The sequence below is a fragment of the Narcine bancroftii genome, chromosome 1, assembly GCF_036971445.1.
Source record: "Narcine bancroftii isolate sNarBan1 chromosome 1, sNarBan1.hap1, whole genome shotgun sequence".
In the NCBI taxonomy this organism is placed as follows: Eukaryota; Metazoa; Chordata; class Chondrichthyes; order Torpediniformes; family Narcinidae; genus Narcine; species Narcine bancroftii.
Window position 1 is genome coordinate 14,054,048 of NC_091469.1, and position 60,948 is coordinate 14,114,995.

At 40.4% G+C, this 60,948-nt stretch overlaps 1 long non-coding RNA gene across 1 annotated transcript; it reads right to left on the reverse strand.

The window, feature by feature from the left end:
* Positions 1–22,858: 22,858 nt before the first annotated feature.
* Positions 22,859–41,227, reverse strand: LOC138755298 (uncharacterized). The gene is made up of 2 exons (XR_011352177.1): positions 40,563–41,227; positions 22,859–24,723 (listed from the first exon to the last, which is right to left on the reverse strand). It is a non-coding gene; the product is annotated as an uncharacterized lncRNA (long non-coding RNA).
* Between the last annotated feature and the right edge of the window lie 19,721 nt (positions 41,228–60,948).

The following is a 60,948-nucleotide window of genomic DNA, read 5'->3' on the forward strand; positions in this document are numbered from 1 at the left end:
ATCTAATTTGAAACTTCATTACAATATGAAGCAAACTCATAATTATGAGAGATGAGTTTTGAGATCAAAACAGCACTATTACAAATTAGGGGAAAGAGCACAAAGTATTGACATGGCAGTTGAAAACTGAACAAACTTCTAGAACAATTATAATATGGGGAAATTCAGGTATCACTTATAAACCCCAGGAGATTAATGAAGAATTCCATGCCTTTTTATCAAGATTTGCATACATCTGAAGGTAATGTAGATGCTGAACAGATTGATACTTCTTTGCTTAAGTTGAATTTATCTTCTTTGGAGGAGAATGATGTAAAATTGCTAGATGATTCATTTATGGATTTTGAACTCAAAGAGGCACTACAATCTATGCTGATTGGTAAATCACCTGGTGAGGATGGATTTATGGTCGAGTTTTATATAGAATTTCATGATTTGTTGTTTCCAATATATATGGATGTATTGAAGCAAGTTACAGATACGGGATTGTTTCCTGAATCATTTTCGAGAGCATTGATAACAGTTATACCAAACAAAGATAGAGAACGATTGAAGGTTGCTTCTTATAGGCCTAGATCTTTATTGAATGTAGATTATAAGATTGTAGCAAAAGTTTTAGCAAATAGATTGGCTAATTTTTTACTGAAATTGGTGCATACAGACCAGGCAGTATTTATTAAAAATAGATATTCAGCTGATAATATTACTAAATTACTTACAATAATAATGGATCAAGACAGCAACTTAATCAACCAATGATATTAGCATTGGATGCTAAGAAAGCTTTTGATCAAGTTGAATGGAAATTTTTGTTTAACATGTTGGAGAGATTTAAATTTGGACCATCTTTTACTGGCTGGGTTAAGGCATTATATACGAATCTTTCTGTGCAGGTGGTGACAAATGGTCAGATTTCTCAAGTATTTACTTTGTACAGATCAACTAGACAGGGTTGTCCATTGTCACCAGCCTTATTTGCATTGGTTATAGAACCTTTAGCCCAGGCAATTAAACAAAATATAAATATTTAGGGTATTACAGTTGGGCAATGAGAGTACAAAATTAATTCATTCCAGGATGATGTGTTGATATATTTATCTAAATCTAAGTATTCTTTACAACCTTTACAGGATTTGTTAAAATTTTTATGGATCAGTGTCGGGGTAGAAGGTAAATTGGGATAAAAGTAAGATATTACCTATATCTGATGAGAACTATTCAGATTGTATGCAAATTACTAAATTTAAATGGTCAGATAAGATTAAGTATTTAGGTTTAAGAATTTATATGTTTTAAATTATTTACCTTTGTTAAATAAGATTAAGTCTGACTTAAATCGATGGAAGGAATTATAATTGACATTAATTGGTCGGGTAAATTGTCTCAAAATGAATATATATCCATGTATTCAGTATCTGTTTCAATCAATTCCATGTCCTGTACCGGGGAATTTTTAAAAAAGAATTAAATAAAGTGATACGTTTTTTAATGGAAATGTAAATTATCTCAAGTATTGATGCAAAATTTGATGTGGCCATATGATTTGGGAGGTCTTCAGTTACCACATTTTCAAAATTACTATCAAGAAACGCAGTTGAAATTTATTAGTAGATTGTTTGATATTGATCAACCACTGATGTGGGCTTATGTGGAAATGGATCAGATATGGGAAAGATCAAAACATCATTTTATATATAAATGGAATTTATTGCTTTTACAAACATATAAGTTACCCGTTTTGAGTCATTTGTTTAAAGTATGGAGTAAGTGGAACCAATTTATAGGTTCAAAGGATGCATGTTCAATTAAAACTCTATTATATCAAAATAATTTGATTCCTTTTTCTATGCATAATCCTTATTTGAAGGAATGGGATTCAAAGGGATGGATATTAATTGAAAATTGTTTTGAGGCAGGTTTATTTCTTTCCTTTGATTGGCTTAGAGAGAAGTTTGGGATATCACAAAATACATTGTTTGCTTACTATCAAGTACGTGATATTTTTAATGAACAGTTTTGGTTGAGAAATTATATTACCAACACAATTGAAGTTTGAAATATTGTTTATGGATAAGGGAAAGAAAGGGTTTATTTCTGTAATGTATTCGTTGTTACAGGTAAAAATGAAGGTAGGTGTATTGAGAATAAGAGATAAATGGGAACAGGAATTATCTACCTCTATTTCTGAGGAACATGGTCAGATTTATGTTTGCATCGTGTTACAAAATTAGGTAATGTGCGTTATAGTCTAGTTAATTGTAATTTTTTTCGTCAGTTATATTTAACACCTGAAAAGTTAAAGAAGTATGGTTTTAGTGATTCTGATTTGTATTTTCGGTGTGGAGATCAATTAAATACTTTTGTTCATTCTGTGTAGAATTGTATAAAGGTTAAACCTTTCTGGGAATAGATTATAAATTTTTTGCGAGATTTATTCCAAATAGATTTGAATGTGGATCCATGGTTGTGTTTATTAGGAAATATGAACCCATTAACAATGTGTTTGGTAAATCTTGGATTGCATTTATCTGATTGAGTTTGGCAGTGGCTAGGAAATGTATAGCAGTAACTTGGAACAATGATGTGGAGTTGAGAATACAGAGATGGCATAATGAAATTCAATCATGTTTATGTTTAGAAAAAATTACATATAATTTGCAAATAATTATTCTTTTTTAAAAAAAAATGTGGACTCCATACTTGAAATGTATGAATTTAGATGTTAAGTAATTTAAAAAAAAATTGTTTGGATTGTTGAATTGATGTATTGCAATCTAACCCACTCTATTTGTTGGTTTATAAATTCTTTCTCTTGTATATGTTAAGCTCAGAGGGAGGGATAGTAGGGGGTGGGATATTGGGGTGTAGATCTAGAGGTTTTTTGTATTTTTGTATTTTATATTTCTATTTTGTAAAATTTTAAATAAACTTTAAAAAAAAACATAGCACACAATAAAGATCATGACTTGTAATGAGGTGCATTTAAGCCACAGGACTGGGAACATTAGCATTTTACAATGAAAATCCAATAAATTAGTAAGGAGATGCAGGGCATAAGACTATTCAAGTGTGAAACAAAGATGGACTACAAAAGATTCAATGGAAAATTAAGAAGATTCGTATACATAGTTCTGGATCCTTTACAGATGGAGACAGAAGAGATTATACTAAGAAATAAGGAAACATCAGAGAAACTAAATATACATTTCATGTCTGTCTTCCAAGAGAGTCAGACCTGAAACATTAGCTACCCTTTACTTCCAAGGAATACTTTGTGATCTGTTGAGTTTCTCCAGCACTTTTGTGTAATATAGGAGATCCCAGCAGAAGCAGATTTTTTTGTTTTAAAGCATTAGTTGAAATATGATAATGGGGTATGTTATCTCTGTGTTAATTGGGAGGCTTCTTAAATAACTTAGAGATGCAAGATCCACATTATCCTGACTATATAACATCCCTCCTTCTCAAGATAAAGAAAAAATGAGTGTCCTTTATCATTTTCTTTCCAGTGCAACTTAAATTTGTGCACAATTTCAGTTACTTATTTACACAAGTATTTTTAAATAGTTCTTATTGATATCGCACTGGCATCTTGCTTTGCCATCTTGTGGATTTGGCTGTGACCGTTGGGCTCTGTGTTGCTGGTACACATGTAGGTGATGTAGCTTGTTGTGCTTCACTTGACAACTGCTGTGTTGATGTTTCAGTAGGAGCGGTTGTGGTCTGTTCACTTGATATTGATGTTGCAGGCTTTGCTGGTATTAAAGCTTTCTGCTTCATCACATCTTGTGTTGTCAGGATGTGAATTCTGTTCCTCCTCAGCTGATTGCCAGAGTCTGTCTGGTCGATGTATGATCTTGCTGTCTCAGTTTTTCTGATGACCTTTTCTGGGGTCCATGATTTCAACATCAGTTCTTGAATAGGCACATGTGGCCCTTTGAAGAGTTCTGGCAAAGTTTGTGCATGTTTGTCAATGCTGGCTTCCTTCTTCTTGCGTGTCAGCAAGTCTTCTTCTGGTTTCTTCCTGGTCTTCTGGAGGATGTATTTTGATTTCTCCTGCCATTTAGAAGTTCTGCCAGGGATTTCACATCAGCCCTTAAAAGTGTTGCTCATAATGATAGAAGAGCGAGGTATGAGACTTATTTTGTTTTGCAACACTTAACCAGTGTGCATTTCACTGTTTGCACTTGTCTTTCAATGAACCCATGACCTTTGGGGTAATATAGGGATGATGTAGTGATAATAAACCCATACTCTACTGCGCTGGGTAGGTCACATCTCCAGAATGGAGGACCATCGCCTTCCCAAGATAGTGTTATATGGCGAGCTCTCCACTGGCCACCGAGACAGAGGTGCACCAAACAAGAGGTACAAGGACTGCCTAAAGAAATCTCTTGGTGCCTGCCACATTGACCACCACCAGTGGGCTGATATCGCCTCAAACCGTGCATCTTGGCGCCTCACAGTTCGGTGGGCAGCAACCTCCTTTGAAGAAGACCGCAGAGCCCACCTCACTGACAAAAGACAAAGGAGGAAAAACCCAACACCCAACCCCAACCAACCAATTTTCCCTTGAAACCGCTGCAACCGTGTCTGCCTGTCCTGCATCGGACTTGTCAGCCACAAACGAGCCTGCAGCTGACGTAGACATTACCCCTCCGTAAATCGTCGTCCGTGAAGCCAAGCCAAAGAAAGACTCTACAGCCAGCTTTCTGAATTCTTGTGACATGAACTGTGTTCTTTTGTCACATATTACTTGCTCAGGGACTCCTTGTTCAGCAAGGAATGCTCTCATTTCAGAGGTGATATTTGACACTCTCAGGTCTTTTACCCTTTTGATGAATGAAAACTTAGAGTAGTAACAGGCTACTATTAAATACCATTCTTGATTCTCATGAACAGTTTGGTCCCACTGTGTGCTTATGGCCTGGAAGTTACTTCTATGGAAATAATTTCCTCTTTTTCTTGTGTTTCTTTTGATGCTTTTCTTCTTCATTTGGATCTCAGTTGACAAACTCAATTGCTGGTCCATCTGCATCTACCACGTAGAATGTACAGAGGATGTTCTTTCTCTTATGGCAGCCATTGATCCTTGCTCTCCCTAGCTGCTTGATTATGGGTCCACCATAGGCTGTCAATGTGACATTTGCTGTTTCCAATGCACTGTCTTTTGGATACCTTTTTATTATGTTCTCTGGGAACATCTGGCGGTAGAGTCTGAGTGGAAGGACATTGCTTTGTGATTCAGTATCCAACTTCACCTTTACGTTGTTCTGAATTGTCCTCTGTATTTGGATCCTTATGCGCAACTCGCTTCCTTCTTTCATCTCACCCAACACCCTGTCTGGTATCAGGGTGTCGAAGTCCTCATTGTTGTTTCCTTTTATGTGGTGGATCTTCTTCATTGGTATTACTGTTTTCTTCATACCAGACTCGCACATCTTTCCCCAATGTTTTTTTTTTTAAACCACAGGCTCTATATTCAGAGCCGTCACCAGGCAATTGTTTCGGTCATTGAAGGGGTGTCGTCCGCTGCACTTCCTGCAGGTCTTGTGGGGGGGGGGGGGGGTTGCACTTTTCTGAATGTTTCCTTTATAGCTTCAACCCTTCCTTCTCTTTGCTGTGGGCGGGTCTGCATAGATAGGGATTTCATTTGCATCCTCGTGGCTTCGAAGGCTCTGGCTGGGTCAATAGCTCCAGCCAGCTTCAAGCTATCCTTCCCTATGAGAAACTTTTGCACTTAAAGATGGGCAATCCCCCACATTAGTTGGTCAACTAATCTTTCCTCTATATCCTTAAAACTGTATTTTGCAGCAACAATTTTTTTAGTCTAGTGAGGACTAAAAAGTCTCCTCAATCTCTTGCATTAAGCCTTGAAATCCATAGCATTTAATTCAATGATTAGACCTGGATTCAAGGTGAGAAGCAAATTTTGCAAATATCTGCTCTGGATCATTTTTCTCCACCTCTGTAAGCTCCCGGCTATTAAATAAGTCAAGGCTTTGCTCCCCTGTCCTGAGAAGTATAGAACTGACCTTCTCTTCTGCTGTTGCATTTTAAAAATGGCTTTTGAACGCTAAATTGCACTTCTGTTGATTTTAGAAAAAAATCAACAATGTCTTCAGCCTCCCAGTCCATCACTGCGTGAACTGCTACTGCTCCAACCATTTTTTTTCCAGTAATGTTTTTTCTCTTCTTCCCCTCCATATTTCAGTGACTTTCAATCAATTGTATGGCTTTATTCTTGTTCTCTTGCACCGCTGATACCATGTTATGTCTCTGTTTTGCCTGGGAGTCTTCTTATGCAAGATTCAAATAACAAAAGAGACTTTACTTACTGATGTCTTCTGCCATCTCAGGAAGCTGTTTACTCACACATACGCCCCCACAATGGTGCACTACAGTGAGAAGGGTGTATTTTTATGCAGTTACAAAATAGTTCACATCATCTTGACTAGAAAACAAGGAAATTTCTAGCAGTGAAAATACATAAATCCTTCAGACCATGTGACTCAAACTTTAGGTTCAAAAGTAGATAGGAATGCAGAAAATAGATTTGAATGAGGGAATCAAGTATGATCTATCCAAGTTCCTGATGATCGTGCATGCCAATGTGGACTACAAAGATGAAATGAAGGCTCTTCAGTTGGATACAGAAAGCCTTTTTGCTTTATGACTTCGTGACTTCTGAGGGATGGCATGCTACTCACCACTATCTTCAGCTAACATATTAAGAAATGGCAGCACTGTGCGCTGCAGACACAGAGGGCAGGGAGTGAAGGCACAGCACTGCTCCTCAGGCTTCTATGGCCCAGTCCTGAAGGCAACAGCTCAGGATGGGCTTTAAATGGTCTCTTAAAGGAGGCTATGGTGTTTCATTTTTAAATTCTCCAACCCTTGAATGTCTGTGCCCAAGATCGCTGTGCCAGTGCTGGACAGCATACCACAAGGGAGAGCAGAGGACCGGCACAAGGGTCCAGAAATGGGGAGAACCCCCTTCCCCCACTCCATTGCAAAGGAGAAACATGGGAGATTACTCTACTGGAAGATAATATTTGTAGTAGACCAGTGAGGCACTCAGCGGCTTAAGGACCCACATAGGCTGCAAGTAACCTGCGGCTGAAGGACCAATGGCATATCTAGGCCAAGTGGAACCCTAGGGATGCCACCAACATCGGCACCCTCTCCATTAAAACACACAAATAAATACACACACAGGTGGCAGATAGATACATTGAACTACTTTGTTGTTTCATTAAATAAACCATTAATGAGTATTTCTTATTTTTATGTGAAGCAATGGCTAAATAAATTAATAAATATCACCCATCAATTCACCAATTATTTATTCAGCGAAATATTAATTGGAAAATCTCCATGGGTGGCTGGGATGGGCTGTCAGCAGGGGCCATCAGCGGGCAAGCAGTGGGATGGTCAGTGGGTGACCGGCCACTGCCAGCTTGCCCTACCAGCCACCATGCCTCCAACATCTCAATGGGCCATTTGGGCTTCCGGGCTGCTCGTCAGCACTAGCAACTCAAGGTGGGATCAATGGGAAAAATGGCCATCTTCCCTACCCATAATCCCCACACAGCTGGAACCACTGTTTCCCTGTTTGGCATGGTCAGAGTGGCTCCAGCTACACAAGGGATTATGGGTAGGGAAGATGGCCATTTTTTTGCATTGATCCTACAATTTGCCACTGCCAGCTGCCGCTTGCGTGCTGAAGCAGCCCCAAAGCAGTGCTCCGGGACTTTCAAGGGGGAACCAGCAGTGCAGCACTCCACTCGTGGGGAGGGTGATTAATTATTGGGCTAGAGACTTGGATATTGGGCAGGCAAGGCATGGGCAGTGGCAACCCCTTACCAGTGACCCCCCCTTTGTCACCCCTTCTCTGCCCCACCTAGATATGCCTATGAGAAGGATCCATGCAAACTGCTGGTGACTTGTGATCAAATGACCCACACTGGACTGCTGGAATCTGGCTCATGGGAACCAGAAATTTGAATCAGATTTCCAGAGGGTACTGAGGACAAGGAAGGACACACGAAGGGCATTACCATGCTATCCAAAAGAAGAATGAATTTTTGAGTGAACACTTCATGGTTTCCAGTTAACATTGTCAAGAAAGACTGATAACAAATCTCTTTGACTGTGAAAAACATAACCATTTTGATCAACATATTGTGTTTCGATATTGCAATGGGCTGTCCCATTCAATCAATCTGAAAATGTCAGCACTTTAACCTCTGGCTTAAAATAGAAACATAAACCACAATTCCATGCACCAATGTCAGTGCAAATTATAAAGACTATAACATTATATTAGAAATTGGCAGATAAGAAGAAATGAACTGTGACTAATGACACTTGGCTCCACAGTAGGAAGCTGAAACCATTGAAAAGATGTCAGCTCAAAGTAGTTAAAGTTTTAATTATTTCAGTTACATTGATAACCTTCTACACTTGATGTGCATTCATTAATTTGACGAATTAAATGAGAGAATTCACTGTTCAGGAAAAGCAATGGAAAATAAAATGACAAGCATCATTTTAAATCTTTCATATCTATTCCACTGCTGGTCAATTAGTTCAATATTATCATCTTCCCTTGTTTCAGTAAAAAGGAAGATGAGAGTTCAGAATGAGGAAATTTCAAATACAAATGGCAAAGATTTAACAGTAAGAGATTGACTGAGATGCAAGAAAATGTAGATTCCCTTTTCAAAAATAAAAATATCAGTGACCCCAAAGTAATGATTATTAACTCCTTTTTACATACCAAGTTCCAGATTTATGAGATCATTCCTTGAGAAAAATAAGATGAGATCAGTAAGGCTTTATCAGTTGCAGAAAATTGCAAAGTTACTGGCTTGCAGCTCAGCCAGAAATGAAGTGTCCAAATATTGAGGAAGTCAACCATTCAGTCCAATACAAGATATCCTTTCAAGCCATAATTGCTTTTCACATTCCTGCATGTGGACTTATTGTTTCCCTGCTATGATTTAATTATTAAACTGCAAAATCTATGTAAATTATATTCATGTCAATGAGAACCAATTAAAATCTATGAACTGGACACTAAGAATCAGTATGATACATCACAAAATGTAAGCCATGCATATAAATTGAGGAGTGAAGCTGCCTGACTCATTGAGTCACACGAGCACATTGCCTTATAATGCCCGATTCTATATACAGGTGAAACCAGTTGCACTGGCAACATTTGTTCATTTGGACTCTTTATGAATAATTCTCTTGGAACCCTGGAATCTTTGCGTGCCTGTCAAGCTGAAATGCATCATGTTGAAATTTGCATTCTTTCCTGCTTTTAGTGTTCATAATTAACATGATGCCCAAATCAGATTTGAACATGGAACACAGCTGTTCTACTTGAGGAAAGTTTGCACTGACAAAACTTCTTAGTTAAAGCAACAAAAGTTATCTAATGGACAATGAGTCAGGGATTACAGTGAGGTCGCACCAGGAATGCAGAAATTTCCTTCTCCAACCAATGTGGGTAAACCAAAAATATGAGAAGTTATTGTCATGTCTTTTCTTCTTTCTTTCTCTTTTGGCTTGGCTTCGCGGACGAAGATTTATGGAGGGGGTAAAAAGTCCACGTCAGCTGCAGGCTCGTTTGTGGCTGACCAGTCCGATGCGGGACAGGCAGACACGATTGCAGCGGTTGCAAGGGAAAATTGGTTGGTTGGGGTTGGGTGTTGGGTTTTTCCTCCTTTGCCTTTTGTCAGTGAGGTGGGCTCTGCGGTCTTCTTCAAAGGAGGCTGCTGCCCGCCAAACTGTGTGGCGCCAAGATGCACGGTTTGAGGCGTTATCAGCCCACTGGCGGTGGTCAATGTGGCAGGCACCAAGAGATTTCTTTAGGCAGTCCTTGTACCTTTTCTTTGGTGCACCTCTGTCACGGTGGCCAGTGGAGAGCTCGCCATATAATACGATCTTGGGAAGGCGATGGTCCTCCATTCTGGAGACGTGACCCATCCAGCGCAGCTGGATCTTCAGCAGCGTGGACTCGATGCTGTCGACCTCTGCCATCTCGAGTACCTCGACGTTAGGGGTGTGAGCGCTCCAATGGATGTTGAGGATGGAGATAAACCACCAACAATAGTATAAATTAAGACTCCCACAAAACATATTTTTTCAAAATTCGGAGGATTTTAAAGGCACGTACTTTTTGTTCCAGATATCATAAGGATTGAATGACAATACGTCTATGTCTACCTGAATATTATCTACTTTACACTAAAAATAATATAATATTTACCATCCAATGCAAACAATTCTAGACTCCCAATGACAGATTGTTAATTCCATGATCAAGTTGGCAGACATTTTTATTCAGAAGTCTTTACTCTTTGAAGATCCCTGTGTTCGACTGCAACAGGGAGAGTGCTAAATGCAATCTGCTGGACAAACTCAACATTTCGAGGCATTCTGCCAGATGATCTGGACAATCTGTGCAGGGAACCACCCAAAAGTATCCATTGAGTCCTCATATCTCAGTATCTGCAGAACATTCCATGCTAACCACTACCTTAATAGACCTGTAGTCAAAGGTGTTTGTTGAAAATCTTTTTCACAGAGGACAGGAAGTGCAACAAAGGGACATTGTGACATTGTGCGGCAAAGGAGCAAGGCCCATCCTTCACTACAGCTGGGGCAGGTCGAACCTCAGCACACTCACTTGATGTCCTCTTACTTTGTTCTACAGACAGCCTGAGGCAACCACACATGAAGGTGGTCATCAGGATGGGGCCCATGTTGGGAATGTACTTGCCCCTGTTGTCTGGCTACATATATAGTGACCCTTTGGACCCTTTCCATCTTGGATCCCCATATGAACCCAAAGATTGCTCCCCTCTCTGGGGGGAGGTGCGAGGGATGGACCATGCCTGTGTCACTAACAGCCTCACACCTGATGACCAGGTCCTTCATTGTTATGAAGAGGGAGCACCACGTCCATGGACCCAATTTCTGGTGGACCTTTGCAATCCAATCCAATCAATTTTTCTAGGACACCTTGGCTCCCCTAAACCAGATCCCCTTCAGGTCTGACTGTAAAGGGGATGGTTAGCACTCAGACCATTTACTAAAGAGCATTACTTTGCTATTCTTCCAGCATACCCTCGAGCCCAATGCAGATTCATACTGGCCACAGATGCTGATCATTCTGCAGACATAATAGTCTGAACAGAAAATGGAGTTGTCATCTATACACAGGAAGGCTCTGACTCGATTGTCTCCACTGCCTGGCAATGTCACTCCTCTTATGCCCTGTTGCTTCCTCATGGATTCGGCAAAGGGCTCTATGCAGCACACAAATAATATTTTAGAGAGTGTGACACCATACTTGACAGGAAAGTTATCTGTTTCCCACCCTTAATTTGAACTGCACTATAGATGTCCACGTGGAGCAGTTTCATCCAATTTCAGATTCCCTCCCCATAGCCCATTTTGGAGAGCATGTCCATCATGTATGTGTGCAATATCTGGTCAAAAACCTTCTCCTGGTCAAACCTGTCCACTCCCCAGTCCTGCACATAGGCAATGGTATCTCTGGGCAGCATGAGGCTTTCAGAGATTTTCCTGCTCAGAACCATACAGGTTTGGTCTGAATGGATTAACTATCCTAGACCAGACTTGTCTCAATTGGTGATGCTTTTGGACATGATATTGTAGTCAACATTAAACAATGATATGGGTCTCCAAACCTTGATATCCTCCTTCTCCTCCTTCTGTTTGATGAGGGTGGATAATCCCCTTCATCTTGGAACCTGACATGCTGCAAGCAAGTAGCATAGCGTTGTATACTTCCAGCAGGTTCGGACCCACCAGGCCCACAGGTCATCTGGTGGAATACCTCATTGGCAGTGCAAACTAATAAGCATCAGAACTTGGTGAGAGGAGACCTCCCAGCCAAATCCTTCTTTTTCAACACAAATATCGCCCACCACAAACATTGTCCCCAAGACGACTGCTGCAATGGAATAGAGATAGTTACCCAGCTCTTTGCAGAATGCAGATTTGCTAAGTGTGTGGAGAAGGGTGCAAGTATCCTTTTTGCAATTCAACCTCAACAGTACTGTAACAGAGTACTCTCACATTTATGGACTGTTCCAAATGGTGCGTGCAGTGATAGACATCCAGAACTGCTGGGAATATTGACACAGTGAAAGCCACCATTTGGTCTGCCCTAAACTTGCTGGTATTTCAGCACATGGAGATATTGGTGAGGGAATGTTGCTGACTGGCACATTCCAAGTTACAGAAATATGTGCTAACATTCCAAGTTACAGGAATATGGCCCACTGTCTAGAATCCTTCTGTCACTGGGCATTGGGATACTGCGTTTAAGAGAAAGCCCCTCAAACAACAGGAAAGGGGTGGGGGGGGGAGAGTAATGACAAGTTGCCACAGTGATGCCAGTGATATAAATAGAGAACTTATAAAACCATGTACTTTGATGGAAATGCATGGAAATGATATTAAGGATGTGAAAAGACAGAATGGCTTTCTTAAAATAATTTATTGTGAATAAAGTCTATTTTGGGGAAAATAAACTCAGTGGGTTGAGCTGCATCAGTGGGAGAAAAGTAATGATTGATGTTTCACAATAAAGGATTTGGCTCAAAACATTGATAACTCCTTCTCTCCCGCAGTTGCTGGTTGATCTGCTGGGTTCCTCCCACAGATTGTGTTTAGCTTCAGATTCTAGTACCTCTCATCTCCTATGCTTCAATTACTTCAGGACTGTATATGGAATGGGTTTAGAGGGATAAGGGCCAAACACAGGCAGAGGGAAGAGTGAGGCCAGGTTGGGCCGAAGGGGCCTGTTTCCACACTGCATGACTCTATGACTGGTCAGTTGATGTTTTGGGTTGATTCCCTGCTTCAAGACTCAAAATATCGGAAGTCACGTGATGGAGTAGTGACCAGTAAGAAAATACCAGCCCTCTCCAGAAAAGTAAAAAAAAGTAAAGAAAAAGCAAAGCCACAAACACAGAAACCATAACAAATTAAAAATAAAAGAGTGGAGAAAATGGCAGCAAAGAAAGAAAAACCAAAAACAACAGGAAAAAAAGAAGAAGGAAAGACGACAGAAGAGAAAGGTGAAGGCCTTACCTGTACAAGGAGGCCTGCCGTTGAGAGAGAAGCCTGCTCCCTGAGGTCAGTGGAAACCCCGAATGCAGGACTACAAAGGTGGCTCACGGAGCCAAACAAAAGTGCGCAACCGCGCATGTTCGATGCACAAGACAATAACAACACCAACGGGAGGGGAGACCAGCTGAGGAGTAAATCTCCACAGCTGAAACAGACAAGAATAACACAACAGCAAGACTCCCAACAGGAAAACATAGAAAATAACGGGAACAAGAAGGAAGAGAATAAAAATAGCAAATCAGAGAAACAACAGATGACCAACCAAGAGGAAGAAGACCAACACCAAGACACCTTTAATAAAAATAATAAAAACAAAAATACCCAACAAAATAAAATAAACAACCCAACAAGAAAGTCAGAAGAGACAGAGGTAAAGGACACAGATCCTGGAGTGGACTCAGAGGAAGTGGAGGGAGAACATCAAACTCTACACAGAGAAATGGAAGATGAAGGGAAGGGACAGTACATGGATAATTTTTTTTAAGAATATATGGAAACATTAAAAGAATGGCTGTCACAAGAATTCAGTGAAATAAAAAAAAGAATAAAAGGTACAGAAAAAAGTGAATAGATTAGAGATGGTCATGACAGAAATAGGGAAAAGAGTAGACAAGGTGGAAGAACGAGAAACAGCCGTAGAAATGGAGGTAGATGACTTAAAAAAGAAATTGGAAGAATCTGATAAAAAAGTTAAAGAAACACAGGAGCTGTTAGCTCAGAAGATAGATATAATGGAAAACTATAATAGGAGAAACAATATAAAGATAGTGGGACTTAAGGAAGATGAAGAAGGCAAAAATATGAAAGAATTTATAAAAGAATGGATCCCCAGGGTCCTAGGAATGCCAGAATTACAGGAAGGGATGGAAATAGAAAGGGCTCACAAAACATTAGCCCCTAAACCACAACCACAACAAAAACCAAGATCCATTTAAAATTCCTAAAATATACGACAAGAGAAAATATATTGGAGAAGGCAATGAAAAAAATAAGAGAAGACAAAAAAAACCACTGGAATACAAAGATCAAAAAAATTTTTTCTACCCAGATATAAGTTTTGAACTCCTGAAGAAGAGGAAGGAGTTTAACGCAGCAAAAATGACCCTATGGAAAAAAGGTTATAAATTTATGTTAAAATATCCAGCGGTGCTTAAAATAGTTATCCCGGGGCAGCAAAGCAAACTGTTCTCGGATCCGGAAAAAGCACGAAAATTTGCAGAACACCTACAAAACAGACAGAGAGATGAAGAGATGTAATAAGAACAAAAATGAAAGCAAACTATATATAAGGAAGAAGAATAAAGTATAAGTAAAACCTAAGAAGGGAAAGAAAGGGAAGAAAGGAAGAAAGGAGGGAATTAAAAGAGTGAGCTTTGTTATATGTGAAGATTAAAATCTTTTCTGGGGGGGGGCTGGGTGGGGAAGAAAAACAGTCACTGCGAAATCAGTTGATGCTTGCGAGCGGATTCACAATCCAAATGGAGAGGGGAGATGTGGTTGCCCGACAAGGGACAAAGGGCAACTCAGAGAGGGGAGGGACTATTGGGGTTAAAGGAATTTTAGATATGGGAATAGTGGAAATATTTTATGTTTTAGAAATGTTGTCTTACAATGTGTTCAAAAAAAGAAAACAGAAATGGATAAGAAGGGAAGGTGGTGATGAGGAAATGGAAAGGAAAGATAAACAAAGTATGAAATGGCCATTTTGAACTATATGACTATAAATATTAATGGAATACATAACCAAATCAAAAGGAAGAAGCTGTTAAAGTTACTGAAGAAAGAAAAAATTGATATAGCATTCGTGCAAGAAACACATCTAACTGAAGCGGAACACAAGAAATTAAAGAGAGATTGGTTAGGGCATGTAACAGCAGCATCATATAATTCAAAAGCCAGAGAAGTAGCTATATTAATCAATAAAAATGTTCCAATCAAAATAGAAGAGGAAATAATAGATCCAGCAGGGAGGTATGTAATGATAAAATGTCAGATATATTCAAAATTTTGGAATTTACTCAATGTATATGCACCTAATGAAGAAGATCAAAAATTTATGCAAGATATCTTTTTGAAGATCACAGATATGCAAGGGAATATACTAATAGGAGGGGGTTTTAACCTTAATTTGGACTCAAACATGGATAAAACTGGAAAAAAAGACTAACAGAAAGAACAATGTAACCAAATTTATAATTAAATCGATGCAGGAAATGCAACTTTTGGATATATGGAGGAAACAACACCCAAAGGAAAAGGAATACTCATATTATTCGGGTAGACATAAAACATACTCAAGGATAGACCTATTCCTGTTATCAGCCCACATTCAAGGAAGAGTGAAGAAAACAGAATATAAAGCTAGATTGTTATCAGATCATTCACCCCTTTTATTGGCAATAGAGCTGGAGGACATCCCACCAAGAATGTATAGATGGAGATTAAACTCCATGCTACTTAAAAGACAGGATTTTCGAGAATTCATTGAGCGACAAATTAAAATGTACTTTGAAATAAATATGGAATCAGTGAAAGATAAGTTTATACTATGGGACGCAATGAAAGCATTCATCAGAGGGCAAATAATAAGTTATTTAACCACGATGAAGAAGGACTACAATCGGGAAACAGAACAGTTGGAAAGGGAAATAACAAATATAGAAAAATAATTAGCAATAAAGGAAGATACAACTAAAAGAAGAGAATTGACAGACATATAAGATGGAGAAAAACATAATGAAGACAAAATAGAAGTATTATGAGCTAGGAGAAAAAACGCACAAAATACTAGCGTGACAGCTTAAGTCAGAACAAACTAAAAGAACGGTATTGGCATCAAGGAAAAAGGACAAATAAATTACATATAACCCAATGGAGATCAACGAAAACTTCAGGGAATTCTATGAACAACTATATCAAACAAAGGGAAAGAAGACAAAATAGATGAATTTCTAACTAAAATTGAACTACTGAAATTGCAAACAGAGGAGCAAAATAAATTAATAAAACCATTTGAAATAGAAGAAATACAGGAGACATAAAAAAAACTACCAAACAATAAAACACCGGGAGAGGATGGACTTCCAATAGAATTCTATAAAACATTTAAAGACTTATTAATTCCTCCTGTCCTGGAAGTAATGAACCAGATTGAAAAAACACAAAACATACCAGTTCATGCAAAACAGCAATAATTACAGTAATACCAAAGATGGGGAAAGATCCACTAACACCAGCACCATATAGACCAATATCTCTACTTAACACAGATGATAAGATAATAGCTAAACTATTAGCAAACAGATTGGCCGACTGTGTACCAAAAATAGTAAATCTAGATCAAACTGGATTTATTAAAAAAAGATGAACAACGGACAATATCTGTAAATTCATTAACTTAATCCATGGAGTACAAGGAAATAAACAGTGGCGGTTGCTTTAGACACAGAGAAAGCCTTTGAAAGAGTAGAATGGAATTATTTATTCAAAGTACTACAAAAATTCAACCTACCAGAGAAATATATTAATTGGATTAAAGCATTATATAAGGGACCATTGGCGAAAGTGACTGTAAATGGATATATATCAAACCAATTTAAATTAAGCAGATCAACAAGGCAGGGATGTCGACTATATCCCTCACTGTTCGTGTTAGCTATAAAACCACTAGCAGAACTGATAAGAACAGAAAATAAAATAAGAGTGATAAAAATAAAAGAGAAGGAATATAAAATCAGTCTATTTGCAGATGACATTATAATATACTTAACAGAACCAGAAATAACAATAAAAGAATTACATAAGAAATTGAAGGAATATGGAGAAGTATAGGGGTACAAGATCAACGCAAATAAAAGTGAAGCAATGCCAATGAATAATGCAGATTTCACAAAGTTTAAGAAAGAATTACCATTTAGATGGCAAACACAAGCAATTCGATACCTAGGTATACAACTAAATAATAATCTCGGCCATCTATACAAACTAAATTATCAGCCATTAATGAAAAAAATTACAAGACGACTTAGAGCACTGGAAAAACTTACCACTATCACTGATAGGAAGGATAAACTGCATTAATATGAACATCTTTCCAAGGATACAATACCTATTTCAATCATTACCAATTCACCTAACAGAGAAATTCTTCAAAGAGCTAAAGAAAATAATAAGGAAATTCTTATGGAAAGGGGGGAAACCGAGGATAGCACTAGATAAATTAACAGAATGGTACAAACAAGGAGGCTTACTACTACCAAACGTTAAGAATTATTATAGAGCAACACAATTAAGATACCTATCAGATTTTTATCAAACAAGGGAAAAACCAGATTGGACCAGATTAGAACTAGATAAAATAGGTGAGAAGATACCTGACCATATAGTATATTAGTGGGATGAAAAATTGGTGCAATGTATGAATTTACCAGTATTGCACCATCTGCTCAACATTTGGAAGAAGATTCACATAGAAAGGAATAAATTATCAACTACCAAAATTAATATTGACACAAAATCAACTAATCCCTTTCACAATAGATAACCTTTCTTTCAGAGAATGGGAGAGAAAAGGGATCAAAAGAATAGAAAATTATTTCTCGGGAAATAAATTATTATCTTTTGAACCAATGAAGGACAAATATAATATTACTCATGATACAATATTTGCATACTACCAACTGAAAAGCTACTTGAAGGACAAATTAGGAAACAGTCTGAGGTTACCAGAAGGAAGCAATTTTGTATATGTGATTACAGACACAATGATTATTAAAAAAATTATAACAAACATTTACATCAAACTGCAAGAAAAGGAGAACGAGGAAACAAACTGTAAACCTAAACAAAAATGGGAACAAGATCTAACCATAAAGATAAAGAATGAAACATGGGAAAAGCTATGCTCCGGAACTATGAGAAATACAATAAACACGAGGTTACGAATGATACAATATAATTGGTTACACAGGCTATACATCACACCCCAAAAGTTAAATAAATGGGACCTAACAGTATCAGACAGATATTTTCGCTGTAAAAAGGAAATGGGAACAACAATACATGCAATTTGGGCATGTGAGAAAGTGAAAAGATTTTGGGAAGATCTAAACCAGATATTAAATAAAATCACAAAAAGCAATATACCAAAAAACCCAGCGATCTTCCTTCTAAGTAATATAAGAAATAAAGAATTTGGACTCGATTTGGATGGAGCACAAAAAAGATTTATTATGATAGCCCTAGCTGTAGCAAAAAAATGTATTATGTCAACCTGGAAATTAAAAGACAACTTGAGAATACAACAATGGTACATAGAAATGAATAAATGTATTCCATTAGAAAAAAATAACATATAATTTAAGAAATAATATCACAATATTCAAACAAATATGGGAACCATACATGAAACACAATAGAGGAATCCTACCACGGACCTCCACCATCTAAAATGACAGAAGGAGAAGACAACGAAATTAACTGACTCAGTATATAAAAGTAAAAGACAAAAATGTCTGTTTATTTTTATTAAGTGACGACATTGTTTAATGGGTTTAATGTATCATATAGATTGAACTTTGAATAAATGGGAAGGGGGGTGAGGGAGGGAGGGATGGGAGGGGGGAATAAGGGGAGAAAATGACACTGTATATATTCAAGAGAAAAATGTCTGTATTTTGGTCAGTATGGTTCATAGTGTGAAAAATAAAAATTTGAAAACATCTTGTAAGTCTATTTCAAGCACACAGAACCATGGTGGGCAACATATTATTGAAAATTAAATTTCTTCATCCGCACTTGGACGTCTTCCCTGCTGATCTTGGTGCAGTCAGTGACAAACATGGTGAAAGGTTTCACCGGGTCATCGTGATCACGGTAAAGCGGTATCAGGGCAACAGGAACGCATCGGTGCTGGCCAACTGTTGCTGGACACTGACATGAGAGGTATCAGATGCTGAGTACAAATGAAAATCAGCATAAAACATTTTTAGGTCAGGTGAACTGACAAAACGGGTCAGCAATGTTATGCAATTAAACATGCTAAAGTCAATAAAAGTTAATTTAATGTTTTTCCAAAAAAAAAGACTCAAAATATCAAATGTCCATTTCCTTCCACAGTTGCTGTTCCACTAGCAGTTTGTAGTTTGCTCAAATTCCCAGCTTCTGTCTCCACGGATTCCCTTACATTTATTTGAGAAAAAATTGATCTCACAGATCTTAACAGGGATCCATGAAAAATCCTCTACAAAATCTTCAAATTCCAGTGATTTTTCTATTTTCTCATTTGGTCTCTTCATGTTGTCACAACCTTCTAGTCAAGAGAATGAGTTAGAGACCTAAGCCACAGGCAATCAGATCAAGAGAGCATAGAGAAGGTGTCAACAGTAATGCAACCTGGAGAAAGGGAAATCTTGAAGTTAACTCCTTCAAGTAGTTCAACTAAAGACAGTTTTTAACTACATAAAGTGATAGAGAATGAGTTGTCTGCTGAGTGAACTTGGTGAGTGATGGGTCAGGAGTATTTGCCAATCCCTTGAAATTTTAAACTTAAATAACTGAAGAATTAAAAAAAAACCAAGCAACTAATCAAAGCTTCTCACAGTGGAATTAACATCAGCTTGGTTTAATATCTCATTTGGTATAAAATGATGACCGTCAGGTTAAAGGTGTTTGCAGCTGCCCACTGCTGGCAAAAAGACCTGTGCATGATAGGCAAACCTCCAGTTTTACATAAAGCCCTGGAACACCTGGACAGCAAAGATGCATACATCAAAATATACTTTATCAACTACATTTTGGCATTTCACACAATCATCCCCTCAAAATTGATCAGCAAACTCCAAGACCTTGGAGTTACCACCCCACTGTGTAATTGGATCATGGATCACCTACAGACCACAATCAGTGAAGATTGGTAAGAATCTCTCTTCCACAATCTCCATCAGTACCGGAGCACCACAGGGCTGTGTTCTTAGCCTCTGCGCTACTCACTTTACACCTATGACTATGTAGCTCAGAAATACAATGACATCATCTACAAATTTGTCAATAATACCACAGTCATGGGTTGTATAAAGGAAGGGGATGAATCAGCAAACAGGATGGAAATTTAAAACTTATCTGAGTGGTGCACCAATAACAACCTTGCATTCAATGTCATCAAAACTAAAGAGCTGATTGTTGACTTCAGGAAAAGAAAATCAGAGGTATACAATCCCATGATCATTGGGGTGGAGAGGGTGGCAAATTTAAGTTCTTTTGAGTCATTATGTTAGAAGATCTTTCCTGGACCAAACACACCAATGGCATCCTGAAGAAACCACATCAGCGCCTCTACTTCCTCAGGAGTTTGCAGAGGCTTGGTATGACACCAGAAACCCTGAAAAATTTCTGCAGAGGTGTGGTGGAAAGTGTGCTGACTGGTTGCATCATGGTCCGGTATGAAAACACCAATACCCCTGAGAAAAAAGCCCTCCAAAAGGTAGTGAACACAGGCCAGGACATAAAAGGCAAAAATTCTCCCCACTATTGAGTACATCTACAGGGAACGCTGCTATTGGAGGGCAGCAGCACTGATCAAAGACCCTCACCACCCAGCACTCATTCCGTTCTTGCTGCTGCCATCAAGAAAGAGGTATAGGTGCCATAAGACTCACACCACCAGGTTCAGGAACAACTGCTATCCCTCCACCATCAGAATCCTCAATGGCAAACTCAATCAGAGACTCATTTAAGCCTCTATAGTGACTTTGATCTAATAAATAGTCACTTGAAGGCTAAGTGAGACACTTGTTTGTATTGCTTTTCAATTATTTCCAATGCAATTTCAGATGTATTTAACACATAAACTTGAAATGATCTTCTTTAATATTTGATGAAATTATTATCAATAATATCCGAATTAAAGCTCCGTGAATACAGAGTAATATTTATAATCACAGTCAACTAAAATAATGAGCATTTCACTCACCCATCTCTCTGTTGCCATGCTTTTAATATACTATCTGATGCTCTACATGCATGTCATACATTGCCTCCCATGTTCCATCTGGTACTCCAATACATGAACGCACCAAGTATGCTCCAGCTGGCATTCTAAGAGACGAACACACTGCGCATACTCCAACTGGCACTCCAATACACAAATGCACAGAGCATGCTCCAGCCAGCACTCCAATACACGAACACACTGCGCATGTTCCAGCTGGCACTCTAATACATGAACGAACCGTGCATACGCCAACCATCACTCCAATACACGAATGCACCCCACATACCCCTGGAACTTGCGCAGAAAACCAAATGAGCTTGAGATGCCTCTGACGACAGCACAGGGACCAACATGTCACCAACCTAACAAGGTAAGTAAAGGAATTACACATTTTGGCTCTTACAATACCGACCACTAATTTTTATGATTAGATGTAAAATCTTAAATAATAATTACACAATAATACAAATACCATATAAAATTCAAATTTTATACAGATCTTCTTTCTTCATAAGGCCAGAGGTTTTCACACATAGCCTTGAAAAAGAGTAATCTTTACCACCACTCTGGATCAACCTGTGTGGAAGGGAAACAACAAAATAAAGTCAGTTTGTACTTATAAAAGTTCCTTTGTCTCCAGAATCTTTGAGTTCAAACATCAATCAGTAAACCTCAGATCTTCCTCAGATAAAATAGGCACAACTTTCCCTTTGAGTTTAACCTGATGAACTTATTCAGCATGTCGTTTGGGTTTCTTCCTTTCTTCAGCATTCTGCTTCTCATAAAACTCTTAACACCAAATTTTGAAAATGTATTTGATCCTCTCGATTTTAATGAACGAGTCTCTTTAACCTTGCCTGCAACAGATTTGCTCATCTTTTTCTTTCTTTTCCCCAGTTGGCCATAAATAAGATTCAAATGACATTATTCCTTGCTTGTCACATTGCAGGAATGCGATTTCTCTTTCTTTCTGCATTGTTAGTAACTGATCCTTCAAGTTACAGTCTTGTTTGTTTTTTTTGTAGTCAACTGTTTTGTGTTCTTAACCAATTACTTTGTCTCTTTCAAAAAATGAATCTTTTCCTCCAACCTCTTACATTTTGAAAATGCTGGATTTCTTTCCTCAATAACTGTATTAATTTCTTCAACAGTTATTTTTTTCTTTTGCTTTCTGACCTTGCAAATTTTATTTACAACTAAATCTTTATTCTTGTCAACTTCTTTCTATGTCTTGCCCTTTGTCACTTTTGAAACTAAAGAATCATTGGATTCGTTTACATCCTTTTGAAATCCACTTTTGTTTTCAAGTACAAAGTTAAAATCTTTCCATTCGCTGTTTCCAAGATTATCTAATATTTCCAAGCCCTTTTTCAACATTTTGTTCTCTGAATGCAATTGTACCAAATTTTCAGTTTCATGCTCCTTTATTTCATCAGTGCAATTTTCTGTGGTCGCCAGTTTTGCAGCATGTTGCGAGTGTTCTTCATTAACTTTGCTGTTGTAATGTCAGAACTACAAAAAAGACTTTCAAATTTGTTCTCAGCCTTTTGTCTTAGTCCTTCCTCTGATTTAATTACACAGGAATAATCACCATAAGTAATTACAACATCTTCTAATACTTCATTTTCATCCATTCTGATGAACATAATTCCTCCAATATTGTCAGAAATAAAACTTCTCACACATGAGTCTCTTTAAAACTGATGACACGACAAGCTTTATTTACAAGTCTGCAGAGTTGGACTTAACTGGCTTCTCACCAGTTAAGCCCCGATACATACAGTGCATTGATTTTTATACCTTTATTATTTGCCCTTCCCCTTCTTATTAATACTGTTTTAATTGGTTAGTATTACAAAAACATTCTAAGTATAACTGCATTATTAATTATCACGTTCGTTACGTACGCTGTGAACTCTACATTCACTGAATTCTGTTTCTCACACTTCTTATCAATCCTTTGTCTCCTGCATGTCTCTCACTATGACCATGAAAAGATAGGTTTAAAAAAACATATTCAGCAGCTCCTTCTGTCCTTGACTGCTAGTAAACTCTCTGTCCATTCTGGCTTCCCTGTTTATGATTAATCATCACATTTTAACTTAAGTCTTTTTAACCTAAATTCTCTATATCACAATCCACCCCTTTCTCTCTTTAAAATGTGTTGAATATATGTATAGATATGAATGGGGATTCTAAGCTAGGGAAGAGAAATGTTTTATGATACATTAATCTCACGCTGAAATAAAAGTCGTACAGGGTCTCCCATCCCCCCTGGTTGCATAGCTTGTTCGACCATGGAAATCACCAGGCTGCGTAGACAGGGAATAATACAGGGCAAAATAAGTAGGAGGAATAAAATACCTCCGATGACCCACAAGAAGGTACGCCACCAGGTTCCTCCAAACCATTTGTCCATCCAATTAAATTGTGGGAAAGGATGCCAGGTTTGAACCGGTACATGGGACAATGTACGAATATTATCAGCGATTTTACGAATGGCTTTTCCATTATCATCAATCTGTAAGCAGCAGTTAGTCAAATTAAGTTTACCCCTACTGGGTATTTGCCGGCTCGTGAGAGACAATAAAAACCAGAGGGGACGTTAGAGAGAGACCAGGTTTCTCTTGATCTCGTTCGGTTAGTTGTCCAAATGCGGGAAATCATGGTCAATGAATTGAGAGGTTCTCCCCACCAAGGCCATTGTTCTGACATCCGTGGACCCCCGCAGACCCAACAATTAGTTACATTAAAAGTTCCTGCAATTTTAGTTGCCAGATCTACAAAAAGGTTATCTCCCCCAATTGCATTACTGAAACTTACATGGTTATTTGGATGGACTCGAACTAAGTCCGGCTGTCTTAAAGGGACAGGCAATTTCAAGTGTGGAGTGTAACTTTTCATTGGAACAGTACGTTGGTGTATGCAAAACCAGAGTCCATCAGGGCATGGTGGGCTTGAGTCACTTTTCCAACCGTTAAGAGGGAAAGGAGTGGTATTAGGAATCTGTATATAATGACCCATATTATTTCCTTCTTTTTCCACACAAGGGGTATATGGATGTTGGGTGGTATTTTCTGCCCAACATTTCTCAGGAACTGAGGTATGGGAAATGAAATTACCTTCCTTTCTTCCCCAAATGTGGTCCTGAAACAGGACCACTGTATCTCTGCATTTCTTACATTTCACACCTGATAAAGACATAGGCAAACTAAGAAAAATCAAAGAACATAACAATAACATTGTGAATTAAGTCTTTTTGCGAAATCGTAAGGTAAGAGGTTTTTCTCCAGGAATACAAGTCCAATCTGAGTTCGTATCAGGGTCCTGTGGCGCCTCTACAGGTCCCTTAAATCTGGATGCGTGTGTCCACCCCTTCTCTCTTGTTCGTGCTGCAGCTTCTGTAGTTAAGAGAACTTGGTATGGACCTTCCCACTGGGGCTGGAGTTTTTCAGTCTTCCAGGTCTTGATAAGAATCCAGTCTCCTGGTTCCACTTTGTGTAAAGAAAAGTCTAGAGGCGGTGTTTGTGCCAATAGTCCTCTCTTTCGTAAATCTGTAAGAGAGCGTGACAGTGCCTGTAAATAGTTCCTAACAAATATATCCCCTTCCCCCAAGGTGGGACACCCCTCAACTGTACTCCAGAAGGGAAGCCCAAACATCATTTCATAAGGGGACAGCCCTACATCTTTTCGTGGGGCAGTACGAATTCTCAATAAGGCTAGGGGCAGACACTTTATTCAAGGCATTTTAGTTTCCACCATTAACTTTGTCAATTGGATTTTTAGTGTTCCATTCATACGTTCGACCTTCCCTGAGCTTTGTGGATGCCAAGGGGTATGTAATTTCCAAGAGACCTGTAATGCATCACAAATCAATTGCTGGATTTTTGAAGAAAAATGTGGACCCCTGTCTGAGTCTATAGAATCCATTATACCATATCTGGGGATTATCTGCTCTAGGAGGAGGCGAGCTACTGTAGAGGCTGTAGTATTTATTGTTGGGAAGGCTTCTACCCATCGGGTAAAGTGATCTATTATCACCAACAGATATTTCCATCTTTGAACTTGAGGTAACTCTGTGAAGTCGATCTGGATACGTTGAAAAGGGCGTATGGCTAATGGTTGACCTTCCATGGTCCCAGTCCTCATTATCTTCTTATTAATTTTTGTGCATAGGTAACAATTTTGCACCTCTTGTTGGGCCAAGGTGTAGATTCCCTTACACACATATTCTCGAAGCACTGTGTCACATAAGGCTTGAGTGCCCCAGTGGCTCTGTTGATGCAGGTGTTTTAAAATGTTGCGAGTTATTTCTTTATTTAGAACAGTTCTTCCATCTGGTTTTTTCCATGTTCCATCAGGTAATTGGCTTGCGCCCAGCTGATCCATGTTCTTTTCTTCCTTAGCAGTGAAAATGGGAGCTGTCTTTATGCCTTGCCTTATTGGGATTAAAGTCAGCAAACGGACTTCTTGTTGCATGGCTGCTCTTTTGGCTTCTTCATCAGCCAGTCTGTTTCCAATTGCTGTCGGGTTATCTCCCCTTTGATGGCTTGGTATGTAGACCACTGCTATTTCTTGGGGTAATGTTAAGGCTTCTAAAGTCAGAGTAATCATCTGTTCGTGTGCCAATTCCTTTCCTCTTGATGTAATTAGACCACGCTCCTTCCAGATCTTACCAAAGGTATGCACTACCCCGTATGCGTATTTGGAATCTGTGTAAATCGTTCCAATTTTCTTTGCCAGTATTCTGAGGGCTCTCTGCAAGGCATATAGTTCACAGGATTGTGCTGACCAGCTTCCGGGTAGTCTCGTGGATTCTACTACTTTCCAAGTATTTCCTTCTATTATAGCATACCCATTTCTTCTCATTCCGTCAACACATCTGGCGGAGCCGTCAATGTAGAATTCATATCCTTCTCCCAGCGGAGTATCGCAAAGGTCTTCTCGGGTCTTGGTCTGAAGATCTGTCAACTCGACACAGTCATGCTCCACCTCTTTCTCTGTTTCACTGCCGTATAAAAACTGAGCTGGGTTGCAGCTATTAATTTTTGCAAACTGTAAATCTTCTCCAACCATTAAAATGGTTTCATACTTTAATATACGAGAATCAGTCAGCCATCGATGGGCAGTTTGTGTTAATAAAACACTCACAGAATGGGAGGTGTACACAGTCATCTTTCCTCCAAAAGTAAGTTTACGTGCTTCCTCTACCAACAGAGCAGCAGCCGCTACTCCCTGGATACACGTCGGCCATCCACGAGACACTGGGTCCATCATTTTGGAAAGGAAAGCCACTGGGTGTCGCTGACCACCTTTTTCCTGTGTTAAAACTCCCACAGCTGTTCCTTGGTTATGAGTGACAAATAGCTGGAAGGGCTGTTTTAAAGAGGGCAGAGTGAGCACTGGGGCTCGTGTTAGGCGATGTTTCAAGTCCTCGAACCATCCCTCCTCCTCCTGGGTCCATTTCAATGGATAGTCATTTTCATTTGTCAGTTTATCATACATAAACTTCACCAAAGCTGAGTAGTCCTCTATCCATAACCTACAGTATCCTAAGAGTCCCAGGAATTGTCTTATTTCCTTCTTATTACGGGGTAAAGGCATTCTAGTGATTCCCGCAATTCGTTCAGGGGTAATTCGTTTCTGTCCTTTACTTATCTGGTGTCCCAGATATATCACAGTTTTCTCAACAAACTGTAACTTGTTTCTGGACACCCGTAGACCCTTTTTCCCCAGATAATTCAAGAGTCTAATGGTCTCTCTCCTCATTTCTTGTTCCTTGGGTCCTGATAATAGTAAATCATCCACATACTGCATTAGTTGGGAATCATCAGATTGTGGATAGTCCATCAGGATTTGTTCTAGCATTTGTCCAAACAGGTTTGGAGATTCAGTGAACCCTTGGGGCAATACAGTCCACCGAAACTGTCTCCGTCTACCTGTCCATGGATTTTCCCATTCAAACGCAAACATATCTCTACTTTCCTCTTCTAACGGACAAGTCCAGAAGGCATCCTTCAAGTCGATAACACTAAACCACTCATGGTCTGGGGGAATCCGACTCATAATAGTATAGGGATTAGGCACCACTGGGTGGCGGGTCTGAACAATAGCATTCAAACTTCTTAGATCCTGAACTAGGCGATAGGATCCATCTGACTTTTTTACTGGGAGTATAGGGGTGTTATAAGGTGACATGCATTCTTCTAATAGTCCGTCTCGTATTAAAGTCTCAATTACCGGCTGTAGCCCTTTTCTCCCTTCCAATGAAATAGGATACTGACGTTTCCTTACCGGCTGATGACCTGGTATTAATGTGACATGTAAAGGTGGGATGTCCAGACCTCCTCGATTTCCCTCCTTATACCAGACTCTCTCGTCAATCTGCCGTTCATCCTCTTCCTTTAAAGCGCAGAGGTGGACTCGCACTTCTCCGTCCACAGGGAGAGCACCCAAACCTAGGAGAGCCTGTAAGTCCCTTCCTAGGAGGTTAAATCCAGCCGAAGGTAATAACAAGAGGTCTTGTACCCCTTCTCTTTCTTCCAGTTTCACTGTTACTTGGGGAATTATTGATACCATTCTGGGAGCTCCTTCTATCCCAGAAATTGTCAAATTACTTTTTATAGGCTCAGTTCCGATTGGCACAGTTATTACACTACTTCGTTCCGCTCCTGTGTCCACCATAAACACCACCTCTTCTCCCTTGGGACCAATGTTTAGTTTTACCAGGGGTTCCCTCTTATATTTGGTCCCTAACATTTGGAACCCCTGACACCCCTAATCTTCTTCCATAAGTTCGAGGGCACGCAATTCCCTCTTGTATCGGGGGCATTCCCTCTTAAAGTGTCCTTCCTCATTGCAGTAATAGCATTTAACAAATCTCCGGGGTCTTCCCTCTCTTGGATATTTTGGATTGTTTAGAGGAAGGTTTTGTTTTCTTTCCCCTCTGGATTCAGCATTCATCTGTCGGATAGTCTGTACCATAACCTTTGTCGCCTTCTTTTGATCTTCTTCTTCTCTCTGCACATATACTTTTTGTGCCTTTTTTAACAGTTCACTTAGGGGTTTTTCACTCCAGTCCTCCTCCTTTTCTAGTTTCTTTCTAATGTCTTGCCATGATTTGGAAACAAATTCAATTCGAATAAGCTGTTCACCCATTGGTGTACTAGGGTCCACACCAGCATACTGTTGGACATTCTTTCTCACCCTCTCCAAAAAATCAGTAGGGGACTCGTCTTTCCCCTGGTGGTTCCCAAATGCCTTGGTAAAATTGTGACCCTTTGGCACAGCCTCCCGTATCCCTTTAATTGTCCACTCTCTATATTGTCTCATACTTGCCAATCCCTCGGGTGTTCGTTTGTCCCACCTGGGTTCATTTAAGGGATATTTTTGTTCATGGGGTCTAGGGTCCCCAGGTTGTTCATATTCCCACATGAGGAGGGCAGCCCGTCGAATCATCTGCCTCTCCTGTGTAAGGTAAAACATCATGAGATGGGAATGTGTAGGGAGTTACCCTGTACAGGGCAGTAACAAGAAGGGGAGGTGTCCTTGTACTCCTGTTAGGTAAAACATCATGAGATGGGACCGGAGAAGGAGTCACCCAGTACTAAGGAGTAACAGAATGCATCCTTGTACTTACAAGATAAGAGAGACATTGATGGATTGAGAGGCAGGAAGCTAGCAGGGAAAGGATAGCAACAGTTTTAGTCATTGGACAAGTAATGATATGATGATGTTCTAAGCATGTATCCAAGGGTATAAAAAATCACCATTTTGCTGATAACGGCAGAATGCATTCTCCGACTAACCTGGTTGGTCGCAAGTGTTACAATCCGGTAATAAAGAACAAAGAACCCTGATTTCGACTCAGCCTGGTGTTTGTCTCACTCATTCATGAACAAAGCAGACCTAACAATTTGGTGACCCCGACGTGATGGGTGAGTGAAAACTGGACGACGGTTTCTGTTTTTTCTGACAATCATCTCAGCCGGCTGATAAAAAGGTCCAGAGAAGCCTGTTTTAACAAAATTTTCTTTTTTTTTAAAAATCTTTATGATTGTCAGTAAGAACTGGAGATCGGACAAATTAGACGACCACAATTGAAGGTCGCATGCCAGGATTGTAACACGTAAGTGATTACAGACAAGATAAAAGTCCTTAAGGTGTTTGAATGACATTTATTAAGTGCTTCGCAAGAAACTACTAGAGTTTAAAAGTCTTTATTGTGTCGTTGCAAAGTCCAATAGAGTGAGAAGGTGGTCTATAAACAATTGAGGACCTGAGTTTTCTGCCCTAAACTGGTTATTAAGAGGAGAAATCTCCCACGTGAAGGTTGGGCTTTGAAAGAAAACAAAGGTTCAGGCTTATTGGCCTCAATTGTATCTGAGAGACTGACTTATAAATGTCCGGTAGGTATGATAATGTCTGTACACTTGAGAAGTTAAGAATTTATTTCCCCAATTCGCCGTGGTGGAATACCACAGCAGACACTAGAGACCTTGAGACAACAAAAAAAGTACTCAGGGACGCCTGCCTGGTGAACAAGAACGACGACAGAAGGCTGCGACAGCTGTGTCCGGATCAGGTAGGAGATATTAATGAAAAAGTTGACAAACTCCTAAGAGACACCCGGTTTATTCGAAATACTTTTGATAAGTTAAATGAGGGTATTCCCAACATCACCAAGGAGATAAAGTTACGTAAATTCATAGATTGGTACAGGGAAACAGGACAAAAGTATAGCCCAAATATTTGGTTTTCTAGTTGTAATTTAACTTTCAGACCCCTTTGGGAAAACAGAGAGTGGAAAACGAGCAATCAGAGTATACAGGACAGTCTGAAGTCAATTGGAGGACAAGACTTAGAGACTGTTCTTTTAAAAGATATTAGTCATCCAGCTTGCAAGGAGACATTTTTAAAAGCAATTTTCGTTGACATAGATCCCCTAAACGGACAAGAACCTAAATTAAAACAGGCATTAGAAAGCGGTCCCGCAGCTATGGCTGTACAGTTGCCTGCTAAGACTTTTGACCAAGTTATTAAGGAAATTAATCAGGAATTAGAGGAGCGAAATACCAGTAATGCGGCATTGGAAAAACAAAAAATGCTCCGAAAATGTGTAGACCGCTGGAGGAAGAGGGGTTGGTTACCCGGGGGCACTGAGATGTTCCTGACAGGTGAGGGAAACAAAATTTTAAAACGTAGAGTCTTAGACAAGCTGGAAGAAACAAAACGGGACACAGAAAACAAAATCTTTAATCGCGAGTCAGCAAAAAAGAGGGTGAGAGACAAGGAGATGCAGTACCGTGATGTCCTAGCTATATTCGAAGAATTTGGTCTCCCTGATAACCCACCTATTATGGCCCCTGTAGAAATAGCTTGTAGACCCTCGCCCTATGCATATGTGGAGTCACAAGGTGCCCCTGGCACCCCAGATGGGATCCTGGAGTCACGTCCCTTATATCCAGATATTGAGACACTGGGGTGTGACAAGAACCTCGGGAATAGGGACACATCAGACGAGGTACAGGCCCCTTTAATAAAAATAGAAGGGGGAGTAATAGATGTAGAGACCCCTCTGGAGTCTAAGAAAATAGAGAAGGAGTTAGAGATACAGAAATGGAACATGAAAAAGGTTCAGGATAACATTAAAAACTTAAACAGAGATATTAATGTGCTGGGGCAGATCAGTGAGGATCAAAAAGAATTAATGGTAGGTGTATTTAAGGAAGTGGAAAAGATAACTACAACACTGTCAGGAGAAATTAAAGCTGAAGGAATGGTAATAGGAGTAAAGGACGAAAAGTGTAGTACAGATGAGGAAACGAGATACGATCCACCATGGGAGGAAAGTAAAAGGAAAAGACTCGGGAGGGAGAAAAATAGACATGCCTACCTGGACATAGTTAGAACAAAAGAGAAAGATGTGAAACAACTAAACTATGGCCGAAAAGATTATCTTAGAGATGAACGTGACCAATATACCTTTGACCCTGAGACATTGGAAACTGATAGGGACAGTGACAGTGACAAAGAAGAGTCAGAACAAGGTGGGATAAATAAATGCATGCCAAGAGTAAAGAAGGAGCAGAAATCCCCAAAATTGAGATATCAATGCCCATTACTGATCACGGGACGGGGAACTCAAAAATATGTACCCTGGTCACGAATGGACTTAGAGAGTTTAATGAAAAAACTACCTCCGTTAGGTAATGGGGCTAGTCCATGGATTTCTTGTTTTGAGCGAGAAACCTGCCAAGAACAATTAGCACTCGCAGATGTCAGAACTATCATGATAAAATTAAAGGCAGAAGGGGCCCTGAAGCAAATAGAGAGAATTGTAAGAAGCAGTAAATTGGGGGATGAAATAGAATTTAACCCACTTCGGAATAAATTTTGGGAAGCACTTAGAGAAACATTTCCTACACCCTATAGTTTGGATGCCTTGGTAACCCTTCAACTAAAGGAAGGAGAGACTGCACACGAGTATTTCACTCGAGCATGGGACTTATGGGAAACAGGGACTGGAGAAAGACCCGACCACAGCCCCTTAGGAAGGGCTCACTTTCGTAATGGGATAATAAACGGACTACCTGCTACGGTTCAAGCAAAATTAAGGGACATTGTGGGATTAGAGACAATGTCAGAGGATTTGTGGAAAAGACACCTGACACATGCAATCAAACGACATCGTCAATCAGAGCATGCTAAGTCAGAAAGTGCGTCCCAGAAGGAGGTGGACAAGACAACCGATAAATTGGTGAGAGCCATAGAAAATATAGGGGTTAAATTAGCGGCCCAACAGATAGTCCCACAGGTCATGGGGCCAGTGATAAATCCGGGACCCCAAGTAAGAAATGGTTGGGAAAGACAGCTAGGTACAATGTATAGAGGGGAACATGTAGTATGCTGGTACTGCCAAAGTCCTGGACACTACCAGCGGAACTGTCCGGAGGCTGGGAGAGCAAGGGGAAAAAGATTACCCTCTATTAGAGGCTATCGGGGAAGAGGAGGAAACTTAAGAGGACAAGCAAGGGGTAGGGGTGGACACATTGATGGGCCCCAGAGAATCGGGGGGTGGCAGAGTGATCAACAAGTCCAGGCACCTCAGTGTAATGACTATATTGAGGAAGGTGCTGAATTTGATTATTGACGGTGCCCAGGAGAATCAAAAATCACGCCTCCCTGGGAGCCACCAAAAATTTGGGGGACGGTAAATGGAGAAAAAATTGAATTTATGGTTGACACAGGGGCAGCAGTTACGACAGTGATTAAAAAACCCCCAGGGAGCACATTTTCGGGCAAAACATTATCTACAATAGGATTCTCCGGGATAAGGGAAACACAGCCCTATACAGATAACATCGACATGACATTTGGACGACAAAGGGTTAAGACGCCTGTCCTGGTTGTGCCAAGTTGCCCCATTAATTTATTAGCAAGGGACATTCTTACCAAACTAGGAATAACCATACAATGTTCTGAGAAGGGCCTTCGGTTAACATACCCAGGGGATACAATAAGAAGGGAAGGACAGTTTATAGTAATGACCCCATCTAACGCTTCAGAAGACTCTGTGGAGGTTAGTATTTTCTGGAGTCGGCTACTGTATGATGAACCAGGCCCAGGGCTGATTAAACAGTTTTTTGAGTGGAGGGCCAGTATTCCTCGGTATGGGGATTACCTTTATCCACTAGATCCTATGCATGTTACATTAAACTACACCATCCACCCGGACCAGGAATATGAGGAGAGGTGGGACTCTCTAAAAGAAGGGAAGACAGAAACGATACATTGTCCATTTATCTTTGTAGGTAAGGAGGGAATAGCTGCTATGGTTGTCATGACAGAAGAACAAATGGAGTGGTTCTGCTTAGGAGTAGAAAGTGTGCCTCATGTGACCTTGGGTATTGCCAAAGATCATCACGCTCGACAGCTGGGTCCGATGGTAAAGGAAGCGATAGGGTGTGAATACAGGCAGACAGAAATCCCGGGATATTCCACCTCGGAGGGAGGAAAATTTGTCAGACTGAATATTGAAGCATGGGACCAGGTTGTGAATGAGAAAGTAGAAAGAGACCGAGCCATAGAAGGAGAAAATATTGATCACAGAGACTCAGACAAATATCTTTCTAATCTGAGTCCACATATATGGACAACGGGGCCCTATGATGTGGGAGTAATAAAAGGAGAGGTATTTCTAGAATTGTCCAACCCCGGGCAGAAACCAATATGGAGAAAACAATACCGCTTGTCGCCCAGTCAGGAGGAGGGTATTAAAGGAACGATAGAAGGGTTAATGGAGTCAGGGGTTTTAAGGGCGGCACCTGACAGTATGTGGAACACGCCCATCATGCCTGTTCCCAAACAGGGTAGAAAAGACTGGAGGATGGTACACGACCTCCGGGAGATTAACTTGGCTACCAAGACCATCGGGAGACCAGTCCCAGACCCATATGTAGCACTTAGGGCTCTGAGTCCGGAGCACGAATACTATACTGTCATTGATCTGGCAAACGCATTCTTCTGCTTGAAATTAGCTGAGGAATGCCAAGACTGGTTCACTTTCACTTACCAAGCACATCGGTACACATACACTAGATTACCTCAGGGTTATAAGGACAGTCCAGGACTGTTCAATCAGGCCCTTAGCGAAATCCTAATGAAATTAAAGCTCCCGGAAGATGTTACACTGATTCAGTATGTAGACGACCTACTATTAGCAGGGAAAACGCCACATGAGTGCCTGACAGGGACAGCAGTTTTACTCAAGGGGTTAGGCGAGGCTGGATTTAAAGTAAAAAGGTCGAAATGTCAGATCGGAAGGAGGGTGGTAACTTTCCTAGGAAGACTCGTGGGTAAAAACGGTACGGCCATGTCTGAGGCACATAGAGAAATGATACTAGGGTATCGAAAACCTACTACAGTACAAGACATGCTGGCATTCTTGGGGCTTTGCGGGTATAGTCGAACATATGTTCCAGGATATGTGAGTCTAACCCAAGGTCTGAGGGAAATGGTCACAGAAATAGGTCACCGGAGGCTTAAAGAACCAGTCAGGTGGAATGTAGAACGTGAAGCGGTTTTTCTGCGTGTCAAACAAGAACTGGGAAGAACGATCAGCCTGGCTAATCCAGATTACAGTAAAGAATTCTACTTGGACGTGGCTGAAACTGAGAGCATTGTTAGCTCAGTACTGTATCAGAGAGATAGAGGAAGAAGGAAAGTACTAAATTACTATAGTTGCAGACTGGATAATGTAGAGAGAGGAAAAGCCCCATGTCTCCGTTACCTCGCAGCAGTAGCTAGAACGATACAAAAAACCGCGCATATTATTCTCTGTCATCCCCTAGTTGTTAATACAGACCACAGTGTCTCAGCCCTTTTAATGTCTAATGCTTTCAGCTTTTCGGCCAACAGATCCATTAAGATGGAGGACGCCCTTAAGGGTCCTCACATCACCTTCAGGTCACCCAGGGACAACTATTCCAACATGGCTAGAGGATTGAACTCGGGGTTTATGGAGACGCATGACTGTGTAGCAAGAGTCAAGGTAGATTCCAAGCTGAGGGAAAAGCTATTTGAGGAACCCATGGAGGAGGTGGACTGGGAGTTATTTACAGATGGTAGTTGCCATAAAAATTCTGAGGGTAATGTGGCGGGTTATGCAGTGGTAGGATGGGAGGATGAGGCACCCTATCTAGTAGAGTCCTCTATTATTCCCCAACCGGCATCAGCTCAGTTAGCAGAAGTGATAGGGCTCATACGAGGATTGGAGCTTAGCGAAGGTAAAACAGTTAATATTTATACTGACTCTGCATATGCTTGGAGTGCAGTACATATTGAAGCACCAGGCTGGCTAAGAAGGAATTTTCGGACTGCTGCCGGACAAAACGTCCGTCATGATCTGGTTTTACGGAGACTGGTCAGGGCGGTCATGCTTCCCCGGGCTCTGAGCCTAATTAAGGTGGCGGGCCATTCCCCAGATAACACAAAGGAAGGGAAGGGAAACACGGCGGCTGACAGGGCAGCCAAACAGGTTACTGGTTATCATGAACATATACAGGGGATGATTTTGAGGTCCCATAACAAAAAAAGTGAATCTGAAACTAAGGAGACTTGTAGCAGATTGAATGACTACACAGATGAGAAGGGAGAGGGACCCCCACCGAATATTGAGCACCTAATAGAAATACAGGAAAAAGCTAGCCCAAGTGAGAAAGAGGAATGGATGAAACGCGGTGCCACTCGACAGGAGATCAGCTATGAAAATCAGACAGTACATGTTTGGCGCTCCCCTATAGGTACGATAGTTGCCCCTCGTCAATTACTCCCACTATTATTTGAAGAAGCACATGGGCCGACTCACATTAGCGCCACCAAAACTTATAATACGCTTAAACAACATTGGTGGAATCCCCACTTACGCGAGCACATTGACAACTTTAGAGCTGAATGTACTATCTGCAACGGGCATAACCAAAGGATCACCTTACCCCACCCGCTTTTACGATTTCCAGTACCGACAGCCCCGTGGAAAGAGATCTATATTGACTATACAGATATGGGTACTGACCTTAGGACAAAGGAGGGTTACCGATATCTTTTAGTGGCAGTAGATAGGTTCTCACGATGGGTGGAGGCTATTCCAACAAAGAAAGAAGATGCGGATAGTGTAATAGGCTGGCTAACGCGAGAGTTAATACCCCGCTATGGAGTCCCCAGCAGGATATGCTCTGATAATGGGTCTCATTTTAAGAATGAGCTGATCCGACAGGTTGAAGAATACCTAGGGATCAAACATCGTTTTGGTAGTGTCTATAGGCCTGAGAGCCAGGGGTTAGTAGAAAGGGCAAACAGAACGATAAAATCTAAATTAGGGAAAGTTTTAGGGGGGACCAGGTTGAATTGGGTTGAGGCATTGCCATTAGTACTGATGTCTATGCGACAAGAGAAGGCCAAAGATACCTTCCTGTCACCGCATGAGATTCTAACGGGTCGACCCATGCCCGGTCCAAAGACTGATCCAGCATGGGTTAAGTTGTGGGAAGAAAGGGAAGTGGAACTGGATCATTATATGCAGATGCTGGGTAATATGGTTGCTTTAGTTTCACAACAGGTGGCGAATGCTAGTAAGGAGAACCCGGACACCGAAGGAGTTCCAGTAAAGGAGGGAGACCTGGTGTATATCTGTAAACCAGGTAAAGTACATTGGACTAAATTTAGGTGGTCTGGACCATACACTGTTACCGCCGTAACAGATAGGTCGGTAAGAATTGACAAACCAGGGGATCATAATTGGCATCATTTTGCCTACTGTTCCAAGGCAAAACAGCACGTAGCCAGCCTTGATAGAATTGATGAGACTCATGCAGACGATACCGGGGGCCCTATGGGCAGTACTACTAATGGGATGCCGGATAAGTCAGCAGAATAGCTCGGATTCTTGCGGGGCCAAAGTTATTCTAAAGGTAGACAAAGACAGGGATAACACCTTCCAGTTCGATCTATGCAGTATAATAGCGTGTGGTAAGAATGAGGCGTCCTGGAGAGGATATGATATTTACATGTGTGCCTTTAAAATAGGATATCCTAAATGGGGTCTACATGTCTGTCCATCTTGGGGTGAGGTTTGGTGGTGGACAGGACCCGACACTAGATGGATAAGAAAACCCCTTAACAAAGGGTCCAGCAAACCTTATTATAATTTTTTCACTAAAATCTCCCTGATACGTGGTGCTGTGACCTATTCAATGAAAGGAGAGAATCCCCTGATTTTGACAGTAAAGGCGGGGCTGCGCAACCCGTGGAATATGAAGGGATGGAGCTCTAAGACATGCGAGGGGGGCACAGGGAGAGAACATGGTGTCGGAGACCTCTTCTATCTAATGATTGGAGTGTCTATTAGTGGAAAAGATCCTTGGGGAGTGGTGAGGTTCGACTTACAAACATACACAAAGGACATAATTAAACCCACTTCGAAAGAGGGGGAAGTGAGAAAATTCGACAGTACGAAGATGACCAGGGGAGAGAAGATAGCAATTGAGACAGGTATTGATGAGTCAAACTCCTGGATAGATCAGATGGGTAAATATGCGGACCAAGCAGGGTATGGGAACTGCTGGGTCTGTGCCCGAGGAAGGCCATTATTACGGATGAGCAGATCAATTTTTGAGGAGACAGATGCTATGGACTGCGCCTTGAACCTAATGTCAGAATCCAACCCACTGAATAGGTGTCTGATATGGGAACAGACGTTTCCCATAGCTCCGGCTAATGTAGCTCCCCCTGTCTTTAGATCCACAGGCATAACTAATGTTACTTGTTTTGCCAACAACAACACAGCAGCGCACGTTTTCCATGTGGGTTGGCTGCCCAGCGACTCGTGCAGGACTCATGTTGATCTCTCACATAGCAGTAGTGCAACCCGCTTGACCCAGGCTAGGGCGGATATTTGGTGGTTTTGTGGAGGAAGAGTGCTGTACAACTGGCTCCCCGCTAACTGGGATGGTCGGTGTGCTCTAGTAACCCTTAATGCGCCAGTGCTGATTGTCAAAAGGCAGGAGGGAGACGAGGATTCCCTAGAATTGCGCCACACAGAGAGTTGGCTGTGGAGAAAAAGGAGGAGTGTTGGACTCTTGGGGCCGGGAGGAAGGAACCCTGATGGGGTATGGATTGATGCCATTGGCCAAGCCCGGAATATTCCGGACGAATTTAAATTAGCCGATGAGATTGCAGCTGGGTTTGAAAGTTTTCCTGTTTTTAGTGCAATTTTTCCCATCACTGTAAATAAGAATGTTAATAGGATCAACCTTATTCACTATAATGTCCAGCGCCTTGCAAATTTGACCAGGGACGTTGTTGAGGCAATACATCAACAACTGTCAGAAACTTCCCTTATGACACTTCAGAATAGGATAGCGATTGATATGGTCCTGGCAGAGAAAGGTGGAGTGTGTGCTATGTTTGGAGATCTATGCTGCACTTCTATCTCTAATAACACAGGGCCAGATGGATCACTCACTAAGGGGTTAACGAAACTTAGGGCATTGGCGAAAGAATTAAAAGCCCAGTCTGGAGTCTCCAATCCTGTTTTATCCTGGTTACAGGGAGTGTTTGGGAGATGGAGCACATTGTTAGGACAACTTTTGCTGGGTTTGTTCATTTCTGTATCAATTTTTATCACTTGTGGCTGTTGTTGTATTCCATGCATTCGAACGCTGGTCACGAGGACCATAGAGAAAGCCTTTGCTGACCGTGATGAACTGCCTCCGAAATATCAAGCTGTGCAGGCTGTGGAGCAAGACTATCTCACATTACAGGAGGCGGAGAAAGTTGCTGAGATCGATCTGGAGTCTGAAGGGGAATGTGATGGGAAGGAGGGATTGTGAATTAGATTGTTACACATATAATTTTAACCTTGCTTGTAACCTAAATATTATAACCTTGATTGTAGAACAAATATTATAACATTGATTGTAACACAAACATTATTAATCAGATTGTAGAACAAGTATTATGAATTAGATTGTAGACCATATGTTAACTTGGGAATTTACTAATGTACGGGGGGTTAGCTAGTTTTTTGCTTGGGGGCAAATGGGATGAAACTTGTAAACGGGCAATGGGATCGGGGTGACGGATGGGGGGTGTACGCAAAGGAGGGTTGGGGGAGCCCTCGCCCACCAGCCGAACTACCCTGTGAACAGAACCCGTATAGAGCTTGGCAATAATAGGCGAAATAATGTAACGCGGTGGTAGCATAGTCAGGGCGAGATTGTCCTCTAAAGAGGACAAAGGAGGGATTGTAAGGTAAAACATCATGAGATGGGAATGTGTAGGGAGTTACCCTGTACAGGGCAGTAACAAGAAGGGGAGGTGTCCTTGTACTCCTGTTAGGTAAAACATCATGAGATGGGACCGGAGAAGGAGTCACCCAGTACTAAGGAGTAACAGAATGCATCCTTGTACTTACAAGATAAGAGAGACATTGATGGATTGAGAGGCAGGAAGCTAGCAGGGAAAGGATAGCAACAGTTTTAGTCATTGGACAAGTAATGATATGATGATGTTCTAAGCATGTATCCAAGGGTATAAAAAATCACCATTTTGCTGATAACGGCAGAATGCATTCTCCGACTAACCTGGTTGGTCGCAAGTGTTACAATCCGGTAATAAAGAACAAAGAACCCTGATTTCGACTCAGCCTGGTGTTTGTCTCACTCATTCATGAACAAAGCAGACCTAACACCTGGGGTGAAAATAATGTTCCCATTATTGCCTGCATCTCTTCCCACGTATATGTGTTTGGTCCCAAGAATTGGTCAAGCTGTTCAGCCAGTCCTATAGGATCTTCCAATAACTTTTTCATTTCTTTGTTAAATCCCCGCACCTCTGTACTAGTTAGGGGAACATTCACATATCCCGTTCCCCCTCCCGGTCCTCCCATAGGAACTTCTCTCAGGGGATTTAGGTTTATTGAAAACTTTGATGGTCCTGGACCAGTCTGGGATCTTGTCCAGGGTCGGTTTACTGGTGGAAGTTTAGGGTCCGACTCCCTTAATTCATCCTTTTTATCCCGGCCCCCTTCGGGGCAATCAGATTCATCACCTTTCCCCTCCGGTAATAAGCTTTCCTCGGGCGCAGTAGGCACCGGGGGAATATAAGGAGGGGGAAGGTTGTCCAGAGGTTCCCATTTCTTTTCTCCTGCCACTCTCAATTTAAAACATTCTGTTAAGGATCCTGGCCAGGGAACCCAACAAAATGCATATGCTGACTCTTCTTGATTCACCTTTGGTCTCGAATTTACATATATGTTTAATGCTTGTCTAACCCAATCCTCATCAGATCCAAATTTCGGCCACCAGACCGAGGAACCTTTAATAGGTTGTTTTGACCAAAGGAGACAATATTGGACCATCTTTTTCTTGTTTTTGTCCCGATATCTTTTACTATCCCAATTTTCAAACATTCTCCCCAAAGGGCTGTCAAGGGGTACTCCCAGGAATTGTCCTGAATTTTCAGACGAGCCCTTAGATTTTGATCCTCCCATTTTCCCACCTAGATCTGTTTATCATTGCTGAGGACCCTCTCGCTCTGGACCCTACTCCCTTCCTCTCAGACGCCTCGTCGGAGGTGCTGTCCCTCCTTCGGTTACCGCTGAGGTTTTCCTGGGGTTGACCCCTCTCTTCTCGGCACTTCGTCGGAGGTGCTGTCCCTCCTTCGGTTACCGCCGAGGTTTCCCTGGGGTCTATCCTAGAGTCCCGCGACAGGGTTCTCACACAACGACAAAAGATCTATACTTAATCTATTCCGTTAGGTTTTTATCCAAACAGGTGTATCCCGTTACACCTGTTACCCAATCCCCACACCACAATCGTAAGTCGTCACTTACCGGTGTCTTCCCGGGGATTGAACCGTCACCCTTCTCCTCTCCGTCTTGTCGTGTCACCCTGTCCGGATACCACTCGCTCAAGCCGCCCGAAGCGACGAGCAAGGGACTAGGAGCCGCTGAACTCAGCGGGGTGCACCGCCTCCGATGTCCCTCTTCTCGCCTCCCCTCACGGCCGGAGTGTAGATCCCGGACGAGCCCCCATTTGTCAGAAATAAAACTTCTCACACATGAGTCTCTTTAAAACTGATGACACGACAAGCTTTATTTACAAGTCTGCAGAGTTGGACTTAACTGGCTTCTCACCAGTTAAGCCCCGATACATACAGTGCATTGATTTTTATACCTTTATTATTTGCCCTTCCCCTTCTTATTAATACTGTTTTAATTGGTTAGTATTACAAAAACATTCTAAGTATAACTGCATTATTAATTATCACGTTCGTTACGTACGCTGTGAACTCTACATTCACTGAATTCTGTTTCTCACACTTCTTATCAATCCTTTGTCTCCTGCATGTCTCTCACTATGACCATGAAAAGATAGGTTTAAAAAAACATATTCAGCAGCTCCTTCTGTCCTTGACTGCTAGTAAACTCTCTGTCCATTCTGGCTTCCCTGTTTATGATTAATCATCACATTTTAACTTAAGTCTTTTTAACCTAAATTCTCTATATCACAAATATTGTTTCAGGTGCCTTTGATTTATTTTCACGTTGATTTGTTTTATTTTCTTCAGAAGTAAATTTCTTATTAACAACTGATTGCACTTAGAGACTTGAGAGCAGCCCAAACATGCTCTTAATAGCTTATGATCATGGCTGCTAGATACAATAGTCCTCAGGTGAATCTGAGGTAAGGCAAGAAAACCAGGGTTTATATTGGGGTAGATGAGAATGGAGCCAAGGGAGGGGCCAACCATCTGAACAACATACAGACAGTGAGTTCCAATTCACTGCACAGACTTTTGCTGTTCCCACATCTTATCAAGTTTCACAATCGAAAACCTGTTGACATTTGTCTTTAACTGTTCCTGAACAATATAATTATTTCCTTCTAAAGGTCCATTATCCAAGCCTAGTTTTAACAGGATAAGGTCCATCTCCCCTACTTCCTACTACATCTAGTGGTTCCAAAGCCTTTGGTACATCAGAACCAATCAGCATCTCTACCTCAGAATCAACTGCAGGTAGATAAACCTTCCACAGATAAGAAAACTGATGGATATAATTTTGATGTGGAATATTTCCTTGGTCCACAGCATAGTCTTCTGAGTATATAAAACTGGAAGATCACAAAAATCATTGTTATGCAATTCAGCACCTCTAAACCTGAAACAATGGTGATTTCAACAATCTTTTCTTGTCCTAAGGTTTTCATCATAATCTTTGACTTTCTTCCTTGAAGATTAAGTTTGTTCATCAGATCCACCATGCAAAAAGATGCAGAACAGCTTGGGTCAAGAAAAGTCCAGATTATTTCATTCCTATTCTTGCTCTTTATTTGTAAAGGCACTATTGTGAGTTTGTAGTTAACCACACCGGCCCCAGTAAGACCATTTTTCTGAACCGAAGCTATAACACTGTTTTCTGACATTTTCTTTGTTTCTGTTTGCTCTTTTTTCATTTCCTCGTTCCTTTGATGAATATGCAGTATTTTAAGATGCTTCAAATTGCATATGTCACAACTGCTTCTTGCAGTTTTCACTGACGTGCCCTTTACGCAGACAGCCAAAATACATTCCATTTTCCTTTAAAAAAGTGACTTCCACTCTGTGTTCTTTTTTTTCCAACTGTAAACACATTTCCAAAGCATGTCCACCTTTATAGAACAAACAACTCTTCTCAGCAGGCAAACACTCATTTTCCTTAGTGACTTTATCTTTTTCTTTCTTTATAACTGACACAATAGTAGCAAATGTATTCCTTTTTAATTTTGGAGTAGAATGTGAGTTAGACCTTCTTACATCTTTGTTCCCCATTGAAGTGTCTCTAGTATTTCCATATATTGGATCTGTTTCTTTCAAGAAAATCCACCAAATCCTTTAAGGAGCTCTTTATCAATTTTCTTTTCTGGAAATCACAAGCTAAATGTCTCCATTGATCCCACATTTGGTAGGTTAATTTATCAAAAATGATTTGCATATTACCGGGCAAGTCAAGCTCACTAATGTTGTCAATATCTTCCATGGCATTACAACATCCTCTTAAAAAGAGAGTGTATCCTTGAAGTGCCTTTGCATCATTCAGTTTTATTGATGATCATTTAATAGCTTTATCGATATAAGCTAAAACAATTCTATGTTTCTTGCCAAAATTCTTCTCTAGTAAATACTTAGCTTTATCAAATCCTCTATCTGAGGCCATATGTTAGCAACTCTTTACAAGTTCCTTTGGCTGTCCTTCTGTAAAGATTTCCAAAAAATAAAGACAATCTACAGGGTTTTGACACTTGTTTTCAATATTATATCTAAAAGATCTCATAAATGGCTGGTATTGAAGTGGATCTCCATCAAAAGCTTGAATCTCCTTCTTGGGCAAAGAAGATAGAGATTGTAGCTGGATCAATCATATAGCTATTTCATTGTTTTTTCTCATGGAAGATAGTTTGTTGTTTTGTTCTCCGCCTCTTGTAGCAAATAATGTATCTGAAAACCTCACAAGTGTAGATTCACCTGTATTTCTGATACTTGACTTGAATGCCAAGGAAGCTTTAGCATTTGACTGAACCCAAGCCACAGCTCTGTCAGTGGATATTACCGCTGGCACACGTAGCTTGGCTTCACCATGCTCTGAATAATTTGTTCTTGTATATGCATGTCTTGTACTAAGGAAACTAAAATATCTGTCTTAATAATTGGTTTTGTTTCTTGTGACTCTTTCTTAAAATATGATTCCATATCATCATACATTTTAAATAATCTACTTCAAGCACCAGATACCTCTGATTCTAGTGCATTTAACAACTCTTCTTTTTCTCAATTCCATTTGCTCCTTTTACCTCCTTAGCTGCTTCTACTTCAGCTCCTCTTCATTTTGTAGCTGCTCCCGCTCTCTTCATAGCTGCTCCTCCTGTACTTCCTCTATTTATTTGAAGGCATATTTATCATTAAGCCATTTTTGTTCTGCATCAATAGCAGCCTTTTTAGCTCTTAATTTTAAACGTGGTGATGTTGTACTAGAAACTCTGGAGCCTGAACCGGAACAACTTCGCTTGCTTCTTTTGTATTCAACATTTGACTCACTGTCACCTACTTGTATTTCTTCCTGCAGGTCAAATGTTAATTTAATACTTGACTCCTTTTCCAAATTGAATTGTACAACTGTTGCATCTTCATCACCTTTTGGTGACACACCTTCAGCCATGTCTTCATAGACAATCGTTGTCTTCTGCAATGATTTTGCAATGTCTTAATTCCCATCCACTGAAGCCTTGGTTTCTTCCCTTGCCAGACTCAGTCTTGCAAAGAGAACACTTTTAATTCCACTTGTATCTCATTTCTGATGGCTTATTTCTTCTCTAAGATCTGCAACCTTCATGACTTTAATGCTTCTCCTTAAAAGCAAAGCAGCTGTTTCAGCCATTTTTACTCGCTTGTTCCACCATCTTTTGAGCTCACACAACACAAGCCAAATCAACAGTCCCCAATGGACTAGCAGCAGCAAAATCTAAACTGTGTTCAAACTTTCCACAAATACACACTTAACTCTACTGTTTCTAATGGCTATAACGTGCTATTAACAAATGAGTTTCCACCGCAGCATCCGTCAATAATATTGCTGATTTTCAAGAAATGGGTTCACCAATGTGATTATAAGACATTGTTTTTAGATTAGAAACTTTAAATCTCTCTCTGCCTGATACTTATAGAGGATGGATATGGATTACAAACTGCCTCCAACTCGAGGCATTGCCAAGTTGGCCGACGTATAACTTTCAATATCAATCCAAAGCACAATTTCTTTATCTTCTAGCCTTCGATTTTTTGTTCTACACAATAATCTAATTATTGCGACTTCAATCCAATAAATAGTTGCTTGAAGGCTAAGTGGGACACTTGTTAGTGATGTATTTCAATTATTTCCAATACAATTTCAGATGTATTTAAATACTTTATTAACATGCAAACTTGAAATTATCTTCTTCAACATTCAATGAAAAGATTAAATAACATCTGAATTAAAGCTCCGTGAATACGGAGTAACATTTATAAACACAGTCAACTAAAGTCATGAGCATTTCACTCACCCTTCTCTATAACGCCATAATACTACGACGCACTCCATGTGCATCATACATTACCGAACACGCTTCAACTAGCACTCTAATACACAAACACACTGCGCATACTCCTGGATCTCGTGCATGCACACAATAACAAAAGTGACCGAGGAAAGCCAAACAAACTCGGGACGCCTCTGACGACTGCTCAGGGACCAATGGGACCAATCTACAAACAAGGTAAGTAAACAAATTACACATTTTGGGTCTTACAGACTCTTTCTTGTGCACGCTATTGACTTTCTTTTGTTCTCTCTGTATTGCACACTCAGTTTGTTTACATTCATGATCTGTTGACAATTCTTACAGTTCTTTGTCTACATGTTGACGCTGTGTACAGTTTACTTTTTGCACTATCAATTAGTAGTAATTCTGCCTCACCCGCAGGAAAAAGGAATCTCAGGATTGTATGTGATGCCATGCATGTACTCTGACAATAAATATGAAATCTGATATCTGTCAATTTACTAGTTCCTACTTGACTGAGCAATCCATTATGAAGGAATTGGCTATTTTGATTGAATTGTTCACTGTTTTATTAATTGTTAATTGTCTTCTGTCTGTGTGCTATTATTTTGTGATAATTATAAAAACTACCATTTCTTCATGAATCAATAAAACCTCTCCATGTCATGACCCTTAAGGGAACCAGAAACATTTGGGGGCAAGTTAGACATTTTATACAAGAGACTGCTGTAATAGCGGTCATCTTATATATTTATTCAGAATCTAGTTAACCAGCTCATACCTTTTTTTATATTTTCTAATTAATGCTGTGGAGAATGTACAAAAACAGGAAATGAAGCAGATAAGAGCTGATATTTGCCATCAACCCCAGCAACTTGAGACTGATTTCTCAGTTTGGAAAGTCTGTAGATCCTTCAGTTGGTTTCTAAAGAAAATCTGGTTTATAACTCATCTGTCAATCAAATGCCAACTGCAAGAGAGAGTGCTCATGATATCTTGCAAATTGCTCACATTATGCACTAAATCTCCAAAAAATGAGAATCAACCATTTTCTATCAGTGAGTAACAGTGAAATAAAAGGTGTTGACATGCACAGAAATTGAGAAACTGGGCAAGAACTTGAATAAAAGAGTTTAATAATAGATTAAAATACAGGAACTCAAATGCAACAAGCAGGAAAGGAAGAAAAAATATAAAACTGAGAAAAAGTGTCCAGTTGTTACTTTAGGGTCTCAGAATTACAGAGGTGTGGATTTCATGGATAAAATCTTTCTTTGCTTTTTTTAACTGAAATTGAGGCAAAAAGCTACAGATCAACTGTGCTGAGTGTGCAATCAATTAGTTTATTTGAAATGAGGAGCCTTTGATCTGCACTCACATTCAGACGGCTGGTCCACTTCTGTTTCTGGTCAAAGTGGCCCTTGGATTCTGATGCTGGGGAAAATGACAATGGTAGTGTCATTGGATGTTCACCATCTTAGTGGAAGGACTTGAAGGCAAGGGTCTTGTTAAAATCAGTGCTAAGCAAAAAAGTATGGAGATGCAATAAACAAACATGATAGAGATCAACAGCATCCACAGGAAGTAAAGGGTAACAAATGTTGGAGGCCTGGGCCCTTGTTGCTGGGTTTGTTGCTCTCAGACAGTGACACAAACTCTCACCCACCCACTCCCCTCATTTCCTCTCTATCACCTCTATCTACACTTCCCACTGTCTTCGAAAAACAGACAACACATTAAAAGAGCCTGCTCTCTATGTTTCACTTATAGCTGCCTTCTGGAAAAAGTTCAACAAATAACTCAGCTGTCATGAGCACTTTCTGGAGAGGAATTAGTTATTGGATTGAAATGATGACCTTGCCAGCACAATGCATGTTTCTCAGGAGAATAGAAGTCTCTTCCCTCATTGTCTGCTTGCTTACACTGACTTCCACATGAAACAGGGTTCATGAACACCTCTGCTGGCAATATAATTTTGATTGACCAGGTACAGATTTACAGGGCAGAAGCAGAGACTGTCACAGAATCAAGGTGAGCATTTCAATTGCCAAGTATGGAAAGCTGCACATGGAGTTGGTAATGATAAGTAGGCCGAAGGGCCTGTTTCTGTATTATGCGACCCTAGAACAGCCTTTCCCAAGCCATACTAGATAGCGCAATCTGCATCTGAACCAGTTGTGATGTGTTGGACATCTTCAGTATGATGGGAATGTGATCTGACATCAGACAAAAACCAATTTCTCCTCAGAGTATCTGCAGAAGGTCATTTAATATATAACATGGAGGTTGGTGTATCTTACACAACTGTTTGACTGCAGCAAGTAATTTCATTCCATCCGTATAGTGTACTTGTGTACGTGATTACAAACTCTCATTATTCAGTAGAACTACTCTCATCTCAGTAGAACCACAGCTTTCCATACTTAGCAATTGAAATGCTCACCTTGATTCTGCTGAGCTGTGACATTCTCTGGTTCTCACCCCCACTCAAGCAATGTGGTCTAGGTTACAATTGCACTTGGGAAAACTCGAGGTTCACATGACAGTTCCATTAACAGTTGGGGTGACAGGACCACTTCTGGAGATTCCAAAATGAGCATGTTGTGGCTTGCATGTCATATGAATTTTTTTAAAAATGGTTTAATCAATTTTTCAAAATATTCCTTTAGTGCTTCCTTTAGTGAAGCAGAACAATCAGATTTAAAAGCAGGGCTCCTTGTTCTCGTAAGTGCCTGTTGAAATCAGTGGGAATAGATCTCGTCAGTTTATATTCTGCAGGTTCTTTCCAGTAGCCCCCCCCTCCCCACCACCCCCATTCCCCCTTCGGCTCATTTTCTTCCTTTATTTTGTTTCTTCTTCAATATTGGCATTTCTGGATGTATGACCTTAAAATACAATTTAAGTGATCAAATCCTGGCACATTAAATGAAGAGTGAAGCAGGAACTGCTGTACTCCCAGGTGTAAAGCACTGTGATTGGTGCACGTTTAGACAGCCCACATTATCAAGGATGCTACAGTGAAGAACCAGTGAAGAAAACCTGCAGTTTTTCCAGTCTCTCAGCAAAACAATTAATTGATACAAAGCTTTGTGGAGCATCGTGACATTTTGGGAGCTAATCCTGTCAGATTGTTTACTTAAGTGGATCACAGTTGTTCTAACCTCTTACATCTCATCTCTAACACGACCAAAATTTCTGGTATTGCAACATATGAACATTTTAAGACTAAATAATGAACATCATAAAGGATGAAGTCAACATCATAAAGTATCCCTGTCACCTTGGTCACAACCTCCTCACTACTACCTTCAGATAGAAGATACAGAAGCCAGAATAACAGGTTTATTCCAACAGCTATGAGGCTCTTCACCTTTCCATGCTATCCAAATATAAACAACTCCAGGGCCAAAAGATCTGGCTCCCTTTTCCTTTGATGTGAAATAGAACTGTGAACATTTATTTATCTGTCCTCTTGTACTTATCCTCAATTTCCCTTCCCATGGTATTTTGTGCTCATTTATTGTCTTTTGTTGTTGCTGGATGTGTCTTTCATACCTCCATGGCTGCAGCAAGTAAGAATTTCAATGCAATCATGTACGTGACAGTAGACTCATACTCATGAACAAAGTCTGAGAGAAATTAGGCACATGGTCAATCTGATCTGTTAGTTAATATTACCAACACAAGAGACAAGATTCCCTGATGTATGTATGATTTTTTTTCCTGAGTTTTAATAACTGAAGAACCTGAAGGGGGGAAAGAAACCATACCATAAATTTTCTACACAGTTCACACACCTTGTGACCTAAAAGTTACTATACTGAGATTCATGCTCATGTGATATGCTCGGGAGAGGGAAGCACAGGAATATAATTGGCCTTGCTGTCTGGAAAAGGAAGGCAATATTTTTTTCAGACAAGAAGAAAAGTGTATTGTTAACTGATTGTTCGTGGGAACAATGAGTGATGACAGGCTTGAGGGAAATAGTAGTGGGAATCATTCTGTCATTCAATCCAAGTTTGGAAAGAGTGAATGACTGAGCATGAGGGTGGGAGGCCCCTTAATTTTCATTCTCTGTACTTCTTCTGCTGATGGATCTGGTGAAAACTTTATTGATCTCCAATTTTACTATTTTCAACAAATGGTAAAATTTTCTCAAATATTTCAAACAAGGATAATTTTAGTTGTCAAATCCAAAAAAAATCATGTCTGTCGAGTTTTTTTTAAAGATAAACAGTTGTTGGAGAATCTCAGCAAGTCACACAGTGTTCTTTATGGCAAAGATACATAATCAATGTTTCGAGCCTGAGTCCTTCATCAAGGTAAGAGCAAAAAGCAGGGAGGTTATGTATCTTTGCCATAAAGAATGCCGTGTGACATGTTGAGTTTCCCCAGCACATTTTTGTATTAAACTACAATCAGTGTCTGCAGATTTTCTTCTTTAACCTCATGTCTGAGGGTCTTAATTTTAATTAATTTTTTTTCTCCTTTACTTTGCAACAAATGCTGGATGCAAAAGTTTGTAGAAAGTGCACTCTGAAGTCTTGGAAAATGGTGTTTAGAAACCTACCAGTAGGTAATTTCGAAAGTGTCACTGTACTGAATCCCCCTACAAATTGATTCACGGTAAAAATCAAACATCGACGCATTGTAGGTAATCAGTAACTAAGCAGCAAGTGAAAGATGCTGTTTAATAGCTCAGTAGGCTGATTCTTCATTGCTGAATTCTTGTTCCTTTGTAAGTGGGAGAGTGAAAGGTTGGAAGGTGACATGGAGGTGTCCGAGATTCAATTTGGTCATTCAAACATCAAATCAGCATGTTGACTGAATGATGTCAGATTAGTGGAGCACATATTAACTCACTTTTGTGACAGAGTATTGAGGTGATTTGGGAGGAATTGCTAGAGCAGCTTGCACACACACATTTTAAAACAGAGAATATTTGCAGGGCTTTTGCAGAGTGCTTTTTGCAAGAGGCAAAAGAGTATCAACATACAGCTTGCCTGGGAGAGCATGTGATTTTTGCAGGCAGACAGAACAGTTTTGCTCTCAGAGAGGGAGGGAGTGAAACAGAGAAAAGAGACAGAAATCAGTTCCAGAAGGACAAGCTGGCAAACATTGGAAGGCTGTCTGGTCAAAGGAGGAGATTGGCAGTCTGAAAGGTGACCTGAAAGAAAGAGGAGAACCCGGAAGGGGGCAAGTTTAATCAGCAAGGCTGATTGGAAAGGAATCAAGCAAGAACCCTCCTGAGTAGTAACCATTTGCCTGTTAAACACCAATGCCTGGTGAACTTTGTTAATGCTAACTTCTGTGCACAATACAAGATTTGCCTCCAACCAGTGAGATTGGACTGTGATCCAAAGAACTTCTCTAATCTTAAATATACATTACACACACTTCTGCTTAATAAAAGAGGGGGGATTAAGTAGGTTAGGTAGGTTAAGTAATAAGTTTAAGTTTAATTCTGTTTTCTTGTTGAAATATAATTAAAAAACTACTTTTGTTTAAATAACCCTGTGTTGTGGTGCATATCTATGCTGCTGGTTTTGGGGATCCTCTGGACTCCGTAACACTTTGCACATGCATTAATCACTTTCTGCTATAAATAGCTACATACACATTACAATCAACATTTCACTCAGATAACAGGTACTTCATTCAAATTTCACAGCTTATGTTAGCCATGAGTTTCATTCCAAATGGAAGCTTTCACTTCAGTATCAACTTCCATGAATTCATGGGGAAATAAAAGTGAATGGTTTCAGAGACAGATCTGTACTCTGCCCTTTTATCATTCTTAATAGCCACCCTTTAGATCTTTGTCGCTTTAAAGAGTAGCTGCTTCATGCAATGGGCCACCTTCTCCTGCCTTTAGCTTATGTGGATGAAAATCTTGTCAGAACACATCAGAGTGACAAATTATTTCAGACTTGGCCAAATCCAAAAGCTGGACATAAATGTTCCCAAACAATAATGCTTCATATTTTCTGCCGCAAGGTTCTATTGATGAGAGGCGATGATTCGAGGAGAAAATTCGATGAGATAATAAACTACGTGGCCATTTTATCATCAGAAAGAATGAATGAGGACAATTGCCTGGTGTAGAGTACACAGATAATGAATTGTGAAGACAAAATGTTCAGACAATAAAAATCATAAACGTCGAAGGAAACACCTGATCTAGGTTATATATAGCAGTCAGCAATTCATCTAACCCTTCATGTCCATCAGATATCATTCACCATGTAATCAATTCCACATTAAAAGCATTTGAGGATCAAATTACCATTCATTAAAGAGATATTTAAATATTTTAGTTCTCTCTGCTACAGATTACTTTTTAGATAAAATGTAGCAGGCCAGGTGCGGAACGAGAAACAGAGTGAACATTTCAGGCTAAAAACTCTTCATCAGAAAGAATTGAAAGGATAAACAATCTGAAAGGTTAATTCTATCTCTTTTACCACATATATGTCCAAAGCAGCTGTCTATTTCCAGCATTTTCTGTTCTTGTGTCAGGTTTGCACCACCTGCATTTAATTTTTAAAATGATTTTTGGATCTCTGCTTTTATGCTGCCTGCTGGTTTTTAATGGTTCTGTTGCCTTGTGCTCATCACACTGCATCTTCTTACCTTCTTTTCCAGCCTTCTCATTCACCCCCTGCCTGCTTTACGCTCACACCTTGAAGGACTCAGACCTGAAACATTGGTCATATAGAGTTATGTTCCATGGACACTGCAAGACCAGCTGAGTTCCTCCAGCATTTTTGTGTTTTTGCTTGTTTTTAATGATTGTATTCACTTTTGAGAACTGGGCATTGCTAACAAGGTCAGCATTTTACTACTAATCCCTGAGTGCCCTTGCAAAGGAGGCGGTGAGTTGCTTCTTGAATGCTGCAGTCCTTCTGCTGGATGCACTGTTGTCATGGAGGGCACTCCTGGATTTCAGCAAATACTTCCAAGCCAGGTTAATACGCCAGCTGGATGGGAACCTATAAGTGATGGTACACCCACACACCTGCAATCCTCGACTTTCTTGGCAGAAGAGGTTGTGGAATTTGGAAATGGTGACAGAATAGTCTGAAAGAATAACTGCAGTGTCTATCACAGAGAGGGCACACTGCAGCCACTGTGCTCCATTAGGAGAGGGAATGGATGTCAGTGTCATGGATAGATGCCATTTAAGTGGGCTGCTTTGTCCTGAATGGCATTGGGCTTCTTGAGAGTATTTGGCACGGTACCCATGCAAGCAAGTGGAGAATATTCCATCATACTCCTGTGACTTTTAGCTGGTAGAAAAATTTGGGATTTTATGAAACAAATCACTCATCAAAAGAAGGCAACGAGTAAGAATAAAAGGAATCTTTTCTGGCTGGCTGCCAGTGACCAGGGGTGTTCCGCATGGGTTGGTGTAGGGGCTGCTACTTCTCGCGCTGTATGTAATTGATTTGAATTACAGTATTGGTGGAGTTGTGTCCAAATCTGTGCATGATGCAAAGATAGGAGGGATGGGTAGTACTGACAAAGCAGGGAGACTGCAGAGAGACTTGGACAGGTTGGGATAACGGGCAAAGAAGAGGCAGATAGAATACACAGTAAGGAAATGTATGATGGACATGCACATTAGTAGAAAGAATAAAGGCACAAAATGATTTCTAATGGGGAGAGATTTCAGAAAATGGAGATCCACAGGGATTTGAGAGTCCGAGTGAATGATTTCCCAAAAATTAACACGCAGATTGAATCAGTAGCAAGGAAGGCAAAGGCAAATTCATTTCAAGAGGACTAGAATATAAAAGCAAAGATGTAAAGCTGAAGGTTTAGAAGGCATTGGTCAGACCACATTTGGAGTATTTGACCACAAGATCTAAGGAAAGACGATTATGAAAATTATCCAGGGGATGGGAAGGTGGAGTGTTTCATGGCTATGGGCTTATATTTGCTGGAGTTAAGAAGGATGAGGGGAGGATCTCATTGACACCTCCCAAATATTGAAAGGTATCGTTCCAGTAGTGGGGAAATCTAAGATCAGAGGGAATAGCCTCAGAATAAAAGGTTGCCACATTAAAACAGAGATGAGAAGGACATGCTTTATCTAGAAGGTGGTAAATCTGTGGAATTCATTGCGACAGACACCTGTAGTGGCTATGTCATTGGGTAAACCTATCACAAAGGTTGAGAGGTTCTTGATTAGTCGGGGTGTTACACATTAAGGGAAGAAGGCAGGAGAATAGGGAGAAGACAGAATGGGGTTGAGTGGGAAAAATAATCAACTATGATCATATGGCAGAATAGAATGGATGGACTGAATGGCCTACTTCTGCTCCAAAGTCCAATGGTCTTGTAGGATATTCGGCCTTTGATCATTTGATGTGGCCAACATATTAATTAGCTAGTATAGTTGAGTTTCTGTCAGCGGTTACTCGCAGGATATTGATGGTGAGAGATACAGCAATGGCAATGCCATTGGATGTCAAGGCACTCTCCATCACAGATGGGCATTGCCTGCCACAATTATGGAAAAAAATATTATTTGCCATGTATCAGCCATGGCAGAATGTTGTTCAGGCCTTAATGTATGCCAACATAGGCTTTAACAGTTATTGAGGTGTTTCAAACAGAGCTGAAAATAAATCTAATTCTGACCTTGGGATGAAAGGAAGGAGCAGAAAGTAGTTAGGGACCAGGATACTGCTCTGAGAGCTTGTTGCAGTGATGGCCTGGGCAACATTTGACCTCCAACAACCACAACTATCTTCTTTTGTGTGAGGAATACACTGCAGTGCATCCTTTATTCCCATTGAATTCAATTTTACTTTGGTCTCATGCTCAGCCAAATGTTGTCATCAAAGTTAATCATTTTCACCACCCTCTGCAATTCAGCATTTTTCAATGAGGTTGGGAGCCAGGTGAACATGGAATTAGTGAGTTGATTACTGATGAGAAAGTGCTGCTTCACAGTAACATCAACTCCCATCACTTGATGGTGACCAGGCAGGCAAAGGCATTAGCTGTTTAAATTTCCCCTGGATGCCTATTGCCTTCAGTTTTACCAGGGCTACTTGCTACATCTGTGAAATGCTCCCTTCATGTCCAGGGCAGTCACTCTGACCTTACCTTTGGAATTCAGTTGTGTATTCTGTGTTTGGATCAAGGCTTTCACAGTATCTGGAACAAGGTGATCCTTGTAAAAAACCAAAGGGAATGCTGGTAACATGTTATTCGAGAATTCTAAATCCCACAGTCAATGTGACTGTCTCATGACAGTCTCAGTGACTGACAGCATGTGGACTATAGGGGCTTGTGAAGGTGCATCATTGTTTTTTCCTTTTGTTGCAAGTGTAGAAGGCATTGAGCTCGTAAAGAGATGCCTCACAATTACTGATGCAACCTGGTTTCGCATTATGTGAAGTGAAGGCATGCTAGCCCTGCTACAGCTGTTGAGCATCTGTCTGTCTCTAGCTTGGTCGGGAAATGCCTTTTGCAGTGGAAATAGCCTTCCCAAGGTTGCAGCTGGTCTTTCTCTCTATCTCTAAATCCCTAATCTCAACACCACTGATTTTGTCTTTAATGGGATGCAGATCTCCTGGTTCATCCGTGGCTTCTGGTCAGGGCACTCTTGATAACCTCATCAGGAATGCACTCATCATGGTGACATGGCAAAATGGCATAGAAGAAAGATGTGTGTTCCACCTTTCCCCAGCTGGATTATTAAATACCTGACTTTAAAAAGTATAAAAGTGGTTAAAAATAGTATTTATAGTTCTTTGAATAACAGTGATTCATCATGGCTACTAATGTGAAGAACTCTAAAACTCAACTTCAGAAGAAATTACCATATAAAAGTATAGACGATCTGAGGCCTACCTGCACAGCTGAATTCATGGAGTCGTTGTTGGGAGTCACCAAACCCCAGAGGATTCCTGCCCATTCAAGTTTAACTTTGGCGCTGATCCTGCAGTCACAAGATGGTGCAGGCACTTTGGTGAGTTTGGCCGTGGCCGACCCACGTGCAAGTGAAGCCTTGCGCGCAGGCGGCCTGACCGACAAAGGGGCTTGTGAGCCTGCGACATTGCTGGGTGGCCCAGGGACGCACAGTGTAGCATCAGAGGATGCCCCTGTGCGTCCGCCGGTTCTGCCGAGCATGCACGGAGCATCCCGGGTCTGGGACCTTTTGAAAAAAGCGTGGGCTGTGGGGGAGCCCGAGCGCCAGCACCCCAATGAGGCCGGGGTGCCGGCATCAGGTGTCCAGACCCGCAGCCGCACAGTCAGAGGACCTATGGTGACTGAAGGTGAAGAAGAACTTACCTTATTGGAACTTGCCCAGGAGAAGGTAGACCTCAAAAAGTGGTTATGGAATCTGGATTGGACTCAGTGTTCACTGTTTTGGAAGGGATTACTTTTCAAATGGATAATATGTCAAAACAAACGTCAACTCAAATAACCCAAGGATATATAGATATGAAAATACTTTGTGTGAAAAAATGTCAACTATGAAACAAGAAATGACTGTAGTTAAGAGTGATATTAATAGATGTATAAAATCTATTGATATTGTACAAGATAATTAAAAAAAATTGGAACAGCTTTTTCTGAATGTCAAAATCAAGTGGAATGCAATAAAGAAAAAATGGAAAAAGTGGAAGGTTTTTTTGTAGATTGGGGGATTCAAAGAAGGGATTTATTGAAGAAGATTGATTCTTTGGAAAATCAAAGCTGGAGAAATAATGTGAAAATAGTTGGTCTTCCAGAGGACTTTGAATGTTCTGATCCAAAAAAAAATTTTAAACATTGGATCCGAGAGGTATCCGGTAAAGAGATTTTTCCTGTAGGTTTGGAACTGGATTGGGCCCATAGAGCGTTGAGGAAAAAACCACTTCCAGGACAAACACCGAGGGCGGTCTTGATTCGTTGTTTGAAGTATCAAGATAGAGAAATGATTTTATGAATGGCGGTACAGAAAGCGCAGCAGAGTCAATCCCCACTGATGATACAAAACAATAGAGTGTTTTTTATGTTGATTTGAGTCAAGAGGTTATTAGAAGATGACGGGAATTTAATTTGCCTTAAGATGTTTTATGGCAAAAAGGTTATAAGTTTGCTTTTCGTTATCCTACAATTTTGAAGGTTTTTAATGAAAACTTTCAATCTCAATTTTTTGAGAACAATCACGAAGCCTTGGGTTTTGCTAATTCATTGCCAGAATTGTGAAGAAATGGCCGATCTTCACCATTGTCTCCTAAGAGGAGGGGAAATGGAAATGGAAATGGGAATGGGAATGGGTTTGGAAAAAATGGTAAGAATGGAAAGAATGGAAAGAAAGAAAAGCTTACACGAAGCCTTCTTGACATTGAAAATCCGGAACTATCATTGGGCTAGGAATCATTGGGTTGAATATATTTACTATATTTGATTGTTTTTAATGATATAATGAATATGTATCTGGCTGGGGAGGTGGATGACACTGAAAGCTTTGACTGTCATCTACCACTAGTGGGTTTTCCACACCCAGTTTTTTAGGGTGTTACTACCTTTTGGTGGTTTTTGGTTTTTTTTGTTTTTTTTTATTTTTAATTTTTTTTTTGTTTATTGAGGGGGTGGGTTTTGTGGTTTGTTTTGGTGTTTTTGAAGAATTATAAAGGGGAGCATTATTTTATAAAGTGTAAATATATTAGTAGTTAGTAAAAATTTCTACTTTGAATTTTGCAACTTTTAACGTTCAGGGATTAAATAATACAATTAAATGAAAGTGGATATTGGCTTATATTTAAAAAATGAAAATTGATATTGCCTTTTTACAAGAAACACATTTGATAGAAAAGGAACATTTGAAATTGAAAAGAGATTGGGTTGGGCATAAGTTTTTTTCTTCTTTTAATTCTAAGGCAAGAGGGGTGGTGATTTTGATTCATTAAAAAATATAATTTGAATTGGAATCTTCGGAGGGAAATGTAGGTAGAGTTTTATGGGTGAATTGTAAAATCTTTGCTGAATCCTGGACTTTGCTTAATCTTTATGCACCTAATGTAGATGATGTGCGGTTTATTTCAGAAGCTTTTTTTTATTGTTAACTCAAGCTAATGAAAATATTTTAGTTGGGGGAGATTTTAATTGTGTTTTGGAACCTTTATTGGATATAAACCTGAAGAGTATAAGGAAATCAAAGACAGCAATACAGATCAAAGCATTGATGAAGGATTTAAATCTGATAGATATTTGGAGAAAGGCTAATCCGACAGAGAAAGATATTTCTTTTTATTCATCATGGCATGATTCATTTTATAGGATTGTTTTTTTTGGTATCAGCACACCTACATGGTAGAGTATTGCAAGATGAATATAAAAGTAGAGTTTTATCTGACAATTTATTACTATTTTTTTCTTGTGAAAGTTCAGAAGTGGTACGTTTGTCATATAGATGGAATTTTAATGCAATATTATTGAAAAAAAACCAGAGTTTATTACTTTTTTAAAGAGCATATCTCTTTATTTTTGACTGAGAATATTAATTCTATGGATAGTTATTTAGTAGTATGGGATGCATTAAAAGCTTATTTGAGGGGACAGGTTATAGTTATTCTACAAAAGTTAAGAAAGAATTTATGGCAGAAAGACTTTTAGAAAGATATGACTGAAGATAAAAAAGCTGCATTAGTGAAATTGAAATTATGTTATAATACTTTACAAGCTTATCAGTTTGAGCGTTTAATTAATTGAACTAAACAACGTTATGATGAGTTGGGAGAAAGAGCTCATAAGGTACTTGCTTGGCAATTGAAAGCTGAACAGGCATCTTGGATTATTAATGCCATTAAAAAGAATTCAATAATTACCTATAAGTCTCAAGAAATTAATGACCAGTTTTATTCATTTTATCAAAAATTATATACTTCTGAGAGGAAGCGGGATAATGGTTCTATTGAATCTTATTTATCTAAATTGAGGTTACTGGTATTAGATGAGAAAGATATTCAGGAATTGGAATCTCCATTTACAGATTTTGAAATTTAAGAAGCTATACAGGAAATGTCAAATGGAAAGTCCCCAGGGGACGATGAATTTTTTTGTGGAATTTTATAAATTTTTAAATGATGATTTATCTAATGTATTTGGAGATGTATTAAAACAAGTTACTGAAGAACAGAAGTTGCCAGAATTTTGTTCAAGTGCTTTAATAACTGTTACTCCAAAAAAAGATAGAGATCCATTAAAAATGTCTTCATATAGGCCTATTTCTTTATTAAATGTAGATAATAAAATTATAGCCAAGGTACTAGCTAATATATTTGCTACATACTTACCTTTTCTTTGGCTTGGCTTCGCGGACGAAGATTTATGGAGGGGGTAAAAAGTCCACGTCAGCTGCAGGCTCGTTTGTGGCTGACCAGTCCGATGCGGGACAGGCAGACACGATTGCAGCGGTTGCAAGGGAAAATTGGTTGGTTGGGGTTGGGTGTTGGGTTTTTCCTCCTTTGCCTTTTGTCAGTGAGGTGGGCTCTGCGGTCTTCTTCAAAGGAGGCTGCTGCCCGCCAAACTGTGAGGCGCCAAGATGCACGGTTTGAGGCGTTATCAGCCCACTGGCGGTGGTCAATGTGGCAGGCACCAAGAGATTTCTTTAGGCAGTCCTTGTACCTTTTCTTTGGTGCACCTCTGTCACGGTGGCCAGTGGAGAGCTCGCCATATAATACGATCTTGGGAAGGCGATGGTCCTCCATTCTGGAGACGTGACCCATCCAGCGCAGCTGGATCTTCAGCAGCGTGGACTCGATGCTGTCGACCTCTGCCATCTCGAGTACCTCGACGTTATGGGTGTGAGCGCCCCAATAGATGTTGAGGATGGAGCGGAGACAACGCTGGTGGAAGCGTTCTAGGAGCCGTAGGTGGTGCCGGTAGAGGACCCATGATTTGGAGCCGAACAGGAGCGTGGGTATGACAACGGCTCTGTATACGCTTATCTTTGTGAGGTTTTTCAGTTGGTTGTTTTTCCAGACTCTTTTGTGTAGTCTTCCAAAGGCGCTATTTGCCTTGGCGAGTCTGTTGTCTATCTCATTGTCGATCCTTGCATCTGATGAAATGGTGCAGCCGAGATAGGTAAACTGGTTGACCGTTTTGAGTTTTGTGTGCCCGATGGAGATGTGGGGGGGCTGGTAGTCATGGTGGGGAGCTGGCTGATGGAGGACCTCAGTTTTCTTCAGGCTGACTTCCAGGCCAAACATTTTGGCAGTTTCCGCAAAGCAGGACGTCAAGCGCTGAAGAGCTGGCTCTGAATGGGCAACTAAAGCGGCATCATCTGCAAAGAGTAGTTCACGGACAAGTTTCTCTTGTGTCTTGGTGTGAGCTTGCAGGCGCCTCAGATTGAAGAGACTGCCATCCGTGCGGTACCGGATGTAAACAGCGTCTTCATTGTTGGGGTCTTTCATGGCTTGGTTCAGCATCATGCTGAAGAAGATTGAAAAGAGGGTTGGTGCGAGAACACAGCCTTGCTTCACGCCATTGTTAATGGAGAAGGGTTCAGAGAGCTCATTGCTGTATCTGACCCGACCTTGTTGGTTTTCGTGCAGTTGGATAATCATGTTGAGGAACTTTGGGGGACATCCGATGCGCTCTAGTATTTGCCAAAGCCCTTTCCTGCTCACGGTGTCGAAGGCTTTGGTGAGGTCAACAAAGGTGATGTAGAGTCCTTTGTTTTGTTCTCTACACTTTTCTTGGAGCTGTCTGAGGGCAAAGACCATGTCAGTGGTTCCTCTGTTAGCGCGAAAGCCGCACTGTGATTCTGGGAGAATATTCTCAGCGACACTAGGTATTATTCTATTTAGTAGAATCCTAGCGAAGATTTTGCCTGCAATGGAGAGCAACGTGATTCCCCTGTAGTTTGAGCAGTCTGATTTCTCGCCTTTGTTTTTGTACAGGGTGATGATGGTGGCATCACGAAGATCCTGAGGCAGTTTACCTTGGTCCCAACAAAGCTTGAAAAACTCATGCAGTTTGGCATGCAGAGTTTTGCCGCCAGCCTTCCAGACTTCTGGGGGGATTCCATCCATACCTGCTGCTTTGCCACTTTTCAGTTGTTCGATTGCCTTATATGTCTCATCCAGGGTGGGAACCTCATCCAGCTCTAGCCTTAGGGGCTGTTGAGGGAGCTGGAGCAGGGCGGAATCTTGGACTGAGCGGTTGGTACTGAAAAGAGATTGGAAGTGTTCTGACCATCGGTTGAGGATGGAGATCTTGTCGCTGAGGAGGACTTTGCCGTCTGAGCTGCGCAGCGGGCTTTGGACTTGGGGTGAGGGGCCGTACACAGCCTTTAGAGCCTCGTAGAAACCCCTGAAGTCGCCAATGTCCGCGCTGAGCTGTGTTCGTTTGGCGAGGCTAGTCCACCACTCATTTTGGATCTCCCGGAGTTTGCGCTGAAGATGGCTGCATGCGCGACGGAAGGCTTGTTTCTTCTCTGGACAGGACGGCTTTGTAAGGTGAGCCTGGTGGGCAGCTCGCTTCTTTGCCAGCAGCTCCTGGATTTCCTGGCTGTTTTCGTCAAACCAGTCCTTGTTTTTCCTGGACGAAAACATACTTACCTAAGTTGATACATACTGATCAAACAGGTTTTATTAAGAATAGAAGTGCATCTGATAATATTCTTTGATTAATTACTTTGGTCAATGCATACTGAAAGCAGCCTAACCATCTGCACTAGATGTAGAAAAGGCTTTTAATAGGGTTGAATGGGATTTTTTAATTTAAGGTGTTAGAAAAGTTTAAATTCAGCCCTTTTTTTATTGGTTGGGTTAAAGCTTTATATACGACCCAGATTGCTTGGGTGGTGACAAATGGTCAGATTTCTTACCATTTAGGTTGACTCGTGTAACTCAACAGGGCTGCTCATTGTCACCTGCCTTATTTGCATTGGCTATTGAACCATTAGCTCAGACTATTAGGCAAACTGATGAAATAAGAGGGATGAAGGCAATGAATGAAGAATATAAGATTAATTTATATGCAGATGATGTATTGATATATTTGACGGAACCTGAAAGGTCGTTGAACCAGTTCCGAGAGTGTTTGTTGAAATTTGGAGAATTGTCAGGATATAACGTTAATTGGGATAAAAGTGAAATTTTATCGGTTTATATTTCAAGGGTTGAGTTA